The sequence below is a fragment of the Sapajus apella genome, unplaced genomic scaffold, assembly GCF_009761245.1.
Source record: "Sapajus apella isolate SASKATOON/1434 unplaced genomic scaffold, GSC_monkey_1.0 scaffold29, whole genome shotgun sequence".
NCBI classification, from domain to species: domain Eukaryota; kingdom Metazoa; phylum Chordata; class Mammalia; order Primates; family Cebidae; genus Sapajus; species Sapajus apella.
Genome location: NW_022436969.1, coordinates 2579511 through 2651599, shown reverse-complemented (window position 1 = coordinate 2651599; position 72089 = coordinate 2579511). Strand labels below are relative to the sequence as shown.

At 34.0% G+C, this 72089-nt stretch overlaps 1 long non-coding RNA gene across 1 annotated transcript; it reads right to left on the bottom strand.

The window, feature by feature from the left end:
- Window positions 1-33637: 33637 nt before the first annotated feature.
- Window positions 33638-51799, bottom strand: LOC116561302. The gene is made up of 2 exons (XR_004273386.1): window positions 51665-51799; window positions 33638-33926 (listed from the first exon to the last, which is right to left on the bottom strand). It is a non-coding gene; the product is annotated as an uncharacterized LOC116561302 (long non-coding RNA).
- Between the last annotated feature and the right edge of the window lie 20290 nt (window positions 51800-72089).

The following is a 72089-nucleotide window of genomic DNA, read 5'->3' as shown; positions in this document are numbered from 1 at the left end:
CTCTTAGTTTGGAGCTCTTTTTCTAATTAGAAAATTCCACACCTGAGTGGTCACCGTGAGGTAGTTTGAATGTGAGAATTGAATCCATTTACTTCCTTCCTTGATTCTATTTAAATTACATTGACCTAGGAGAGAAAGACATAATTTAATTAGGTTGTAATTATTTTTTAAAATATGAATTCTAATATTATATGGCAATTATCTGTTTATATCTGTTTTAGTACTTTGGAGATTAAGCTTGAAGGTATTTTCAGGAGAGCGTCTCCAAGAGGCTTTGGGAAAGTTATATCTATATATAGTTAGATATAAATATACACACGTGTGTGTGTGTGCGTGCGTGTGTGCGCACGTGCGTGTGTGTGTGTGTGTGTGTGTGTGTGTGTTTATGAATTTCTAACCTTTCACTCAGTCTTGGAAGACACATATTTCTTTGGGGGTGAAAGTGCTGTTACTCATCTCTTAATTAAATGAATATTATAAAAAGTAGAAAGAAAAGTTAGCACAACTCAATGTTTCTTTACTCAAAATGCAGTACAACACATTGATTTATTTGCAAAGTTATTCTAATATAATTGTTTATATTTAAAATTCATAAATTCCTACGGAGCTTTAAAATGTTTAAATCTTTCTGAATGCATATTTTCGCCTTTAACAACTAGCTATTCCCAAAGAATTTGGGAGAGAAGGTCACATGTGACCAATACAGATGATTTAACTTGGTAGAGGTAAAAATCCATCTTGTGTAGCTCTTGAGGGATAATTTAAATGTAATGCTGAAGCCACCTTCTTTTGCTTTTAACCACCCGGAACTAGTGTCTGTGTTATAAAATGGGAAAGACATTTGTGTGATTGTATTCAGAGTGCAAAAAAAAAAAAAAAAAATAGAGAGAAAATAATTGCTAATTGGGCCCAAAAATGTGAATTCTAAAGATGAAAGTCATCAGAAAACGGTGGCTGTTTCCAATATTCTGAATTGACTATATAATTGGTACAAATTTATTTGTTTCAATATTTGTGTTTTGCTTACACACAGATGAGGTGAGGAATTATTCATTGAATTGGACTTGTCTATCCCTAGAGAAGGCAATCTTTCCAAATCTCAATACCCTTCACACAATACTATCACTAAACATTGTTTTCTAGTTTCCAAAGTTAATTATTTCTATGTAATTATTTCAGAAATACATGGACTTAAACAATTATCAAAAATGACAAGACAGTGAGTCAAATCAAGTTCAATTAATTAAACCTAGAATATAATACATATTTAAGCCAAAAATATTTCTATTGTCTGAGCTAATGATAGCTAATTTAGTTCAAACTGAGATACAAAAAAAAAAAATAAATTCACCACAAATGTTACCATAATACATATCAAAGACAAAATTGTAAAGTAGTCAAAATAGGTAAAAAATATGTACTTTGAAATCAAGAAACTCACACTCTAAACTGAATTCATTTCTCCCTCACTATGTGAACTTAAAACTGCTTTTTACTTCTCAAAAGCTTAGTTTATCTTTGAAATAAGATAACATTCAGTTTGTTGAATCTTATAGAAATGACTTGGCTTAGAAGAGTTACTCTGAAAAAGTAGTTCTTGTAGATTTTAAGATGTAATATATAAAATAAAGTGCCATAGTTACAATTTTATAAAGATTTTATTGTTTTATTTTCTATTTAATTCTGTAATGTAGCAAATAACTCACACTCTTATTTGAGAGATAGAAATAATAGTTATGTTACTTTTTGAATAAACCTTCCCTTGGAATTGCAGAACATATACATATACACACGCATGTGCACACACACACATGCATGCATACTTCTTTAAAATGTAATTTATCTTAACAGTAACTTCAAGGAATGACACCACAATTTTATAATAATTTTATAATGCTGTTTTGATACATTTATAAATTATTCCTAATGAGAAAATATGTTTACATTAAAGAAAGGAGATTTGCAAGTCTATAATATATTGGTTGGATCAAATGACAAAATAACTCTTATAAACACTTTTTGTATTTTTTTCATATTCAATTTTTTCTTGTTTCTGTGGTAAAAATAACATTTTAAAAATTAATTATATATCACAATCTGACAGATCTTACTGCTCCACCTACATTTTAATAAAACATTTTTTAAAAAGGATCTATATTTTACTTTAGATATGTTTCTCCATTGGATATTTGCTGCTTAATTTTGCTGCACATCTGTCAAATCTGGCTCACAGATGTATTTTGTTTGGTCAGAGCAATTGGGATGTGTGTCTCTGTGTTCATGTTTGTGAGATTAAATGTACAAATAAACAACCAACCAAATAAATCTCTTTGAACTGTTTTTAGATGGGGCGTGCATTCTCCAGTTCACCACAGACCTTGCCCTTCTCTATTGCCTTATTCTAAGCTGCTTCACATTCTATCTGCCAGGAAGACAGATGAGTTTTGCCTCCATCTTTAGAGGTCTTCAGATTGATGGAGTCCTGTAATAAATCACTTTCATTGCCTAGTGAAGACACAACAATTTTAGTGTTCTCTAATACTCTCTCTCTGCTTGTTTCTCTGTTGAACTTATTGCTTAAATATGAGTTACTTCTTTTTAAAACAAGTCAGACTAAACTGATGAACTAATAGAGATCATAGTGTTCTATGTAACAGATGGTTAAATCTATGTAAAATATTCAGAAAGCTTTCATTCTTGTGACATTACATTTACCAGATATATAGAAAAACAGTTAATTTTTGCTATGAAAGCACTTAGAGAGAAGCTGTGACATTTCCAGATTTTTATGTATATCTAATATAAAAATGAAGACCCAAAGTTAACTAATTTTGAAATAAAAATTTTACATATATTTGCCCTTTGTAGAAATCTGCCATCATTATTGTTTCATTGTTTCCTTCAAAGGGAACATTTACTCAGTTTCAGTTATTATAAAAATGAAAGGCAGATAATATTAGTTAAGCCCAGTGTGAATTTGTATTTGGTCCTTTTCCAAGAACAACTCTTCTAAGGGTCAGCAGATTTTTAAAATATTTAATCTTAAATCCTCAGCTTCTCTTAAATGGCAATTATACTACATGTCATGATAGTCTGAGTTTGTAAAAAAAAAGGGATATCTGTAAATATGTAACATGAATATGTATATATATGCAAATTTATGTACATATATTTAAATATAGGTATGTATACACATATACATATATCTGCCCATGCATGTGTGTATATTTTACATTAGATTGAATTTGGGTATTATATCTATTGATTTATTGTGGGCATGGTAATTTGTCTGAAAAGACTGGGAATATGAATTGGAGGGACTGACATTAGATCTGCCAAATACCTGGGGTTCCAAACAATGGAATTTCAAATGAGTGGACTTATGAACAAAGTCAAATTTTTATGAGGTTTGGTCAATATAGAAGAAAATATCATTATGTGGGCTAGAGATGGAAAAGCAGGGGTTGCACATAGCATTAGAAATCTAGGTTGTGTTTTCAGCTATTGCCTACCAGGTAAACAGGCTCGAGAACTTTGTACAAGGATGAAAAGACTAAAGCTTAGATTTTAAGGTAAAACTATAGTCTCAAGGATCTCTGGCAGGTCAGATGAATTTGAGTCCTCATCAGAAGGTGAGGTAGAAGAACAGGAATCAAACTGACAATTATTGAGTGATTAGTACTATATGCTGTGCTGGATGCAGGTAATCAAGAGTACACTTGAAACCGGAGTTGAGAGAAAGTGCCAGTGAATGGGAGAAACAAGTTCCTCAGATCTGGAGGGCCAACAGGCAGGCCCCCCAGGGCACTGTGTCTCAGAAACAACACAGAAGCTACCTCTGGCCAGTTGAAGAAGAGGGGAAAAATGACAACCCCCCTAAATAAGGCACAGATGTACTGAGGCTACTTCTTGATTTAGTCAAGAATAGTTCAGAAATTGAGTTCAAGCTGGTTTGCAAGCAGAGTTGGGTGAGTGAAGATACTGGAGAATTGAAAAAACAATCTAATATTATGGCTAATATTTAGTATCTAAAACAATCAAATTGAAACTAGGATTGCTACAGATTAACAAATGTACACTTATTAACTTATGAGTACCATTCTTTTAAATATTTGCAATCATAAATCCTACTTATAAAATAGATGTATGCCTAAGCACATCTATTATATAATAATCATTTTAATAAATGAATTTGTATTTTAAGTAAATAAGAAAACTCACTTTTCAAAAATTATCCAATGAGGTTACCAGAAATAATTACTTTGTCTTCCAATGTATGGCCTTATATATGTTTTTAGCACTTTACAATTTATCAAAAACATTTTTACTTCTATTGTCTTATTTGAATCTCATAACTCTGTAAGCTATACTGTGTGGGCAGAATTAGCCATATTTTGAGGAAGAAACAGAGTTTAAGAGAAAAAGATAAATATGCTCAATATCACAGCATGTAAACATTAACTCTGGGTCTTGAGACAGCCTTACTGTTTTGTTTTTTTTTCGTTGTTGTTGTTTTCATGTGCCGCACTGCCTCTATGTTTTAACAAATGTATTCCTAATTTCTACATGCGATGATCTGTGATTGGGGTCTAATTAGTGACATCAGGCAGCTTACTCCTTAGTGTCATCAGTAATACTTTAACCCAACCTCTTAGCTGGTGGAAGGCACCTTGGAGCTTTAAGAATACATTTCTTCTTTCTCACACTTAATTCCTCTGATGCTGATTCCAGGCCCTGGAGAACTCTCCCACACTTCATGTGTCCTTTCTCTATGGAGCTTTAACCATCTGTAGGAGAGCAGCCTATATAGTTGTCCATGAGTCAGCAGGCTTGGTGGAATTTTCCTCTCTTTCCATTTCAATTCTCTGCTACCACACAGATTCTTTTTTTCTTATATCCTAGCAGACTGCCAAGCCTCACCTCCTACACTGCCTCAACAGTGAGGATGGACTGCGTTACATGGCTTTTTATGCCCCATAATTCCTTATTGCTAAGCTGCTCTGCTTGGCTCCTTAATGATTTCAAAATTCGATAAACATACTTCAAGTCTATCTATATGGCTTAAACATTTTTGTGTTATTCATAGTCACCAGCAAATGGACCACCTGTCAATCTTTTCCTTCAATATTGGCCTTTAAGATAAAAAATTACTATTTTCTTAGGTTTAATTTATTTACTAAATCTGTGACTGGACAATTTATATACATTTTTTATTATTGCTTCTTTGGAATTGTACATTGCTTTCTTTATAAAATAGGTTAAACATAAATTGTGAGCTGATTTGCAGAAACAAGCTGCTCCATATATGGGAATGGTTCTTTTGGGAGAAGTTAATTTCAGATTCCAAACAAATAATTTGAACTTAAATTTAAAAAGAAAATCAACCTGTATGCCGCTTCAAGGTTGCTTATATTTGGTTGTTTTGAAATGAAGCACACCTGCTTGACTCAAATTACTAATACCATACTTATCATTTCTTCTATTACAGCTGAGTTTACACATACTACCTGCTCTGTGAAAGCCATTTATAACTCTGGGGTGGGTAATGTGAAATGCTATTACTTTAGAAGCTTTTGATGCTCAATCATGCTTTAGTTGAATTCACATATTGTGTTTCAGAAAACAATGTTTGACCTGTGAAATACAAGAATGCATATAGTAACCAAAAATTATAACATAACTTGAAGAAAAATATATTGAAAATAAAGCTGTCAGTCAATCAAAAGATTATTACATTGATAAGGGACAAGGAGAGAGGAAAGAAAGTAGTAGAATTAAATTAAAAACAGAGGATATTTTAGAAAACTACAAATATAACCCAAAAATTTAAAGAAAAGAAAGACTACAGTGGAAAAGGAGACTAGAAGTTTTCTGCAGAAAAATAATAGGAAGGGCCAGGCATGGTGGCTCATGCCTGTAATCCCAGCACTTTGGGAGGCCGAAGCAGGTGGATAACCTGAGGTCAGGATTTTGAGACCAGCTGACCAATCATGCTAAAATATTGTCTGTACTAAGAAACAACAACAACAACAACACAACACAATGGAATTTTCCATTGTAATCCCAGCTACTTGGGACCCTGAGACAGGAGAAACGCCTGAACCCACGAGGTGAAGGTTTCAGTGAGCCAAAATAGCATCATTGCACTCCAGCCTGGGCAGCAAGAGCAAAACTCTGTCTCAAAAATGATAGCAGTAATAATAATAATAATAAGCCGGGCGCGGTGGCTCACGCCTGTAATCCCAGCACTTTGGCAGGCCGAGGTGGGTGGATCACGAGGTCAAGAGATCGAGACCATCCTGGTCAACACGGTGAAACCCCATCTCTACTAAAACTACAAAAAAATTAGCTGGGCATGGTGGCGCGTGCCTGTAAGCCCAGCTACTCAGGAGGCTGAGGCAGGAGAATTGCCTGAACCCAGGAGGCGGAGGTTGCGGTGAGCCGAGATCGCGCCATTGCACTCCAGCCTGGGTAACAAGAGCGAAACTCCGTCTCAAAAAAAAAAAAAAATAATAATAATAATAATAATAGGCCAGGCGCAGTGGCTCACTCCTGTAACCCCAACACTTTGAGAAGTCAAGGTGGGATGATCATACGCCAGGAGATAGAGACTATCCTGGCCAACATGGTGAAATCCCGTCTCTACTAAAAATACAAAAAAATTCGCTGGGCGCGGTGGTGCATGTCTGTAGACGTGACTACTCAGGAGGCTGAGGCAGGAGAATTGATTGAACCCAGGAGGCGGAGATTCCAGTGAGCCAAGATCGTACCACTGCACTACAGACTGGGTGACAGCGCGAGACTCTGTCTCAAAAAAGAAAAAAAATAATAATAAAAAAATAAAATAATAAAACTACTAAGAAGAAGAAGGTTAAGCTTGGACATTCTAAAAATTCAGAAGTGGAAGCAAGAGGAAAGTATTTGGTTGAGGGTTAAAGTAATAGAAATGTGAGAGATAGATACAAACTAATAAGCTAGAAAAAAAAGGAACATGCATGATGCTTCCTAACAGAGCTAGAAGAGCAGAAACAAGACATTGCCTCATGGAGGAAATCCATTCTTCAGATATCTGCTGGAGCCTCATTTTTCTAAAGCAATCTGCCAAGTTTCTGTCTTGTCAGTTTTATTTCTGACAGGCAATGGGAAAATATACATGTGCTATTGGTATTTAAACTGGAGAAGATTCAGAAGTTTCTTGATTGCTGTCTTTAAATAAAGGAAATGTGTCATGTAAGAAAGGGATTACTTAAACAAAATACACAATTCTGGAATCTGTGATTAGGACCAGTGCACAAAAATTGGAGAGGGAATAAATTTAATTTGATAAATGCAAAATTTGTTATTTACTTTTAATGAGTAGGAATACATAATAATAGAATGGGCTTTCCTTTGGCAAGTAAGATGGTGGTCATGGTGTATTTGTGGTTTGAAAATTCAAATAGCTGAAGTTTCTGTGCTTGAAGGGCATTCATCTTTATTAGAAGGAAACAAAATGCTGCTATTACTACTAATAATGGCAAAAGCTTATTGACTGCTTTTTATAATTCATGCACTATTGTAAGCCCTTCACTTATCTGAGAAGGGTAAAGGTCATCAGAGAGCTGATAATAGGAGAAAATCTATAAAGAATGGCACTTTAAAAGATCAGGTAAGAGAATTCTTGATGGAGGAAAAAATAGTTGTCATTATTGGCTGCTTCAATTAGACAAAATGAATTGGCATGAATACCTGGAACTGTAGTTAAAAAGATACTGATAACTTTAAAAAGGCACTTTCAATGTATCGTTGAGAAGGGTCTAAACAAACTTAAAAGTTGGTAAATACCTTAGAGATAGTAATTATAATGCAGGAATTTAGATGCAATAGTCCAAGATAATAATGGGTTGCAGGAGACTAATTCGAACATGAATTTATTTTAAAGCCTATTTAGAATTAATACACCCAAGTAGATTAAATGAACACAACTGGCTTCTAATACATTCTATACATGTTTTTTTTTTCTGATAAACACTATTATTTATTTGTTTAAAAGTAATTTATGCAGTATAGTTATTTATCTCAGCACCAAGCTTGACTGGATACTGCGCTATTTACTTATATGATAACTAAAAATGTATTATCTATTTTTTTTAGTCTAAATAAGTTGTTCTGTTTCTATGGCACCATTAAATATTATATTGATATATTTAAATATATCAATAATATCAAAATGGCAAATTATTTAAATCAGTGTTATAGATGGTGTTTTGCCAGAGGCACTTTCCTTTCCTTTCCTATACTGTACTCTTAAGGAATAGAAACCCACTCTGATCATTTCAATTTAAAATTGAGACGGGAGTGTTGTAAAGAATCAACAGGCAATATAAAAAATATCTATGGAAGGAAGTACACTATAGTGCAGAGTCATAGGAACCGAATATAAGAAAGTATCTGGAAGCAAATTATTTTAATTTAACATTTTTTCAGAAACGTATTTTTTGTTTATTTGTATATAATCAACTTACTTAGCTTCCATTTCAAGAACACTCTATACATAGAAAGTAACAATGGAAAGTAACAGAAGTGTTCCTGAGAGAAGTATCTTAAGAATGATCTTAATAAAAGTAGATTGCTTATATATATTTTAAAGATATAAATTATGACATTGTTATCACATATAATTAGTAATAACATAGCCAAATATATTTTTAAATTAGGCAAATAGATTTTCTACTTCTAATGTTTTTCCTTCAGGGATTACATATATTTAGCAATTCTTTCTGTGGATCACAAGTTTTAACTTTAAAAAAATATTTTTTTCATTTCAAAATGTTACATACACCCTCTATAAAATATTAGATTTTGGACTGCATGCAATATCTTGTAAATAATTAATAAACATAAATTGGTGCCTTATAATATTTTAAATTAATAAGTATATGGAATATTAATTTCCAAAGGAAGATGTCAGAATTTGTGTGTTTTCCTCCTTGTTTTCAACTTTTACCATGGAAGTAGAACGCACCTATTTAGAAATGAAGACTTGAAATGTTAGGTATTAATAAATCTGATTTTAAACATAAATAAATCTCTGAAACTTTGACGAGTCATATTTTTGGAACTCCTATTTAAGCTACTGTAACCTATGCTTAACAGATGCTCTCTAAAGATATATCTACTATTCCAGAAAGCCAATTAATGAAAGAACAATTTTCAATAATCTATTATTTAAAGTGATAACTATAGCAACAACATAGTTTCTAATTTCTTTTCCTTCAGCAAAAACATAAGTGCTCATGATTTACTGGTCTTTTTATTTTCTGGCTTTCATGTTACTTTAAAGCAATGCCTTACCATTTTATCCTTTAATTTGATAAAAGTTATCTACATAAAACTAAACGCAATATTTTATCGTGAAATGTTGAAAGCATTTCCTTACATATTAGCAGAAAAAGTCAGATGACTGTTATCCCAGTTTTTTCAATTTTGAGTATTCAGTACAGGAGCAAATAAGTAAATCCTAAGCATATTGTAAACAAAATCAACAACCAAAATAATAAAGCTTTCATGAAACTGTTGGATACAGTCTGAGTTTCCTCAAACTGTTGGATACAGTCTTAATAGTCAAGCAGCAAAAACATTCTATAAAAATTTTCGTTAAGTTAAAAATGAAAAAGTTAAATATTATTTCAAATAACAAAAATACAAGCTATTTAGAAATTTACCATACAAAGGCTGTGCAACAAAGACAAAACAGCAAACAAACAAACAAACAAAAAAAAACAAATAAATAATCTACTAGATTCATAGTGTGAAATATTTAATGAGCAAAAAACAAATTCTTTCAAAATGGATCTATAGATTCAATGAAATTCTAATCAAAATTCAGTGTGTGTGGTTGTAGTTTCAAATGTATTTGTATTTTTTATATTTATTGTTTTAACCTGAAGTTTATATGAAAGTGAGAAGAATCACAAGTAACTAAGATAATTTAAAGAGGAACACACTGGGAACACTTGCCCTACCAGGTATCAAGAGTTTTGATAAGGTATAGTAATTAAGAGAGTACCGTATTGGTGAAGGGATATACATACAAATGAAGAAAACATATAACATATTTTATATAAGTAAACCAATGGGAAATTTTTATCATGTTGTCCTGACACACATAATTATTTCTATGCAATGAGAAAGGTTGAGATTAAATTTCTTATTTACATCATGCACAAAAATAAATTTCAGGTAGGTTAAATACCTAAATATGAAAAGAAAATCTTTACAATTTTAAGAAAGCAATATAAGAGAATATTTTTGCAACCTCAAAAAAAAAAAAAAAAAAAAACCATGGATTTCTGTTTTTTTGGAGACAGAGTCTCATTCTGTTGCCCAGGCTAGAGAGTAGTGATGTAGTATTGGATCACTTCAACCCCCACCTTCCAGGTTCAGTAGATTCTCATGTCTCAGCCTCCTGAGTAGCTGGGATTACAAGTGTGTGCCACCACACCTGTCTAACTTTGTATTTTTTGTACTGATGGGGATTCACCATGTTTGCCAGGCTAGTCTCATACGCCTGCCCTCAAATCATCTGCCCACCTCAGCCTCCCAAAGTGCAGCCTCCCACAGTGCCACTGTGCCTGGCCAGGAAATAAATTTTTTAACAGGTAGAAAAGCAAAATCATAAAGAAAATAATTGATTAATGCAAACTCCTTAAACTTTTTTTTTTAATTATGCTTTAAGTTCTGAAATACATGTGCAGGACATGCAGGTATGTTACATAGGTATACATGTGCGATGGTGGTTTGCTGCACGCATCAACCCATCATCATCTACATTGTATTTCTTTTAATGCTATTGTTCCCATAGCCTCCCCCACACAATCCCCAGTGTGTGATGTTCCCTCCCTGTGTCCATGCGTTCTCAGTGTTCAACTCCCACTTCTGAATGAGAACATGCAGTTTTTGGTTTTTTCTTCTCCTGTTAGTTTGCTGAGGATGATGGTTTCCAGCTTTATCCATGTCCCTGCAAAGGACATGAAAGACACTTCTCAAAAGAAGACATTTATATTGCCAAAACCAGATGAAAATTAGCTCATCATCACTGATCATGAGAGAAATGCAAATCAATACCACAATGAGATACCATCTTACTCCAGTTAGAATAGCAATCATTAAAAAGTCAGGAAACAACATGTGCTGGAGAGGATGTGGAGAAATAAGAATGCATTTACACTGTTTGGTGGGAGTGTAAATTAGTTCAACCATTGTGGAAGACGGTTTGGCAATTCTTCAAGGATCTAGAACCAAAAATACCATTTGACTCAGCAGTGCCATTATTGAGTATTTACCCAAAGTATTATAAGTCATTCTACTATAAAGACACATGCACATGTATGTTTATTGCAGCACTGTTCACGTAGCAAAGGTTGGAACCACCCCAAATGCCCATCAATGATAGACTGGATAAAGAAAATGTGGCACATATACACCATGGAATACTATGCAGCCATAAAAATTTTATGTATGCAAATGTACAATAAAAACTGGTAAAGTCATGGCCCTTTCACCAATATGTATAAAACATTTTCAAAATATAAAAAGAATTTCTAAAAGTCTGAAACCATTCCTCATGAGTTTAATAAAAGTTAATTATTACATTTTAACAAAAGCATAAGCCTTGAATAGAAACAGAATTAACCATTAGCTGGCTTTCCCTTTAGCCCACTTTATTATAGCTGCTCACTGCTGGAAAGTCGTTATGTACACCCTGTCAGAAGACACTAACTTCCCTTATTTGTTTCTGTAAATAACATCTTACATGTTAAAAAGCTCAGATTTTTCATTTGTTTTCAAGATTGTGCATTCCAACAGATCTGTTGATGCCAGCTAGTCTGAATACCACAGAGGAGGAACTGACTCCGCACAAGAATGCAGTCTTCATCTTTATAATTTCATCCTTCATTCTCTGATCAATCAGCGACCCATACTTGTGAAACTCCTACCCATCAAGATTCATAAAAAAAAAAAAAAACCCAGGCCTAAACTCAGGTAGGTTAATTTGAAGTTTTCTCCCATCTCCTCAGTTGCCCTATGATTATTAAATTTTTTCTCTGCTGCAACTCTTGTTGTGTCAGTGTATTGACCTGTTACTGCACATTGGACAATCAAATGTGGGAATCCTCTAACAAGTCTATAAAAGAGAGATAATAATCTATTCATAATACTGCCAAGAGTTTTGCACAGGCATGGCATAGGACAGAAGGTCCTGTCATGGCACATATATGTGCAGTGTTATTCAAAGAAATGCAAATATAATTACTTTTTAAAATATACCTTTTTTCCAGAAAGATAATGTAAACGACACGTCTTCTGAGTAAATATGTGCTTGAAATTATCCCATTTCTTCTAAGATTTAATTGTTTAGATAATTAGTCTTCATGTATTTTCTGTATGTGGATAGCCTAATTTTTTCCATCTGAATGATTTTATAATCTTTTTTTGTATTAATGCAATTCAGAAATATTACAGGACTATAATTTACTTGACAGACAGTTGTTTTTAAATAAAGATTTAAGTATCTTATACTTGGAAATCTAAAAATACATTTTTTTCTTAGATTATTTCTTCTTCCCTCACCCTCATTCTCTCCATTTGAAATCCTATATGTGAGATTTCCTAAATTAGTTCTCCTCATTTTCTTCCTAACTTCCATCTCCTTTTGTTTTATTATGCTTGGAGTTACAAGACTTTTCTGGAATTCTCTTTTATTTAATTCAATTATATTTTTCTGCCTTATTCAATTTATTACTCATTGCTTTTTAACAAAAACCTGCAATTGTAATTTGCATTTACAAGAACTTCTCATTTTGTTACTACTCCGTTTCATAAGAACCACCTCTAGATATACCAATAAAATACGATTTCTAATTTTCTTAAAACCAAAAGAATTATCTTCTTCTTCTTGTAGTGACTATTTTTACAGAGTATCTTTTGCCCTCATTCTTATTTTGTCCTAATCTTTTATGTTGAATGTTGCTGAATGTTGCTATATTTTTGAATTTGTTTTCTTTTTCTTCTTATATATAGAGAGGTCTCTACATACCAGCACTGGTAGAGCTGGGTACTTATTACTGATCAATTCCTTTACTTTCAAAACAAGTGTAAATATTTAAATACATTGCAAAATTCATTTTGTATGTGAAGTATTAAATTTTTTGGAGTGTTGGGTTTTGTGAAAGAGGAGAAATAGTTTAGGAAAAGAGACATTTTTTTTTTTTCCTGTTAGAATCAATCTGTACTTTACTTAGGCATTGCATCCCCAAAACGGATAAAGTAATCTCAGTTCTCTGACTGGCTAACTTGTGTATGTGAATTTCCATGTTTTCCCAGCTCCACCCAATAAGCTGTTTCTATGAATGTATTTCCGGATCCCTACGGATTAGGTATTGATTTAGAGGCACAAACAGTGTCACAGCCTACGATATACTCTGTTTCCCAGACCTTCTAATCTTGTCTCCACTTATAAATAAAATTATTATTGTTGTAATTTTATCTGTGCAGCAATTTAATTTTTGACTTTTAGATCTCTAACAATTGATAGAATTACATTATAATCTTGATGACGAAATTACAGACAGTTCCATTAATTTTTATGTGTGTTTCTGCCACATTTTTTTAAACATATGATGTAGACTGAAAACATTTTTCTCAATTTTGGTGTTTAATGCATATATTTAAAAGAAAATATTAGGAATAACTTATTCTTCATAATTTTGAATCTAGTATTATTTTACATCGGGAATCAATATTACATTATAGAACTATTTTAGTTGATTTTAATCACTATGGAAACCTCTTCTTTTTTTAAAAAAAAATGTTTTCTTTTTAGAGAAGTTAAGTTCATAACATGAATGAGCAGAAGATACAGCAATTTCCCATATACCTCCTGCCCCACCATGTATGGCCTCTCTCATTATCAACATTTTCAACCATAGTCATGTAACATTTGTTAGAGCTGATGAACCTCTATTTGCATATAATTATCACCCAGAGTCCATAGTTTACATTAGGGTTCATTCTTGGTATTTTACATTCTATGGATTTTTACAAATATATGCTAACATGTATCCAACATTATAATATCATACAAAGTATTTTCACAGCCCTAAAATCCCCTGTGCTCCACCAAGCCATTCCTCTCTCCTTTTAACTCCCGACAACCACTGTTCTTTCTACTGTTTCCTCAGTTTTGCCTTTTCCAGAATGTTTTATTATTGTTAGAATCATACATTATGCAGTGATATGCATTTAACATCCCTTCATATCTTTTTATGGCTTAATAGCTCATTTATTTTAAGTACTGAATAATATTCCATTATCCAGATGCACCAAGTTTTTTTATTCAATAACTTATTCAAGGTAATATTAGTTGCTTCCAAGTTTTGGCAATTACGAATGAAACTGCTATACATATCTATGGGCAGGTTTTGGGTGGAGTTATGTTTTCAACTTAAAATGTATGTTTTCAATTATTTTAGGGAAATATCAACAAGTGTAATTGCTTTATAGTATAGTAAGAGTATGTTTTGTTTTGTAAAATATTGCACAAATATTCTCCAAAGTGACTATACCATTTTGCATTTCCATTAGCAATGAATGAGAGCTTTGACTCAACATCCTCACCAGCACTGGATGTTGTCTGTGTTCTGGACTTTGGCCATTCTAATAAGTATATAATGATATCTCATTCTTGTTTGAATTTGTTTTCCCTAATGACATATGATGTGGATTGGTTTTTTGTCTACTTGGAAATGTTTATGTAATGCACTATTTATTTAGGGTTATCATTTATATATAGCTTATTCCTGAATTTTAGTTGTAACTCAAATTTATATTATTTTATATTTAAATGTGAATTTTAACCATTTACATTAATTTTCAATTAGAAATAGTCATGGCTGGCAGTAGTGCATTTTGATTAAATTAGACATGTATGCACACATATTCAAATTCTGGGATGCCATTTACCATGGGCTTGCTTTAGATTAACTTCACTGATGTTTCAGGTTTACCTTCTGTAAAATGAAGAAAATAATGCTGGTCATACAATTTTGTGGAGTAAATAAATTCTAAATTGAGTGTTATTACCTTCTTTCTGTCTTGTGTTTAGTTGTTTTGTTTGGTTTTGTTAACTTGTTATTGATTTTTAAAATTTTATTTTTATTTACCTTGATTTTGCTTGTTTTTCTGCAAGATATTCTGTAAATTTATATCTTCTTTGTGTATTGTAAATTTGGTTTAAATCCTTAAAATTCTTTAAATACAGTAATTCAAAATCATTCTTTAACCAACATTTAAGTAACTATAGAAATTAAGGAGAAAATTATTAATTCTTGCCAATTAGGGCAGTTAAGTTTATAGTTCTTTATTCTTTTGTAACTGTTGATATAATTTAAAATTTTATCCTCTATGTCTATTATTAACAATATTGAAAATGTTGTTCTTCAATTATTTGTGACAGATTTTTGGATATGACTACCATTAGATCTATAAAAATTATTCATATTAACCTGATTCTAAACTGCTTTTGATGTCTACTTGATTATTTGACTAGTTTGTTCTCTTAAAATGGGCGTGGTGGCTCACACCTGTAATCTTAGCACTTTGGGAGGCCAAGGCAAGTGGAATAGAGGTCAGAAGATCAAGACCATCCTAGCCAATATGGTGAAATCCCATCTCTATTAAAAATACAAAAATTAACCAGGCATGGTGGCGGGAACCTGTAGTCCCAGCTTCTAGGGAGGCTATGGCAGGAGAATCCCTTAAACCCAGGAGGTGGATGTTGCAGTGAGCTGAGATTGCTGCACTATGCTCCAGCCTGTACAACAGAGTTAGACTCTGTCTCAAAAAAAAAAAAAAAAAAAAAGCTGAAATTTTAGTTTTGTATGAAATAACATACTTTTTTTCTTTCTCAGAAAGATATGTTTGTAAACATATTTATTTACTTTACATGTAGGCTACTAGAGTGAATACAGAATTCTGGGGTTTCAAAATATTTGGTATTTCAAAAAAGAAGCCTGTTTTACATTTCTGTTTCTCTTTAATTTAATTTTATTTTTTTCAAAGTCTATTTTCTCCTTGGATTTTTATAACTTTAACTTCTTCATTATGTAATCCAATAACTTTGTTTGATATTTCTAGCTGTTGACCTTTTTATGTATAACTGGCATACAATAAAAATATTTGATAAATCATTTCAAGATCCATTTATAAGTCAGAAAATACTTTGCTCATGCAATTTTATCATTTCTTATGGTATATTTCCTTTGCATACTTCATTAGAATTCACAATTATCCATACACTTAATCTTTTTTCTTTGTGCTTTATATAAAACATTTTCATCTTTGTTATTTTGAGATTTTGTGCTTTTACATATACTCTGTATTCTAGAAACATTCCTCCTCCTCCTTCAGTAGTTTAAAAAGGAAACACTGTATTTTTCCATTTTCTGTTCACTCCTTCTTTTAGGACATCTTCTGAAATATACTAATTAAAGAAACTAGACAGTATTTGTTGATTGGTTTTGTTTGATGAACTTTATTTCCTTTACAACAGTTTTATGTTCAGAGGAAAAGTATAAAGACAGGACAGAAGGTTCTCATATAGCCCATCTCCAATGCCTTCTATCATTAACAGCTGACATTAGTATCATACATTTGTCATAATTAATGACACAATATTGATATATTGTTATTCATAAATGCCTATATTTTATATAGATTACAGTTTTTACCTAATATCTTTTTACTATTCTAGTTATTATTTGAGGTAAATAATGTATAAGATGACATACATCTTAGCCCACAGATTTCTCATGAGGGTGACATGAGAAAATGTATGTAAAAGCACAGCCCTAATGAGGAACATTGAACAAGTGCTGGCTCTTTCATTGTCCTGAGCAGTGGTTGACCAAATGAGAAATTTGTACCCTATGGATTAGGCAGGAAAATCTACTTTAGAGGAAAGGGGCTACATTAAAAAAATTTTAAATTTTTATTTTTGTCACATTTGTTTTAATTTTATTTTGTATATTTTATAATTACATAATACATGAATATATTGGTATATATGCTTATAATGAAATGCATAGAAATAGGTTTCTTGTAATACTTTTATATTGATAAAGATGCCTAATTTTTTGAAAATGGGGAGCTCAATCAATGCCTTAGAAGAAACATACCTGGCATCTTAGACAAAAGAACTAGGTTTACATAACTGTATAAGTCTGTTATCATGTTACTAATAAAGACATACCTGAGACTGGGTAATTTATAAAGGAAAAAGAGGTTTAATCAACTCACAGTTCCATATGACTGGGGAGGCCTCCCAGTCATGGGGGAAGGCAAAGGAGGAGCAAAGGCATGTCTTACATGGAAGCAAGCAAGAGAGTATGTGCAGGGGAACTGCACTTTATGAAGCTATCAGATCTTGTGAGACTTACTTTCTGTCACAGAACAGCATGGGAAAAACCCTCATAATTCAATTACCTCCCACTGGGTCGCTCCCATGACATGTGTGGATTATGGAAGCTACTATTTAAGATGAAATTTGGGTGGGGACACAGAGAAGCCATATTAATAACTGTTCAAATAATTACTAGGTATATGACCTTGAACACATTTTTAAATTGTCAAATTTTAGTTTTCAGTTACGTAAGTGGGATGCTACCAACTAAAAGGGGTAATTAAAAGAGAAAACATTAAGCAAAAAAGATAATTAAAGAGATTATACCTGATAATTTTATAATTTCTGTAATTTTGATTGATTTAATAAGTTGTTAGAAAATAATGAAGTCAGGTATAAAAGTATGATCCTCCTGAGTTGCATTTGCCATCGTAATCCATAGTAAGATGAAATCTCAGTAATGTAGATCAATGAAGATAGCCAAGATCATAAAAATACTCTAATTATATAACTCACCTTTGTTATTAATAGAAGCTAAGCAAGAGATAATTATCTGATTTAATTACTGAAAATTCAGCAATATATTGCAAAAATATATATATATTTTTAGAAACATTCCTTCTAACACCAGAACAGGGACTTCTGGTGTTACAAAGAATAGACATTAAAGTTCTTTTTTTGTAGTGTATGCATGATGTCATAATTTGTAAATTAAAGTCTTAAAATTGTTTCTTTTTAAAATTTTATATGTTACTCTACATTCCTAAAATATTTTTCTTTTCAAGATTTTCAGTTTTTTGATGCTTATAAGAAATCCATGTATGCCTATTACCTTTCTAATCATTCTCTCGATCTTAGAAAAATTTAGATCACCTAAAAATTCACCTCACATTATAAAAAACAATCATAAAGTTGAATTTAAATTTATTATTCATGTTGGTATAAATTTCCTCCTATATATTTTCATTATAAACACACATGTAGCAGTGTCTTTCTGTTGGGGTTCAGGGGTTCAGGAGAGCCCTTAGCTCCCCAGAGAGGATATTCCTCCAAGGAGACTTGGAGGAATGCCCTCTTGGTCTCTCTCAAGAATGAGAGAGGGGACCAGGTGCACTCGCAAAATAAATACCGGACCCCAAACACTGTTACAGAAAAGTTATTTTATTTAGGTAGAGAAAGAGAATAAAAAGGAGAAGAAGAGAGAAAACTTCCACATGAGAGAGAGAGAGTGTGTGGAAGGGGATCCAAACATGGGAGTCCAAAGGAATATGGAAGAAGGGGACGTTTAACCTGGGAGCAACCCCCACCTTCTTCAAGACCTCTGGCCAATGAAAGGAGTTCCTTAGAACTTCCACCGAAGTGATTGACTTTTGATTCTTCCTATGCCTGCGAAAATTAAATCTCCTGGATGGAGAGAGATGGCAGGGTGGGGGAGCATGGTGCTGGGGATTACTTGCCTTAAAACTACGCTCCCTTGTGGACCCGGAAAGAGAACACCTTCCCTCATTTCTATATTATCAATACTGAAAAATAAGATTTATTCATTAAAATATAATATAACTTAAGTTACTTATGGGTATTTATTAAGTTAATACATTTATGTAAGAAAAATTTCATAAACACCCATGATGATTAAAGACCTTATCAGTACTTTTTGCTCTCTGAGTTCCTATGTATTCTATAATAACAGACATTCAAGGAACACTTTTTAGGAGCCAATGTTTTATCCCGTGGAATGTTTGGTTTGGTCAGTTACATGGAATATTGTAACTGACATGGAATGTTTGGTTTGGTCAGTTACATGGAACATTGTAGCAGATCAGAAGACTTCTACTTCTGACCTAGGCAGAGTACCAGGGATCCAATTTACCCTTCTGCCTGAAACAACTTTTAAAATAGAAAAACGGACAAAATATAAGAAACGATATTTCTCAAGATTTTGGCAATCAGATCACAAAATCTCCAAGAGACAGGAAACTAACGTGGTTAGCTGCACAACTACTCCAGATTATGGATTGAGGAAATTTTCAACCCTGCAGCATATGTTGGGAAACTAAGGCTGAGCTAGGAGGCCCCCTAGAGTTGAAAAGATATAGCTGAGAGTCTGGCAAGACAAGACAGTTTGAGTTTACAGGTGAGAGTACCAGAGGGGACAGTGTTTTCTAACTAGAAAACTCCTTAGATCTGTAAAGAGTTCCATTAAAGTATTCAGATGAGTACCGATTAGCAGATGAATGTGTGGAAACTCCCTGAGGCTGAATCACCCAAAGTGTGACAAGTAGCTATCAACACAACTCAAACAGGGTCAAGGTTTTTGCCTATTCTCACCAGTGTGATAAAGCTCATGACTCATGTTGCATTAGATAGAGTTATCACAAAGGTTTTGCTTCAGTATTGGGAGTAATTAACCTTAGACTAAATGCTGCACTGATTCTTCATGACTCGGCATAGAAGAAAAGCCCGAGCAGACCACACTTTTGCTAAGTAACTTAACCGGCTCCCAAAACAAAACTGTAATATACATACAGTTTTTTTTGTAAATCCCACACACAAGAGGGTAAAAGTACAATATCTTTTATCTGGTAAACACGATAATAACATACCTTTTCTATTCAAACTTCACTAATAAATCCTTGTCCTTTCAATGTAGGTACAGAAACTCTAAGAATCCCCTGTTGACAGCAAACACCAAAATGTTGATGCACTTGTCTTTTTACTGATTTATGTTTTCTACTGGATATTAGTAGAGAGTACAGTGAACATTGTACCCTGGCTAGGTTCCTTTTACTCACACTCTAAGAAATCAGCCATGTGTTATTTATTAAGAAAATGCTCCCAGGAGAAACCCATATGGTAATGGAGAAAACACAGCTTGAAATTGGAAGAAGCCAAGCAAAGGTACAATTTCAGGCAACATTTCAGTCTCAACCTGATTGTACAGGGAAGCTGTGAAGTGTAGATCTAGCCTCAGGATTTGTCCCCAGTTCAGTCAAGAGAGCTAGGCTTTTATAATTCTGCCCCAGTCATTGGCTAAAAGCTACCCTGGAGGGACATAAATTCCCAGGAACCTGTGGCTCCCACCACTGGTGGGCAAAGGAGCTCTAGTAGCCTAAGGATATTTCTCCAAAACTAGTTGAAATTGTAGGTGGAAGGATGTAAAGCACTCAGAAGCGGAGGCATTTTGGTCTCAACACTGAGAGTGTCCACTACAAGTGAGTTGTGAGTGTATGCGAATTATAGGGAGTGAGCTAAGATTCATTGTGGGTAATAGTGGTGTTTCTTGTCACTGTTGTTTTAAAATCAAACACAGAAAGCATTCAATGGTTTTGTTGCCAAATGTACACCATCCATTTCCAAGTCTTACTTCAAGAATTTACATTTTTCTGTATTCCTGAGAAGAATGATGAAAGCATAAAAAGAAAAATTTCTATTTCCACATAGACTAACTAATTTTTCTTTTAGGGCAGTAATTAATATACAGTGATAAGCCTTTGCAATTTATAAATATTTTCCTATTTATCATATGTGATGGCTGAGTTAATAATTTATTCATATTTTAACAAATTTTACTTACTTCCCCCTTAAATAGAGTAGATCAGAAGTTCAATAATGGAGAACTTTTTTCAAATGGTTATTTTTGGAAGGCTTTCTATAACAAAGGTTCATTTGAAAAAAACTCAACCTTTAAATTCTTTAAGGCAATGTTTTTTTGTTTATGATTCCAGGGTCACTTACATCAAAAATGCTTGGGGAATTGTTAAAACCCTCCATAAATCCTATCGTGGAACTCCTGTTTCAAATTTCTGATGGTGAGATCATGAGTTTGCCTTTTTACAAAAGATTCCTAGATGCCTACACACACACAAGAATGAGAACCTCTGCTGTAAATGGTAAAGACATTATATGCAGGTGTGATTTTTTTTTAAAAAAGGAAGATACTAGAAGAGATTTTCTTAAGGAGATTAAGCAGAAGAAAGTTCAGAGAAAAGTTCAGAAGTAAGGCTTTGTTCTACTTCTTTTCTTCTTAGGTTTTGTAGTGGCTGCCAGGTGTTTTCCCCACTTTCAGCACTGCTTCTCTTCTAATCCAATTTCAATTTCTGTTGATAGGCCACTCTCCTTAAGGCATAACTGTAATCATGCTTTGCTTATTCCCAAATAGCCATGCCTAATAAATGAAATCCAAATGCTTGAATAGCATCTTTAAGAACCTTCAACTGTGGCTCCAGTATATATATTTTCAGTTTTATCTTTCATAAATTCCTAAAAATCCTCTCAAATTCATCTACTCACACCCAGTAACATAATTTTTGAATTTTTAAATTGTTTGCCTATTACTTTACTATATTATCATTCCTTATCTGCCCCAAAGGCCAAGATCCAATGTCATCTTTTTGTAGCTGTAAGTATCCACTCTAGCTCTATTTTTCCAATAAACTTCTAAGAAATTTTGGATTATATCAGTCACATGCACATTTATGGTCTTATCTTTCAGTTATTTTGTCTCACATGTATTCCCCCTTTATTTCATGCAAGCTCATCCTCATTAAATTGTAAGCCTATTTATTAAATAAATTTGTATTTCTCACAACTTGAACCTGTCCTTTTATTATGTTTAGCAAATAACTATAATAATACTAGTAAAATAATGATTAGATTATAGAACCTACTAAGGATTTCTAAGATTATTTTACTGGCTAACAGTTCATTTCTGTCTTACAAATAACTAAGTTATCTATTTCACCTATAGCTATACCCGTAAATTATACATAATCCCTATAAATCACCCCTGAAACCATTCCATATAAACATGCCATATTAGTTAATGCTTCCTGGTTAACAAGAATAGATTCCTTCCAAAGAAAAATTCACGTGCCCCACTCTAGTCTCTTTCTTTCAAACTTATTTTCACCTTGAACACTACCTATATTAAAATTATGGTTTACTATAACTCCGCCCTAAATGCTCTATTTTTACTCCATCAGAAAATTAAAGACTTCAACTGTTCAAGATAATAATTTCAGTTTCCTCATCCAGTGTTGTGTACAATGACACTTTGCTTTTGTCTTGCCAAGACTTGAGTAGTAAAAAAGACTCAGCATGTAATTTCAGAATAACTTGAGAATATAAGAACATAAGTGATGTATTGATTGGTTAACATTTTTCTCATGAAACAAGCTATTAAATATTTTTATCATCACCTTTCTGGACTCTGTTAAGAACTCTTTTTGGTAGACTACAAATAGGGTGCAGTGTATACTGTTCAGGGGATGCGTGCACCGAAATCTCACAAATCACCACAAAAGAACTTACTCATGTAACGAAACATCACCTGTATACCCCAGTAACCTATGGGAAAAAAGAGCTATTTTTAGAATAAATAACAAACTTTATATATACCTTTGTCTAAAACTTGTAATTTGGTATAAAAATTATGTAATATCAATTTTAGAAATACATACACATTTTGCTGTTCTGATTTTAAGATAAATAGGGCATTAAATTTGGCAGATTAATGTACATTAATCTCATACTAGCTATTTCAATTTTTAGTTGCCATACTGGGAATAGCTTTAATAGAATATATGATTCAAGTATTCTCAGCATTTCTTTTTTTACTTTAGAAATAGCTACTGAGAAATGTAAAAAATGTATTTTAAAAAGCTGCAAACATTCATCAAAGCTAGATCATAGCATATATTTTTGTATGGACAGAAATCATTTTGTTAGGTTAAAGAAAAAAATTGTTTTAGGAAGTAGAAATGTAAAGTTAGGATTATATTTTCAATCTAAATAAATCACATACTTATTAGAAATACAGTAAAAGAATAAATAGCATACTTTCAGTTGTGCATTAATATATATGAATCTCTGCTACTAGTTGTGAGCATACGCTATGCTGTTGATCCAGCTTGGTTTAGAGAGTTACCTAAATTCCTAGTTTAAATTTATATACCTCTCCCAGGATGGCCCAAGGAATCTGCGATACCTCTATTACAACAAACTTTACATTACCTCTTTTAGCTTTACATCCCTGATATGGGGCATTACTGCCAAGGAGTAGATGCTTACTACATAATTAATACATAAATGAATTCATTTCATGACTTAGAAATAAAATCAAATAAATGTGTCATAAAGAAAAACTGCAAGAAAGTTTTACCTGTCAATTTTCCCACACTTAGAAATGTTATAAAAAGCTACTGGACGCATCTACTAAGGCAAATCTCAGGGCACAGAGATGTATAGAAAGTGGCCTCTGCTCTCCAGTGTTTAATCCAATAGGACAACTGAGACACAATTCACACACAGCTATGGTGCAAGACATCACACATGGTGTTGATGTGGGTGTTGGTCCCACCTGCCTTCCTCCCTCCCTGCCTTCCTTTCTGTCTTTTCTTTTTAAGAGAAACATAATCAATGGAGAAGAAATTTGAAGAAGGAAAAGATAACTGCTCATTGAGGTAGTCAGAGGGTGCCGTTGAAGCATCAAAGTTGCTACCTAGAGGCAAGAGTGGGAAAAGAGTAAGGGTTGGCATCAACATAGCATTGCTGGCAGAATAGGGAACACGCCTTTCTGGAACAGGGGGCAGCACAGTAATGAAAGGAAGCAGAGATGAGAGGATTGTGGCCAGAAATCCAACCAGGTTACAGAGACATAAGGAGTTGGTACTTTAGCAGTGAAAGAAGGATAACTTGGATGTTATGGAGCAGTGCTGCGTCGTGCCTATCAGAAGAGCAAGTGAGAGTTTCACCCAGGGAACAAGAAATGTAAACATCCAAGCCCTCTGCCTGTTACAGTGAAGCACAACAGAACATATTTCATGTGTTATTTTAATTAGGGAGATATTTTAATGATTTATGAATTAGTGATAAAAAGGAAAATGAACAATTTTGATGCTGCATTGACTTCAAATTTCTATGTGGCACAGAATTGACTTTTAACATAATTTTAGAAAATCTTATGTCTAGGGAAATAATAAAAGAAATTTGAGCAAGGTAAACTAAAAATCAGCAAAGGCTGGTGTTATAAATGGTCTGAATATTTGTGCCTCCTCAGAATTCATTCATTTATTGAAGCCTAATGCCCAATGTGCCAGTATAGAAGGTGAGGCCTTCAGGAAGTGATTAGCCTACGAGGGCAGAGACTCCGGAGAGCTAGCTGCAGCCTTCCACTGTGTGAGGATGCCATTAATAGGTATTATTTATGAACCAGAAAGCGGGCCCTCACCAGACACTTGGCACATCTGTAAGTGCTTGATTTTGGATCTCCCAGCCTCCAGAACCATGAAAAAACAAATTTCTATTATAAGTTATCCAGTCTACAGTTGTCATAGCCCAGATACACTAAGATAACTTTTACTTCTTATTTGATCCAAGAAAAGCTTATAGTAGTTTTGAAATGATTTTCTTAAAAATAAGCATATCTATTGAAAATAACTATTCTCCTTTATATCACATTTGTTATATTAATTTTACAGAAACACTTCATATACCAGTAGTAAGAGGTAATTAATTATGTTCCTATTTTACCAACAAATCTACATGTAAATAGTATACATTTAGCATATTGGCTATTAGGTAATGCCTTATGAATAATTTGAAATAAACTCATTTGACATTGCCTGAACATTGTTGATCATCAGTTTTCTGTGAGATATCATTATTCTGTGAGATAAATTCACGTAACTCACAGAAACTAAATTTTCTGTGAGTTACATAAATTTCCTATGCCCTTCAGAATAAATACATATAAATGTTTCTATTATGCTAGGATGATGGAACCACTAAAAAGTAGATAAAATCATTGCTATAGAGGGCACTACATGATCTACCCAGATTACTGTGATTCTATCTTCACCTTTCCCATACATTGGCTCGTACCTTATAATATTTTACATCCATTAATTCCTAGCTGCTTGTGTGCCTTTTGTTATGGCATCCTACTTCCACCTTTTAAGATTTATATTTCCAATTTATCTACCATTACCACTACCATCAATATTTTCCTGCTTTGTGATCTAAAGCTTAAAGTAGCCTTCTGCTTTACAGGATGAAAACTTATAGGGCTTTTTTTCTCTTGTGCTCCCATGAAACAATGATGAATTGCTTTAATCACCTTTTCTCTTTCTGTAAATATCTACGAAATGGATGTTTGCTAGACTTTCAATTCACAGGCCTCTTCTCATGCCATAGTTTTCCTGGATGACCATTTCATTTTTGTAATTTCCGTCCACCTCTGTTCTTATAGCCTTTGGTCTTATAGATAGCCGTAGTTCCCTCCTGAGCTCAAACACACATTGCCTCCTCCCTGCCAAGCACCTTTTTCAGGTCGCTCTCAGATTCTTCTAATTCAACATGTTCAACATTGAATCAAATGTCTTTATTTTTTATTTATTTATTTTTATTGCATTTTAGGTTTTAGGGTACATGTGGAGAACATGCAAGATTATTGCATGGGTACACAACTGGCAGTGTGATTTACTGCCTTCCTCCCCATCACGTATGTCTGGCATTTCTCCCCATGCTATCTCTCCCCAACTCCTCACCCCACGCTGTCCCTCCCTATTTCCCCCTGGCAGGCCCCAGTATGTGATGCTCCCCTCCCTGTGTCCATGTGTTCTCATTGTTCAACACCGACCTATGAGTGAGAACATGCAGTGTTTGATTTTCTATTCTTGTGTCAGTTTGCTGAGAATGATGGTTTCCAGGTTCATCCATGTTCCTACAAAGGACACAAACTTATCATTTTTTATGGCTGCATAGTATTCCATGGTGTATATGTGACACATTTTCCCTGTCCAGTCTATCATCGATGGACATTTGGGTTGGTTCCAGGTCTTTGCTATTGTAAACAGTGCTGCAAGGAACATTCGTGTGCATGTGTCCTTATAGTAGAATGATTTATAATCCTTTGGATATATCCCCAGAAATAAGATTGCTGGCTCAAATGAAATTTTTATTTGTAGGTCCTTGAGGAATCGCCACACTGTCTTCCACAATGGTTGAACTAATTTACACTCCCACCAACAGTGTAAAAGTGTTCCTATTTCTCCACATCCTCTCCAGCATCTGTTATCTCCAGATTTTTTAATGATTGCCATTCTAACTGGCGTGAGATGGTATCTCAATGTAGTTGTGATATGCATTTCTCTAATGACCAGTGATGATGAGCATTATTTCATATGTTTCTTGGCCTCATGTATGTCTTCTTTTGTAAAGTGTCTGTTCATATCCTTTGCCCACTTTTGAATGGGCTTGCTTTTTTCTTGTGAATCTGTTTTAGTTCTTTGTAGATTCTGGATATTAGCCCTTTGTCAGTTGGGTAGATTGCAAAATTTTTTTTCTATTCTATTGGTTTCTGATTCACTCTAATGACTGTTTCTTTTGCTGTGAAGAAGCTGTGGAGTTTGATTAGGTCCCATTTGTCTATTTTGGCCTTTGTTGCCAATGCTTTTGGTGTTTTGGTCATGAAGTCCTTACCTATGCCTATGTCCTGAATGGTTTTGCCTAGATTTTCTTCTAGAGTTTTTATGGTGTCAGGTCTTATGTTTAAGTCTTTAATCCATCTGGAGTTAATTTTAGTGTAAGGTATCAGGAAGGGGTCCAGTTTATATAAGTGTCTTTATTTACAACTCCTTCATTCCCTTTCCTCCTTCCCCCTCTTCTCTGCCATTATTCCTTCCTCTTTCCTCTTTCACTATTCCTTCTTTTTCTTTTCCATTTAACCCCACTGATGTTGAATGCCAAGGAATATAATAATAACCTAAATGAAGTTTATTCCCCATGTGCATAACAGTCAGATGGAATAAAATAATTCTCAGTGGACCAATGTGTTGGTCTAAAAATGAATGAAATAGAAATAATATAAATGTCAAAAGATAAGCTTCTGTAATACGAACTTTGATGATGTACTCTATTAACTTGCAGCAGCTTGCAATTCTGACAACACTTTTTTTGGACACCTTTCCAGAAGAACACTTTTAGTGCCTCCCGTCCCCTCTCCCCCATCTCTTCACCTGCAGGTGTTGGGCAAAGGTGTAAATGGGAAATTTGATTAGAGGTTCTCCTTCCATGTCCTGCCAAATTATGTAGAACTTCTAGTTGGTTGCAAAGCGTCTCAGATTAAAAAAAAATCAATCAAAAATATGAAGTTACAGTTGGCAGAAAAATCCATCCATTGTGAACCTTTTCCCCTAAAGCTCCACATTAATGTTAATTAAATCGGCAAGCCTTGGTTATGTGCCACTTTGTGATCCTTCACAGTTGAGGCTTTTGCAGAGCAAAGATAGACAGAACTGTACTACCACATTTAAAAAAAAAATTAGTAATTGACACAAATTTTGCAATACTAAAACTTTGAAATCATGCTGTGAATTCTACCAAACCATTGGCCTGTAAACTTTAAAGATACAGTGCCAATAACTTTACACCTCTAAAGGTAGAGCAGGCCAGTTTTATCCTCATTTGTCAAGGGATTCTTGTTATTTGGAGTCTGTGGGCTATGTTGAGCTGAAAACGATTTAACAACAAAGACCTTTTGAAACAAGCTGGTTGCCTGAGAACTGGAGATCAAGCCTTTCTTCCTCTTTCTTTTCTCATCTTTTGCCGTAATGCTGAAATCAAATATTAAAAAAAAACACATTCACTATTCTTTAAATGTGCTTTAAATTAACAACTTTAGATTAGATTTGCAATAAATGCACTTCTAAAGATTTCAACATTTATGTCCCCTTAAAGCAAGTGTGATTGTCACCGATAGATTAAATTTGTTATCAGTTTGATATCCTGAGGAAGTTGATGTAATAATATAACTCCTGGGGCATTTCATTGACTAGTGCTAGAGACTTACTCACTGGCTATTTTGGGATTAGGTTCATGAAAGGCAAAGATTAAAGACATTTAGTGTTTGTTTTAACTTTAGTTTTCTGATAAGGTAAGATTTTCTGAGCATGAAGGCTTATGAAACATCTTAATGTTGTTTGCCAAATGTGAGATGTAATGAAAATGTTCAGCCAAGAGTTCTGTGGTTTGTCAGTCATCTCCAATATAGTTTACTCTCTTCAGACATAACAGCTATTCTGAAGCTGCTGTATATTCTTCCCTTCCCTTGTCCATCTATGTCTGCATCCAAAAACACTTTACAGAGCTCTATATGTTTTAAAGTTATATACTTTTTTTAACATTGTTATTGAAATTTACTCAGATTGACTTTTAGATTTAGTGTGTTATTCATTCTTCCCCCACAATTTAGTTTCCAATTTACAAATATACTATCGCTTACGTATTTATTTTCAGATTTGTGGGAAATTAAGCTGTTTTCTAATCCATGTAAGCATTGTTATCATGAACAACTTTGTATGTGTCTCCTTATATATCCAGGTAGTGATTCCTGTAAGGTATGTTTTTAGAAGTGAGACTGCCATGCACATTTCCAAGTTCACCTTTACTGCTATTTGGTGGGCTATGTTTTTCAGGTCTTCATGTTCAGAAATGTTATCTTTATAGTTCTTGATTTGTTTGGTTACACTAAATATGTTCTTTTTTCTCTTTTGCTGACTTTTAATAAAGGTCCATTTTGTTTTGATTACTATTTCTGTCCAAATTTTTGTTTTGTTTTGTAATGTTTGGGGGAGGCCAGTATATGTCTGACATATTTTTCCATCTCTTTTCTTTCAATTTTCGTGTCATTATGTTTAAATGTGGCATTTATATATAACCAAGTGGATTTTTAAAAATCAAATCAGGGAATTTCTGTCTTTTTAGTGGCCAATTTAACTCACTTAACTTTGTCATGATTACCAACATATTTGAAATTTGGAGTTCCAAATTTGTTTGAAATTAATTATTCTTATGTTCTATCTTCTATATATGATGAGCTTTATTTGCTGCTGCTGAGCCTTATTTGCTGCTGCTGAGCCTTTGCTCTTTTCTATTGAATTTATCAATATTTTAATTTATTTTTTTCCCTTTCTGCTAACTAAAGGTTATACTATTTCTACCCCACAATAATTGTTGACTTGAGAACAATTTAATCTGATTATACCTCTCTGTGATATTTTCTTCAGGTATGTTAGATCCATGTATTCAAAGTCCTCAGTTAATTGCAAATTTTATTGATCCATTATTTTCATAATTGCTTCACCTTTACTTTTTGTGCAACACCTTGACATTCTGCACTTAATTTCCTTTTTTTTTTAAGAAATTTATGTTTAGTTGTTAAATAACTAAGTTTATATGAGTAGTAGTGAGAGAGGAGACTATCTCTCTCTTTCTTGCCTGCCTTCTATTAGAAAAGGGGGGAGGGGAGATAAAATAGCACAAAGTTGAAGTCAGCAATCTGACAGGTTGCTGACTCTACTGGCTTGACTGCAGCAGGGCCCAAGGACAAATAAAATAACTACCCTCTCTGTAACTGGTGCCTATGTTATCTGTAAACCTTAAAAAGGTTACAAATATTCCTGACTAAAACACCAAAAGCAATGGCAACAAAAGCCGAAATAGACAAATGGGATCTAATTAAACTTAAGAGCTTCTGCACAGCAAAATAAACTATCATTAGAGTGAACCAGCAACCAATAGAATGAGAAAAAAATTTTACAATCTACCCATCTGACAAAGGGCTAATATCCAGAATCTACAAAGAATTTAAACAAGTTTACAAGGAAAGAAAAAAAAAAAAACCCATCAAAAAGTGGGCAAATGATATGAAAAGACACTTTTCAAAAGAAGACATTTTATGCAGCCAACAAACATACGAAATAATGCTCATCATCACTAGTCATTAGAGAAATGCAAACCAAAACCACATTGAGATACCATCTCACAGCAGTTCAAATGGCAATCATTAAAAAATCTGGAGACAACAGATGCTGGAGAGGATGTGGAGAAATAGGAACATTTTTACACTGCTGGTGGGAGTGTAAATTAGTTCAAACATTGCAGAAGACAATGTGGCAATTTCTCAAGGATCTAGAAATAGAAACACCATTTGACCCAGCAATCCCATTACTGGGTATATATCCAAAGGATTATAAATCGTTCTACTATAAAGACACATGCATGCGTATGTTCATTGCAGAACTGTTTATAATAGCAAGGACTTAGAACCAACCCAAATGCCCATCAATGATAGACTGGATAAAGAAAATGTGGCACATATACACCATGGAATACTAGGCAGCCATAAAAAAGAATGAGTTCATGTCCTTTGTAGGGACATGGATGAAGCTGGAAACCATCATTCTCGGCAAACAGACACATGAACAGAAAACCAAACACCACGTGTTCTCACTCATAAGTGGGTGATGAACAATGAAAACACAAGGACACAGGGAGGAGAACATCACACACTGGGGCCTGTTGAGGGGTAGAAGAGCTAAGGGAGGGATAGCAGGCGATGGGGGTATTGGAGAGGGATAACAGGAGAAATATCTAATGTAGATGATGGTGGGATGAATGCAGCAAATTACCATGACATGTGTATACCTACAAAAATTCCTGCACGATCTGCACATATACCCCAGAACTTAAAATATTTTTTTAAAATTGTTGCAAATGTTTTTCTTACTGCCCAGGACCTTCCCTGAGTCACATACTCTACATTTGCACAAACCAGATACCTCCTCTACTTAGAGATGCCTCTGTCACTAAGTCGGCCTTTGTTCAACTTCTGGGACTCTTCCCCTTTTGCCTTCCCACACACACGTGCAAATTAGCAAATCAGCAAATCAATGAAAGGTAAAGATTGTAAGGTCCGTGGTCCAGTCAATGGACAATGACTGAGTTTCACTTCTGCTCCCCTTCGTAGTTGTATGTCTTTAAAAAGGGAAAGAAACTGTTTTTAGGGGAGCTCGGCCTTTTTCTGAACATGAGTCAACTGAGGCTCTACAGCTGGCTGAATAAAAGTCTCTTCCTTTCTCACTCTGGTGTCTGAGAGGTTCTGTCAGCGGCTCCTCCTGCAACATATTATGCATAGGCTCTTTTCTTTGGTCTGAAAAATACACTTTGCCTTCAATTTTTATGATAATTTATAAGGTATTATATTCTACTTCTACAATTGAAACACATTGAAGATCATATTCCAACTATGCCATTGGCCTCACTTGTTGCTTTAGGGAAAATTCCTCTCAATTCAGTATTCTTTGGAGGTATCTTTATTTTGTTGCTCTTTGTATTTTCTCCCTTTCTAAACTATTTGTAATTTCACTGAAACATGTTTAGGTCTTGATATTTATTGATTCTATTGGAACTCAGAGTTTTTCAGTATTTATGATTTTCAACATTTCTGGAGCATTCTCAGCAATTTTCTCATTAAAAAATAATTACTTCTATTTATTTCTTTTTATTCTTCCTGGGTCACATATTTAATCCATGTGTTAACTTTTCATTCTAATTTCTATGTCTTAACTGATCTTTCGTATTTTTCATCATCCTTTCTCTGCTTCATTATAGGTACGTTTTTCAGGCCATCACTATCTTTCATCCATTGAGTGTTTTTTTTGTTTGTTTGTTTTTGTTTTTGTTTTTGAGACAGATTTTCGATCTTGTTCTTCAGGTTGGAGTGCAATGGTGCTGTCTAAGCTCATCGCAACCTCTGCCTCCTGGGTTTGAGCAATTCTCCTGCCTCAGCCTCCCGAGTAGCTGGGATCACAGGGATGCACTACCAGGCCCAGCTAATTTTGTATTTTTAGTGGAGATGGGGTTTCTCCATGTTGGTCAACCTGGTCTTAAACTTCAGACCTCAGCTGATCCACCCGCCTCAGCCTCCCAAAGTGCTGGCATTATAGGTATGAGCCACTGTGTCCCGCCCTGTTGAGTGTTTAATTGCAATGGTATTTTTTTTTTATTTCTACAAGTTAATGTTTTATGATTCTTTTCTATGCTTGCTTTTTTTTCTCCTATTGAAAATATTTCTTTATTGTTTCCAATCCTTCTTTCATCTCTTCAGTAACTTTAAATATACATATTTTATAGTCTTTTTTAAAACTACTAGTATACTATAGCCTACAGTTTATTATGCATACTGCTTCTCAATCATTTGGATACTCTCATTGTGTGCTTTAAGTTTTATTAAATTTTGACCTAATTTTTAGTTATTATTTTTTTAAATATAGAGTTAATTTGCTTTGAGTTCCTTATTTCCTGTAAATAATCCAGGGCTTTCACTGCTTTGAGACCTATTTAAAAAATAATTATCATTTTAGAATTTTAGTTTCTATGCCCTTGCGTAAATTTGAATCATATTTCTGTGCTGGTGTAAACTTAGTGTTTTTTGTTTGTTTGTTTGTTTGATTGATGTCCTTGTTTAAACAGTTTAACAAGCTTCCTGGACTCTTCAGATAAAATTAAAAATTTTCAATTTTGCTTATGAATTCTTTCCAGGTCTTACTCTACTCATCCCTTCTTCCCATTGATATCTTTCTATTTTTACTTCCACACTCTCTATTCCAGCTGTGTTTGACTTTTTTTCATTTTTTGATTTGCCTGGTTCCCTCTTGCTTCTGGGTTTTTAGATGGCTCTTTCTACTTCACAGATCATTATTTTCACCTGCTTTTCCTAAGGTAATTAGGAAATATTCAGCATTATGTAATATTCTCTGTATAGACAGTCTGGAGATTTCATGACCCATGTGCTTCCTAAAACTTACCAACTGTCATTGTAATAACCTATTTGTCTTCCTTGCTTAAAAGAACATCTGTCATGTTTACTACATTGTACAAGGAAAAATGTTTACATATATAGTGAATATTCAATACTGTTTGTTGTATGAAACAAATAATTGCACATATTGAATAAACAAATGAATAATGGCTTTACTTTTGTTTTGAGTGGACACAGCATACATCCTCTTGAATCTGTGCTTGCAATTAACTAAAACCCCAATCTAATTTCATACACACAGTTGCTTGCCTTATTCTGTATACAAAATATGTTGAAGAAATTTATATGAATTTTTATGTCTAGTCCCTGTATATGTGAGAATATATTATCTACAGATTCCTGGAGTTAATTTCTGTCTCAGCAATTTGAATAAAATGATTGGTTCTGGTGGTCAGAATTTGATGTCATATGTATTCTCAATGATCCTATAAACTTGTGAAATCTTCCTTGTGCCTTGGCCCAACTTTGGACTGATCGTATTCCTAGATCCTGCCAATGAACTGCATTCTGATCATAATAATGGAGAAGCTGGAAAGATGTTAATATTTATTTTACCAAGTTTAATTTTTAATGATAATTTATGAATATGGGCAAGGGAAGTGGATTCCCTTACTGGGAAAATCTAAAATAAATTCTCCCTGAAGGAAATTAAAGCCATCCTAGGTAGAAGATGAAAGAAGGCAAATATTGCATACATGATCCTCAGTTGGTGCTGGCATGCCTCTGCAGGAAGAAATTCTGAAATAAAATAACAGAGGCAGTACTCATGCTGCTTTACCAGTGGGTGTCTGTGGATGAGCTGTCAAGAACACTTGGCCTGAGGTTCTAGGAGAAAAGAAAGCAAATAAAAATCAGTGTTCATCTGCTTACATTTTTACCGATAAAGTAATGAAACTCTTTCTTCTTCATAGTTATTAAACAATATATGTTAAGATAAAAGTATGTGCTAGAAATAGAAATATATGTATATGTATGTGTATATATGTTTATGTACGTGTACACACACACACACACACACACACATACACACACACACACTTGATCCAGGCTTTCAATAAAAATTTGGGATTCTTTCATAACAGAGATAATGTTCTTTATATTTTTCAGAACATTGTTGTTTATGAAAGAAGCCATACCCCAGTGAATGTATTCTATATACATACTTTGCCCAGTTACCTAAAAAAAAAAAAAGGAAAAGAAATAAAATGAAACAAACCTGTGGCTGAATTTTGCCTTTAAAGAATTGGGAATACCAACGGAAGCAAGTTTATAAATTTTCTATTCCTTGTTCTATACCTTGGTCATAGTAAATATGTTCTTGACTTTAGGATTTTAAATTCCACTCAGCTATAACCTTATGTTAATAAACAAGAGGTATAAATTTGATTATAGCTTAATGTTCTTTCATCTCCATATGTTACTAGGAAGCTGTGTTTAAAGCATCATATTCTTTGTAGTAGAAAATATCCAATGTCTGAGTTTCTTATAAAATTGAGAGCAGTAGTATTAAGCAGAAAGCCAGACATTTGGATAAAGAAATATGCACAGTAAGGAAACTGATATACTTCTATTCAAATGCCCCTAGTACTCATGTCAAGAGAGCAAGGATGATTTGCTCTGTGGAAATCCTCTGATCACAAATCCAGGCTGATGCTTCATGGAAGGTGTGTCGATTTGCTTTTACATAGAATAATATGCATTTTATCTTCAGTTCTTCATTCATTCTGCAGAGAATTCCTGAATTTATCTAAGTGCTTTATGTATGGTATGAATCCATCTGTTTTCTAAACATCACCTCTGTGAAAACTGCTTTTAATTTGGTAAACAAGTGCAATTACATCATAAGCTTCAAAGTGAAAGGCGCAGTAACGTAATAGTAAATCAATATTAGATTAATTTGAGGAATGGAGCTTGAGTAACATTGCCAAATTAACCCTGAATTTAGATTCACTATGTGTGTGTGTGTGTGTGTGTGTGTGTGTGTGTGTGTGTGTGAAAGAGAGAGAGAGAGATTACCAATGCTGTTAAAGCAAATTGTTGTTTTTATTTCTTTCCTTTTTTTTTTCTTTGCTAATTTCCACTGGAATTAATTTTGAAAAATACAAAATACCAAGGTTTGGCTGAGAATTCTTTGGAATATTTCTGGAATTAGTTAAGTTGATGATAGTATTTGTCCTAGATACAAACGTTTTGGCTTAGAGAATATTCTCATTAATTTTATTACCAGATGAGCAATTTTAAGGACCTCATGAAGTTAATACGTAGTATGATTTTGGCTACAGTAGCATTTTTGAAAGTGATATCAGATGCCATTAGAAGAGGAACTATTTTTACAGATAATGTCCCTAAAAATCCCTGAGATCAGATACAAAATTCTTAGAGTTGACTAGGGAAGAAAAATGGCTTCTTTCTGAATGTCTTGAATATTCCATAATGCCTATGAGTACCTGCTCTGGAGCTAGGTTGCCTGGATTCCTATTTTGGCTCAACACTTACTAGCTTTGCATCCTTGTGCCATTAGTCTGTTGCACTTCAATTACTTCTTTTGTGAAATGAGGATATTAAAGTGTCTATCTAAATGGTTATTGTAAAGATTTATACAGACATGGACACACACTGACATACAGAAGAATCCCTAAGCACATTGCCTGGCAAAACAAACATTGACTCTTAAATAGTTATTGTTACTTTTTGCTATTATTTAATCAAGCAATTATAATGACAGGATCCTCTCAGAAATCAGCACTTCCTGCATTATGCTTTTATTAAACTTTATAACTATCTTACAGTGATTAAAATACTTGAACTTCATGAGTGTAAAATAGCAGCATAATATCTTTATTTTTACATGAATACTGCTTTTTAGACCTTTTCCATTTTTGAGCTATCTGATATTTAATCTATCAGGATTATTTTCTTCACCATGAAAACCTGCCTTTATTTATCTATCAAAACATCAGGTTAAAATGTTGAGCTTGTTAACACTGAAAATATCTTAGATTACTTCTTAACTCTGACTTGGACACTGGTTTTGATGTATAACTTTATAGAAAAGTCTGACATATGATTTTCCTCATTGGACTTAAAGGCAACATTTGCAAAGTGAAAGAGTAAATAAAATTCTCACTGATTCTTTATCAGGGAGCCTGAAATTCCATATTGATTTTGCCACAAGTGAGTTTCATGGCCTGTGAAAATAAATTGATTGTGGGCTGTCCATGTGGCAATATCTTAGCACATATCCAGTGTAACTGACAATAATGCTGCTCTGGAGACCCCAAGAACTAAAATCTCTGACTTGGGGATTTTCACCCCCTGTCATCTCAAATGTCATTTCAGAAACATTCATCATGAGTCTCTGTCACTAGACAAATAATGGGTCTCTGTGATAGTTGATAAAATACACAGAGTTTCGCTGCTTGGGTGACAGGTCCTGCTATTGGCTACTTGAGATTATGGAGAAGTTCAGACCTGTCAAATATCAAATGGGGAAGACATGAGCTGAAATGATTGTGTATGTCCACTGAGGCTGCTGCTGAAATGAAGGAATGATATCAGAACAAGAGAGCTCTCAGGGCTGTGATGACATTTTTAGAAATAGCAAACAAAATGTGGCCCTCTTTCTCCTAGCAGTTCGCTACTGTTGTAAAAAGGCTTTAGTAGGGAAGTTACTACAGATTAGGTTCTTTATAATCACCTGTGCCTGGAGACAATCATTCTGTGAAACAAAAGACTTCTCTGTTATACCTCTGGTCTTGAATAGAAGCAAAAGATTCAGGATTTCACATCATTGCAAATAATTGTCTTCTATTGAACAATATGATGATGCTTTCTCATTACTTAAAATGTTTTGTTGCAAATGTTAAGTGGCTTATATTGTTTGAGCTGTGTAGCCTGAGCTGTTAGTATTAGGATCCTCTTGACTCAGAGTTAATAAGCATGCTGGCTATTCAGGGATATATTTTAAGGCTTATCAAGCAAGCTATATTTGGCACAACTACTGGCAATTGATGAGGTAGGTGGGTTCAGTAAAGGCTCCCCAAAATCAAGATGTCTTTTAGGGCCCCATATGCCTATTATCTACCTCTTACTATAATGTAACAGAGCTATTTCTAGTCCATTTATGTCACAGAGCTCCCAGTCTATCTCATTTCATTTATATTCACATGCTGTGAATCTCCTAATTAATATTTGGGATAAATGTACTGCCTAGGGGAATAAGGTCATGAGAAGAGAAATTAGTGTGGTTTTTGTTAATGTCATGCAATATTTTGTGTCATTCTTTCCTATCTCATTCTTACAAAGTTAATAAAGAACAATTTTCAGCTGTTTGTGTTGTGGTCCCTGCCTCGCCCACCTTCTCTTTAATTAGGATGACTTTTACTTTGGAACTATAATCTGTTTCATCAATATTAACTACCTTCCAATCTTTCTTGTACCTAAATAAATATCATGTCACTTAATCTCAACATATGACCAGAGACTTACCTAAGAATTGGCTGTTAGAGTCAGAACTATTCCTACAATCTAGACATTTTTTGTTTATTTTTAATTAACATACTTTCCTTTCTTCCTTCTTTCCTTTATACCAAAATTAAAGCACATTTTTATAGGTCATAAGTTAATTCTAAATTCCAATCCTTCAAGATAATTCCTATCTCCACCTCCTAAATGGAATCAAAATTCAAATGCTGCTATGAGTGGTTGGCAAGAAAACATTACTGGAAATGTAGGCTCTTCTCCTCTTCTCTCCAATTAAAATGTCTAGAAATAAAGTAACTTTCACATTCAGTGACCCTGTACCAGACTAAATACCTAGAGATTTGTCAAAAAGGAAGTTAGTATTTGGCCTTGGGTCATCCTTTAATAAGTAAGAAAAAACAGACTTTTCGTATTTTGGTAGAAAATCACGTGATTACAGAAAGAAGTCATGCTTCCTCATTGCAATCTTGTAGATTGTCTGCCACTTAATTTATAAAGCACATTCAACTTTTATGAAGAAAGCTTTCTCTATGCACATTAAATGAGATTGGTGTTTGTGAAATCACGTCTACCTGGACTCTACATCTTCAGCATCCCTTTGAGAATTTAAGACGTTAGCCAAGACTGGATGTTTAAATCCACTGATGCTTGCAGTTAGCACACTTAACAGTCCTTGTCTTAAATTTTATTCCTTTTAAAATATCTTCAAATCCCATTTCACCAAGAGATACAGTTATTTGTGCATCACAATACTGAAAATTCCTCTAGGGCAGGCTTATTTTTAAAATTAGCATCATTTTCACATGAATAGTATTCATATTAACACCTATTAATAGTCATATTAATATTATTCAAGTTAATATCTACACACTGTATTTTCAACTTATATTTGTTGAGTTGAAAGAGTGTGAAAGTGGCATCTATGTTACAAGAACAACCTTCCGTAATTAATTGCTCAAGTGGGAAAGGGATAATTTACCTTTCTTGAATGTTTTCTGTTTTTGTTGTTTCCATTTAATGAAGGCATATCTTACTAATTTGGGTTACTTCCTTTCTTTCTTCCCTCACTGCCCTTATGTGTTATTAAAGTAAATCGACTTACAGGTAAAGTAGATACCATCAGTAGCAAATTCAAAACTCTGGGGAAGTTCAAAGCTTATTCTATCCCTAAGGTAAAGGGACTCTGATTATATTCAAGTGTATGATTTCTATTCTAGGCATGAGCATTTATGCCACTGTACTAGGGGAAGCTATTAGAGAAATAGAAGCACAAGTATATGTCTCTTTAATCTCTTCCACATGACCTTTGATCAGCCTGTCTCTTTGTAGCTTTGTGTTACAGCCATCAGGGGAAATGTAGTGTTGGAGAGAGATGGCCACTGCCCATAGAAGGCCAGAAACTAAAAGAACGCAATTCAAGGAAAGGAGAATTGGGGAAAGCCACGTGAGCCAGAATCCAGATGAGACAGGAGAAACTTTAAGGTCTCATGTCAGATCCTGCCCTTACATAATGACAAAAAAGCACTAGCCCACAAAACCCCGGTTTCTTATACTCTAGTCCTGGCAGCAACACATGAGGCAAAAACTGAGGAATTTCTAGCCTTAGCCTTTTCACCGTGTCTAAGTTCTGACAGATGTTACTGACTACTTACTTTTTCAGGAAGTGAGTAGCAGCTCTACAGAAATGGTGATCTCAGGACAGAGGTAAGATGATAAAATATACAAAGAAGTATATCTAGTGTTGTATCTGTGTGTGTTTTTACATATTTCAAATTTCTCTTATTTACTCCCTCTTTGTTAGGGTTCTGCTTTCAAACTTTGGCCCTTTTATTAAAAAAATGTACTATACTGAGTTAATCTGAGGGGGAAAGATTGTTTCAAAGTTATTGACCCAAGCTATTCAGCACTCAGAGACTGTTTTCATATTTCCTGGTGTCTTAAAATCAAGCACATAAAGATATACTTACTAATTTATTAGGTAAACGCCATGTTAGAAATATATACATATGGCCAAGGGTGGTGGCTTACGCCTGTAATTCCAGCACTTTGGGAGGCTGAGTTGGGAGGGTTACTTGAGCTCAGGAGTCAGAGGCCAGCCTGGGCAACATAAGGAGACCCCACCTCTACCAAAAAAAATAAAAATAAAAAATAGCTAGGCATGGTGACACGTACCTGTGTCCCTGCTATTTAGTGGATTGGTCCCAGCTACTCCAACCTGTGTGACAGAGCAAAAGTTGTCTAGGAAAAAAAAAAGATAGATATATACATATATATTCACACATGTATACATTTTATATCAATAAACAAAAATGTATAAAATCAGCTTTGAATATGTTCAATATTTACTTTTAGTGCCTTACAAAGTGTTTTTAAAAATCCAGTATATCCAGAATTCTACATGTTTAAGCAGCTTATCCAACCACTGGAAAGCTACAGCTGGTTTTAGCAAAGATCTTCCCTCTCCAAGGACTAGATTTTACCTCTCTAAGCACTAGGACTTCCACTATCTGTTGAGTGGCTCATTGCATTTTTGTTTCTTTTTGATTAAGGCGGGGACCTTGAAGTAATTGCCTAATTAAAGCAGTGTTGTGAAGATGAAGTAAGCAGAGTGGAGCCAAATTAGCTAATGGTTCTCAAACTTGGCTGTATAATGGGAATTATTACAGGAGATTAAAAATAGATCCTACCTCCAGAGATTCTGATGTAATTAATATGGGGTGTGGCCTGAGCCTTGGGATTTTAAAAGCATCCTAGGTGACTTTAATATGCAGTTAAGGCTACCAACAACCAAATTAGAGGTCAAGAGGTATTGCAATTTATCAATTATGTTTTTCAGAGCAGTAATAGTTCCATTAGATTGTATGGATGTAGCATATCGATATAATACAAATCGTGTATGGAAATATTCTCTAAAATGTAACATATAACTCTTACAGAGCTTGAAGAATGGAGCAAATCTCCAGCCAGGAAAGTCCCTAAAGTTCATTGTGTTTCTAAACGACCCATTCTTTATGTCATTATTTAATATAGGGTGTGTAATGTTATTTGGAACAATAAGTGCTCTCTTTTTGTATAAAGTTACCATTATAAATGATTTTAAAGATGAAAGTGAAAGAGTAATATGAGTAAAACTGAATTCCAAAGTAAACATAAATGAATTAGATATTCTTCTACTAGAAATCATCCTCAAAGTTTTACCTAACAACATTATTGAAGTGCATACTAGATTGGAAACTTATGATTAGATTTTGAGTGAAAAACATCATCTTGGAGCATGTAATTGCTGAAGATTTCAGTAGTTTAGTATTTGTAGCTCTTAAAGTGATTTGTTCCTTCTTCACTTATAAAAATAATAACCAGGGAAAAGTATAAGGTGAGATATGGAGCAGGCATTCACGTCATTTTATGAATACTCACATATCTATATGTGAATCCCAAGAAATCAATAGTTGTTAAAAATGCAGAAGGTAAGTAGGGCTTCTTTGAAAATATTTTTTCAGAGAAATGAGAGGATTATTTGCTTTTTATTTTGTATGCTAGTTAGAGAAAAAAAGTAAAGGATGTGTAAATAGGATTCATATATATTACAGATTTGTTGTAAAATTTAACAGCATTAGTAAAAACTTGGATGGAGAAGACATTGCTTGGATGATTTTCTTCACAAGGACTCTGTGTAGACAACAGGCAAGGGAAATAGGTCTTAGACAGCTTACTATAGTTTCTCAGCATTACGCAGGTATTAATTGATGAAGTCAGGAATGAAATCCAAATCTGTGTAAATCAAAAATCTCTTCTATCTCTATTGTAACACCTTCCTGTGAGAGATTATCAAGAAGGCTGTGAAATTATCTTTAAACCTCTTAAAATACATGGGAATTTTCAACCTTGCTTCAGAGTTGCAGAAAGTAGGGAATGTATTAAAGATGTGATCTAAAATGTAAGTATTGAAATAGAGTAAAAATGGATTCCTCATCTATCCTAGTCAGTTCTGGCTGCTGTCACAGAATACTTTAGGCTGAGTGGCTTAAACAATAAATGTATTTCTCAAAGTTCTGAAGTCTGGGAGTCCAAGATTAGGGTGCCAGCATGGCTGGGTTCTTGGTGAGGACCCTCCTCCTGGTTCACAGTGGGCCATCTTCTCACTGTATCTTCACATGGAGGAGAAAAAAGATCTATTCCCTTCATCTCCTTATTAGTACACTAATCCCATCACAGGGAGTACACTCTCATGACCTCATCTAAACCTGATTACCTCCCAAACACACCACCTCCAGAAAGTACCAAATTTGGGATTAGGACTTTAATAGATAAATTTCAAGGGTCCAGAGAGATTGTCCATAGCATGATTAAACATTTTTCTTCAAATCTTATTACCCTTAACCTAAGGAGATGTTAAATGCTCTGGAGATGGAAAAGGGGCTGATGACCATACAGGCAACAAACAGAGCAAGGCTGTGGGCGCAGTGGGTGCTGCCCTTGTCCACAGTGAACTCCATTCTTGCTGGGTTTAAATCCATTCAGGGCCATCCTTGGGAAGATTTTGTGTAGCAACTGCATTTTGTTTTTACTGTACTCTCAATTTGGATGCATTTCTTCTGTAGTACCTATCTTCCTATGCCTTAGGCTGTTGTCACTCACTTTAGTGTCCTATTTTTAACTTCCATCTCTATTTCTTTGTAGCTTACTTTCCTCTCTCCTAACCTGAGAATTCTTTGTTAACACAACCTCTACTGAAATGAATGACTCTAATATGGGCATTTTGTCCAGTGACCAAGACTTTGAGGTTATATCTGAGAGCATAGAAACTTTTTGTACTTACAATTATGCTTTGAGGATGACTATTTACTTTGTTACATCTATTTATTTTGTTATGTCCTTGTAGATTTACAGAAACAGATTCTTCTATAAGTCTTTAAAAAACGTAAGGCCACCTGCATTTATGTTTTAATTTTAAATATTACAAAACAAAATAAAACAAAATTCAAAACAATTTCCAGTGCTTTCATTGTAAAAATGCCAACAAATGTAATGTCTAAGGGTTTACCTGATGTACTTCCTCATTAGGTAGATAAGAAAATGAGGATCCAAATGAGGGAAAGGAATTTGACTAAGATCGCAAAGCTAATTAGCAGCAGAACTAAAATGCAAATTCAAGGCTGTTGATTTCCTTATCAATGCTCATTGCAACAAGTAGTATTGACTGTTTAGAAAGTCAAGTTATGAAGCTGTAGAAGAGACACATAACAGCACCTCAAATAACTCAACAAAGTAGTTGCCTTTGCCAGGAATGTCATCAACATTTATTTTATAGTAATTATATAATTTCTTCCCATCTCGCCAATGATGGGATTCCTTAAGGTTCTACCAAACAAATTATTCTGTTGATTGTTTGACCATTTCTTTTATAATAATTTCTCAGTTTACAGTTGTGGCAAGTATTCCTTAATTTTTTTTTCCCTCATGAAACACATTCAACCCATTGACAAATACTGCTGATTCTACATTCCCAGTGAATTTGTCTCTCTATTTCTTTCTCACTGTCAATGCCAAAGTGGCTTTTCTAAAGCACAATACAAATATTTCCTGTCCTTGTCCCTCCAGGAAAATGGAAAGCTGGGGAACACATAGTGCAAAGCTTGGATCTGGGTCTCTAGACTTATTCCCACTTACTAGATTTGCAGAGTAAATTGGGAAAAAAAAAATCATTATGTCTGTTCCCATGTCCTCGGCTAGAAAATGTGAATGATAACAACAATAAAGTTGTGAGCCTCAAGTGAAAAAATTATGTGCAAAATGAGAATGGCATGGCAGGAAGATAGAGCTAATAGAAAGAATTAAGACTTGAAGTCAAAATACCTGACTTGGACATCTGTTTCTTCCTATGCTTGAAGTAATTTAGGAGCCTTACTTTAACCCTTTATCTTATATTTTCTATAAATTAACTACAATACTATTAATACTTTCAGAAGATCATGGGGAAAAATAATTATAAACACTTAGAAAACCACATATAGTCAGTAGGCACCTGATGTTATTAAATGACATGTAAACTTTAAAATGTTTTTAAACAATGATGTACTTACTACCAGGGCCCAGATACAAACTCTGGACTCTATATTTTTATATTATATAGTACTTCATATACTATTTTTGCCTACTTGAAGTGAGCATTTAATTCAATCAAAAGAATTGATGGCTTGATTAAATTTAACAATATAAGCAACAGTCATAGGAATGTTTTATAAAATCCAGGAAATAAGCAAATTTTGAATGACACTAATTAGGCAAAAAGCTCTGCAATGTTTACTTTGCGGTATTTGATAGAACTTTTAATTTGATTATCAAATTTTTTTTTTTTGGTTTAAGAAAATAATGGATTCATTACATTTTCTAAATATAGACAAATTATTATTGTGAAAATATTTTTAAAAGAAATATTTTCATGTTATATCTTTGAGAAAAACCAAATCATGAAAAATTGCACTTGTTCGGAAGTGCAAAAGATAAAAAAAAAAAACCAGTGTATAAAGAAAATCAAGTAATCAAAGTTTAAGTGCTAATTATGTTTCAGGGTAGACATGAAACAGTGAATTACCCACAGTTCTTCATCAGATATTGAGCTGCAATGTACCATGCCTATACTGATCAGTTTATATTACTCATTAGTAAACTCAGTTTATTCCTTAAAGTAAGCCAAAAATTAAAAAGTTTCCCTCGCTTGAATTACTCTAAGTGTCTCTTTGAGGAAATATGTTGAATAAAACTCTTTTTTCTTTTTTTTTTTTTGGTGGCTAGGATCTCACTCTGTCACCCAGGCTGGAGGTTTCAGCTCACTGAAACCTCCACTTCCCAGGTTCAAGTGATTCTCCTGCCTCAGCCTCCGAGTAGCTGGGACTACTGGCACATGCCACAATGCCCTGCTAATTTTTTGTATTTTTAGTAGAGATGGGATTTCACCATGTTGTCCAGACTGGTCTCGAGCTCCTGAGCTCAGGCAATCTGTCCCCCTTGGCATCCCAAAGTGCTAGGATTACAGGCATAAGACACCACACCCAGCCTTATAAAACTTTTTTGAAAGACCATCGGTTCCTGTTTATTCCCCCCTATGTTTTACAAGTTAACTGACTGTTACATTTTATTTGTGTCAAGTAGCTTGTGCCTCCCATTTCCATTTTTGTCAGCTACTAATGCTATCTCACAGCAGTGCTGTTCAGTGGGCCCAGGGGAGCCAAGTGTCAGTTTTTCCAGATGGCAAGCTGCCAGTCTACAGCACACCATTGAAAGTCACAGATGGACTTCATTTCTTTGCAGAACCCAGGAACATCATTTACTTTATGCATACCTTTTTACATGATCAGCTCACAGTAGATGATGTAATAGCTCCTGAAAAAGACACAGATTGAGAGATACCAACAGAGACATGGAGAGAAAGAGAGAGGCAGGGAGTGCAGAGAGACATAGAAAGATGCTATTTTAGTGAATCGAGCCCATTTTCTAGGCCATTATAAAATGACATACTTATTTGGCAATCGGAAAGTTTTTAAAGATTATTGCCAATTTACAGGAACTTCTAATAGCTGGAACAAAATTCTCAATTTTTTCTAATTAAAATACCAGTTTGGGGAATGAATTTTTCCCCTTTCATATTTAAACTGAACATTAAAAGAAGCTAAATCACTTTAAATGGTCTTTAAATTGCATTCTCTCTATCAGAATTGTTAACTCTTTTTGCCTAAGGAGAAAAACCTCCATATATGAATGTAATATCTGAGTGGAATAGAAAGTGGCCTTTCTATAATAAATATTTTGGCTATTACAGAGTTTGTATTTAAATGGGAAGTATTATGAGTTCCACCAATGGGGAATGCTAAATGAGAAATGTGTTATTTCTTAATAACCATGTAAATGGAAACCTGAAGCATGGGTAACTATAAGATCTGAAATAATATATCTACAGGTGGAAAGTTTAAATGCAAAGGGCTGTAAATCAAAAGATGCAGCAGAACATAGCATATAGGTGGGGAAGCCTGCAACCAAGATAGGGATTTCAGTTATCAGAAGGTGAGCAATCCCTCTGGGCCTAATCTGTAAAGAAGAAATTTGGTTTGGTTCTTTAAATCTCCTTTTTCTCAGGTGATATTGATTATAACTAAAAGTCAAACACTTACTGAGCAAGTAGAAAGCATTACTTTGAGATAGTTTTGTTATTATAACACATCTTCATTTTATGATAAAGAAAAATGATATTTTTGTGGAAGAGGAATTTAGAAATGCAATGTTTTTTGATGATTCTGTTTCTTAATACAAAGATTGATAATTCCTAAGTCTCATGTATATTGAATAACTACAGCGTGATGCCAGCATCTGAGAGCTCATGCTATGATTATTGTTGTTCTTAATTTTTTCATCACCTTCAAATGTCTTTAATCAAATAATTAATGAATTTTATTCATGTCAGAAACAAAGGAATAAATTATTTTTATACTGAAGTTATTTTAATTCACAACTACAAGTGAAATTTTAAGTGTTACAATGGACAATGACAGGAAGATGATTAATTTTTAAATAAGATAGCATAAAGCGAGGATTTTACAAAATATATTCTAAAAATAATAATAGTTTTATTTGTTGTATAGTACCTTCTTAAGACCAAGATAAAATTTGAATTATAATTTAGAATATTCTTTAAGTTATTATAACATTTCAACTTTTATTACAAGATAGAAGGTTTAGTGCAGGATAAACAGATACAAAGAACTGCAAAAAGTATTTTCAATTTTAAAAACCCTTCTTGATCATCTCTATTTTACTAACTCTTCTCATTTATTTATGAAAGATTTTCAGAAGTATATGGTGCTAGTTCAAATGCTATGACATTCAAAGAAAAATGAATCATTTACACTGCTTTTCAGAAGCTTAAGTATTCAAAAATACAATGCAACCCTTAGAGTCCACAAATATATACCACCACCATAGAGAACCAGATATATACTTTTTAAATATTATGAGTAAAATAATTGATTTTATATTCTAAGTATAGAGTTTTTAGATGTGGAATTGCTGGTCAGTAATCAGAGCATTAGTTTTTAAGGAAAAATCAACTTCAGTATTTTCACAGTAAGAGAAGCAGAGGGAAATTGTCATTTGATAATGAATTTGAAATACATATGTAAATAGCTTTATATTCTATATGAGGAATCTATGGCTCCATTGACTAAAGAGTTTTCCCAAGATTCAAGTCTGATGATAGCAAAAGCTATCTTCAACTTCAGAGAATCCTGTATCTAGCACTAGGACTCACTCCAATATTTCCTGGTGTGGTAAGGCTTCATGGAGTTGGGAGTATTTTAAGTAGTTTAATTCTTCATTGCTTTTGTCCTCAGTATTGTGAATACAGTGGCTGGTACATGGTAGGAATTTGTTTAAAATTTGTTTGAGTTGTTGAAGACTCAATGAAGAAACTCTAAGGCAATAATTTATATTACAGTGCATGATAACACATAGGAGGCAATGTAAACATGGGAAGATGGGAGTGGCAAAGAGTTCTAGGAGACTCATGAAAAGTGACTAAAGCCTAGAACTTTCTTCCTCATTGTCTTCTAGCCCACTGTCCAGATTTCATCACTACCGTTCCATACAAATATAAAAGATTGAGTAATTTCCAGAGTGCCAGTTTTCTATGTACCATTCCTGCCATCAAAAAAATTCACTGTAATTGAAAAAAAATTAAGCCCAAAACTTTCATATACTTTTTCATTAACATAAAAGTGAGTGCTTCATGTATTATTAACATAATGATCAGTGTTCACTTTAACAGGAACTGAGCTCAGCTCCCTTTCTCTTGATCTCATTTCATTCTCATAACAACTCTGAGGTAGATGCTACTTTCACCCTTGGAAAGCAAAGAAACAAAAGCTGAAGGCTTTGAAGCTTTCCCAGGTCAAACTGCTTATCGGCAGTGAGCCTGGGATGTGGATGCTGTGCCCACAGAAGGAGAGTTTCTGCTTGTAACAACTACAGGAGTATTCTGGATTAAATATGTACTTTGCATAAATTAATTTTATAGGTCATAAATACACAGAAAAACGAAAAAAAATAACACAATAACAGCTCTATTCTACGTTAAAAAAATACATTAGAACCAAGACACCTATTTGGTTTATTCAAGATTTCTCTAGAATTTTAAATTGGTATATTCATTACATTTTCAACAGAATAGAGGAATAATGTATGTAACATTTTTTAAAGGCATTTGACCATTTAACACCTGTTTAAAAATTATTTTTTCCTAATTTGTTTATTTCCTTTCCTGGGTTACTTTCTCTTAACTCTCTTATCTTCTCCAAGTATCTCAGCCTTGTATAATAACTAGCCATGGTAAAACATATACAAGGTAATTAAGAAATATTTCTTCAAAAATAAGTTGATAGAGTACTCTGATATTTTGCTGCTATTGCTTTATTTTGAAACTGTTTTTTTTTTTGAAAACTGTGAAAGTCTAAATCCATTTTTTTTTAAAATATACTTCCTAATAAAACTTTCATTATCCATTAGCTGAAGCCATTTGTCACTTTGGGCTTAAATTTTTTTTTTCAATTAGAGTGAAATTTTTTGATGGCAGAAATGGCATATCATTCATCTTGATGTTTTTCAATGCAAATGGTAGAATCTTAATAAATGTCAAATGTGACTTCTTTTCATTTCCTCTAGGATCCAACGTTCCTGTGAACACTTAAGCGTAGGCTATGTTTACTTCTATCCTGCCCACAATTAAGGTTATTTCAGGTCTTGAGAGAAGACGTTTTTAGATAGCAGAGATCTTCTCAAGTTAGACTGATTAATGGTCCCAGCTTTCATATTGCTTCTCACTGGTAAAGAAAAAGACATGGAATGTATTTTTCTTACCAAAGAATATTTCATAAACTATATATTTTTTCCGATTGTAACAAATAACAATTTGAGATATCACAGCATCTGCTCACACTAGGAAGCCTAGAGGAGAAGGATTACAGTTATCTAGTTTGGATATGACAGGTCTTGATGCTGGGAATGGAAAGGGAATATCAGCTTCAAGTAGTGGCGTAAATAGTGTGGTGTGGTCACACTGGTTACAAACACAGAAGGAGAGAACAGGGCCAAAAGCATTTGATCTGGGTGCCTTTAGATGATTCCTCCCATGCATTTGGGTTGACTCGTTAGTCTCCATTGCATATTGGCGCTGGTTCCTCTTGATGTCTTTGTTCATCTATAGCCTTGTAACCACTTTTACTTGTCGGCACGGATTAGCTTTGTATTGAAACATCCTGTTGCCTACACAAAATTATCCTTCACTGAGTCCCTGAGAAATTATTTCTATGACCTGCTTCTAATCCCAGCCAGGTGTAGTACTTTTCTTGAGATGCCTCCCTAGTCCTGGACTTAATAGATGTCATCATGATCCTAAGAATCATTAACTTAGGGCTTTCTGTATTTATGAGCTTGAGCTATAATTGAGAGAAAAAAATAAGAAAAAAGGAAGGTTGAGTTAACTGACTCAATTTTCCTTTTTTCTTATTTTTTTTTCTCAATTCTGTTCTTGGTTTTCTTGTTTTTACATTGTATGAATAAATTCTAATCATTTCTGTCTCTACTGGTGGCACTAGCTATGTTTATGAAGGTTAAGTAATAAATAGATGTCTGTGCACTAAAAACCAATACAATTATACGCTCTAAATCTATACATTTTGAGAATATTTTTGCTCTTGTTATTGCTTTTTAACAGCCAGATATTCTTTCTTAGCCAAGGTTGTCAAGTAAGATTCAAATCAAGCATGGTAATGTTCATTAAGCTATGAGGACGCAAAGGCATAAAAATGATACAATGGACTTTGGAGACTTGGGGTGAAGAGTGGGAGGGGAGCCAGGAATGAAAGACTACAAATATGATGCAGGGTATACTGCTTGGGTGGGTGCACCAAAATCTCACAAACCACCAATAAAGAATTATTCATGTAACAAAATGCCACCTGTTCCCCAATATCTTATGGAACAATAAAATAAAATAATAAAAATTAAAAAAAATAAAAAATAAAATAAATAACTGTTAGAGCAAGAAAACCAATATTCTTACATGGTTAATGACAAAAGACATGTCCGTTTTACTTATTTTATGTGACTTATAAACTGGTTTTGAAAGTAATTTCAGATTTTTCAAAAGATAGCATTATCACAACAATCAGTCACTGGATTTCAGTCATGGTTTGAGTAAAATATTTACTTTCATCGATAAATCCATCCAAGAATATACAAATTACTAATAGATAAACCTAGTTAAACAAAAATAGTAAATAGAGATCTCACTATATAAGTGCCATTCACTTATTTTTGTACAATGGGGACTTCTTACCAGACTCGGTCCAGAAGCTGCAGTTCTAGCCAATCTAATGCCTTGGCTTAGTTTTGTTTGCCTGGACAAGTGGTGAGCTGAAATAACGCCAGAGTGAAAATCTCAATTCAGAGACAGCAATGTTTTCTTGACTCTCAGGGCCGATCTCATTGTTGCTGCTAATTCCAACTTGGCTCCTGCTGATCACTGGCAAAGGGATCTGATAGTGTTTTACTTTCAATTGGGGGAAATAGTTTAGAATTTACCTTGGGGCAGAAAGCTCAAGTTAAAACTGGTCTCATACCAGCAAAATGAGAAGCTGTCAATACATGTTTGTTGAATTGAATTGAACACTCCTGGATGAAATTAGTATTATGACAGGAAAGAGGAGGCTGGTGGCAATTACTCAATATTTGTGTAACACCCACTATATAATAGTATGTATGAAAGAGAGAGCACAGTTAACATCTCTGACCTTCAGTAGCTTCCAATCTTGTAATGGCTGACAGTGAGACATACTGCACTTCCTTACAAAACATATAGAAATAATGAGGGAGAGCAGAGCAAACCTATCACCATGCCCCAGGCAACATTATAGAGAAGTTTCAAACTGTCTTTCAAGCCAAGGCTGTAAATATATGTTCTTGGCAAATTATACCAATTATGTCTCCCTGGTTGGGTTGTCATGCATATAAATATTTACCTATCACTTAACGAAATGCTTGCCATCTAGTAAAAGCTCACTCAGCAATGGACAATCTTACAGAATCAGGATTGGGGCTTCATTGGCCACCTGCAAGTTGCAGTGCTTACTTCTGAACTTGAATTTGGAACGCAACCTAGGAAGCCATGATAGAGCAAGGCTATTGCCTCAGGAAATGTATGTAAGTAATAACTTACAAGGCAGTGGAACTAAGCATTAGGTATTCTCTAGGTCTTTATAGCTTACATTTTCTCTTGCACTCTCTCATGCTGGTTACCTTGTAATAGCTCTGTAAGGAAATTTGAGAAGTGCCCCTCTCAAGTCTTAATGAGATGGAAAATACAATTGGATAGCATCTTTAATACAAAAGAGGGAGACATGGAATTACAAGGAAAAACGTAAGACCAAAACAACATTCAACTTAGTCTTTGAAAGTCAAAAACATGGTGTAGGTTTTTTGTCTGAGCACAAGGAACGGTATCAAGTTTCTGTTCAGATGGTTGGTATGGTCCAGAAATTAAATGAGAAACCTCTTATTCTATGTGCTGGGTAACAAATTTGAGTATGACAATGGTGTTTTCTTGAATAAAAATAGAAGCAATTAACTAAGAACTCTTCCCTCTGGTTTCCATCTCTTAGAGTTTTACAGCGTTTACTGTCTAAATTTAAATTTGTGCTTGGTTAAAAAAGAATTCTCCACTGATCTAATTTCCCTACTTTATATATGATATATATATATATATATATATAAAACACCTCTAACTAGACTCTTATTTTTTACTAACTCATATTCACTTCTTAATAATATCTATTGCTCTTTATATCCATTGCCTGCTTGGTATGGTTTGTATGTGTCCTCTTCTAAATTCAGATGATAAAACTTAATTGGCACTGTGATGGTATTAAGATGTGAGACTTTTAAGAGATGACAAGGCCGTAAGTGCTCCTTCCTTTTGAATGAGATTAAGTCCCTTGTAAAAGAGGTTTCATGGGATGTTCTGTCTGTTTACTTACCCTTCTGCTTTCTGCCATGTGAGAACACAGTGCTCCTTCTTTCCAGAAAATGCAGCAACATGGCTGCATCTTAGAAGCAAAGAGCAGCCTTCACCAGACAAATGAAACTGCCACATGCCTGTCCCTTGATGTTGGACATCCCAGCTTCTAGAACTGTGAGAAATAAATTTTTATGTATAAATTATCTGCTTTCAGGTATTTTTGTTAGAGCAGTGCAAAACAGACTAAGACAATGATTCTGGCTGCACTTTGACATACATTTAAGTTTCTATTTAACATCTCATGGCTGTGGTAAGAGTGTTCTTGTGACGGCAGTTGCTTCTGCAAAGATCATGCAAAGGTGCCATGTTAATAAAGAGCTTAATTTTTGCTTACTCTCAGAGTCTTGTTTTTCTTGGATCACTTTCCTCTACTTTCTTATAATTTGTCCATATTAGTGGCTCTCAAGCTTTGATGAATATCTGAATCTTCTGTGGAGCTTCTCAAAGACACAGATGCTGCCACTGTAGCCTAGAGTTTCTAAGTCAGATCCTGGATGAGATTGAGCATAGGAATAATAGGCTCATCATTAGAAGATTCCAGGATGAGCTTTGCCACCCTAGATTTACTTTCATTCATAAGAAGTGTTTCTCGGTACACATATTTTTACTTTGGCTTCTTAGTAGGCTTAACCTGGAAGTCCAAATTTCAACTCCTAATGTATAAACTTGTGCATTGCCATTAATTCATCAAGTTTATTTGTTCCATTTTGATAACTATTAAATCATACTGAATGTCCAGCAAATAAATTTTATTTAAAAATGCTATTAAAAACTAGTTTTAAATTAATTAATATAATACATTAGTTAATGGTATAGGTTAGATAAAAGCATTTTAATTTTGTTTTCTGAGAAAATGCTTTAAATGATATGTTACGTTAATAAAGAGAATTCCACATTGTAAACTGAGCTGTTGATGTAATTATTTTATCTTGATTAGTGTTTTTGGACCCTTCAAATCAGCCCCAACAATGGGGCTCCCATTCTATCTCTGTGCATTGCTAATCTATTATCACTTTTAGGACCATATTATTTAAGAAGCACACAACAATTATTTGGTATTATATTATAATTCTTCTTCTCTCTGGACAATTTAACTTTTTCAAGAACACAAAGTAATACACGAATCGAAATGTTACATCACAAAAAATAGTTTTACAGTTTTTTGTTCCATTATAAAAATACTTTAAAAAACTGAATGGAAGAAACTTATTCACATGTTTCAAAAAATTGCATAAAACAGATTGGATGCTTAATGTTATTGCCATTAAAAGAAATCAATAATGAAACTCTTCAGACACTGAAGCAATCAAACACAGCTGAATAACATTAATTGGAAACCATGATATATTTTATAAATCAAAGATGGTAAATCAATATCAAGGTTGAAGGTGCGCCTGTGGCGATCAGTCTTGGTTGCATTTTCCTGACAGGTGACCACAAAATATTGATTGGGAAGAGGCTTATATTGAACGAAGGAGATAAACTGATATCTGGGCCATTCACTGCTTACAGACACAAAGAAGATTGGAACTTAATGAATGAGTCTTCTTATGTGCATGTAATTACACAAGCAAACAATAAATACTCATGTGAGAATAGTGTCATTGTCAAATTAAATGATTAGTATATGTTAGATGATATAAAATTAAAAATAAGAAGCTACATCACAAATCATAGAATCCGTGAAGCAAAAAGTACCTTAGAGAACCTAACTCAGCCCTCTCATTTTACAGATGTGAAATAAAGAAGCAGAGCGATAAATGATTTACTCAAGCCAAAGTAATAGGTAATATCTAGCTCAAGAAACCCAGACACTATTCTTTCTGTTTCCGAAGTATATTTGCAATATCCAGGAATTACACACAAACATACATAGGCACATAGAATTAAGATGATGTTTCTATGGTGAAAGGTATTTTGTTAGTTGTTTTTCTGGAATTGCATTTCTATTTTCCCAGAAGCAGAATTTTATTTTTAAAAGGTAGATCTCCAGAGACATCCATAAAAGCTTTCATGCCAAAAACCATCTTTTCCATTGCAGTTAAAAAAATAGTGGTGGAAAATTTTGGTTCAGTCAAACTCTTGACTTTAAGAAAAAGTTAAAATCTAAAATGTTTTATCGTAAATTTAAATAGTCACAGTGAATAACATTTCTTACACGCTTTCTAGGTTGACATTCTATACTATGGGTCTACCCTTCTTAGCACCCCAAAACTTCAAATTCACTAAGTGTAAATTTGTATGTGAGTAGGAATGTTCGAAACAGAGCATGTTTAAAAAGGAATGTTCTTTCTCGCTGTTAGCATATAGATGAGCTATTTCCCTTCACTGCCAATCAATATAATGATTTATTGTTGTCTTCTGACAAATATTGTAAATCACCATGGAGAATTTTACACCTCCAGTGTTTGTATTCACAAACTCTAATTAGTGTTGAATCCTCTCCTATCCTAATTCTCAGTGACTCTGTGTGTCAGTTATCTACTGCTTTTAACAAGCCACCCAAAAGCCTAATGGCTTGAAGTAACTATTTAGTTCATGAATTCTGTGGGTTATCAATTTGGTATTAGCTGTGTGGTTCTTCTGTTGGTCTTGACCAAGCTCACTCATTAAATAGAGTCACCTGTCAGTCATTTGGAAGACTGCTGCTAGGAACTGAATGGCTGTGTGCTGTGATGACAGAAGTAGCTGGGCCACCTGTAACCCTCAAACAGAGGCTAGCTGTGGTTTTGTCACATGGTGGTGGTGGCAGGGATCCAAATAGCATAAATAGAAGAAAATCTCATCGTGCAAAAGGTTTTAAGTATCTGTTTACATCATAATGCTAATGTTCTCTGGTCAAATAAAGATGACATGGCCAACCCAGAGTGAAGGAGTGAAGAAACAGGCCCCACCTCTCGATATAAATACCTGCAAAATCACACCACAAACCATACATGCAGGGATGGAAAGAATTTTTCATCAACTTTACAATTTACCACATGTTCTACTGTTCATAACTGAGGAATTGCGTGCATAGACTGTCATATAATTAAATAGCTTGTTCAATGTCCCACACCAAGTCAGTTTTAGAGAAAGCTTCAAGCCCAGGTGTGTTTGACTTTAAAGCTATTGAATCATCTTTTGGCAGAGCTTAAATGTATTTCACACATATTCTACTTTCATCTCTACTGTGGTGTCCTAGTTTAAGCCATCATCTCTCACCTGGATATACTCTTCTAATTGATCTTCCTGTTTCCAACTCCTCTTCCTGCTTCCAACTCCCCTTCCTGCAATACGTTTTCCATACATAATCTGAGCAATATTTTAAAATGTAAATCAGATTATGCTATTTCACTACTTTAAACCCTTCCATGGCCTGTCATCCTAGTTAGATAATAAAAATCCAAACTTCTAATCTTGACTCACAAGATACTACAAGATTTCTCCCTTGCTTTGCTTCACAAACATCTATCATTCTATCTTTCCCAGGATTCACTACGCTAGATCCACACTGGCCTATTCACTATTTCTCCAATATATTGAGCTTATCCCCCTTTAAAGCTTTCACAATTGTTGTTCCACAGAACTTCTGAAAGGAAGCCTCCTTATTCTCTTGAACTACTGGGTTTTCTCTGTCATTACACAGGGCTCTCTGCCAATGTCACCACCTACAGAAATAACTTTTTTGACTACTCTGTGTAAAATGTTCATGCTGCTTCTCTGGGTTCTTCTCAACGGCAATTTATTACATTAATTTGGGGGTGGTAGCCAGGGAGGGGAATCATTACAGCACTCATTTATATTTGAAATTATCTTGCATATTCATTTACTTACATAAGATATATTTCCTCTCTACTCTTAGAAACCAAATAACAGTAGAGACCTTATGTATCTTAATCCCTGCTACATTCTTAATGAAGGAAGAATGCTTGAAACAATATTTATTGAATTAAGAAATGGCATGCTTCAGAACTTTTAAAAGACCTGAAAAATGATACAGGGCTCTTTCCATACTCCTTGAACTTTCAGTAATAACCCAAAGCCCAACTATTTCAAAACTCAGTCTCTTGAATTTTTTTCTTTGATAAAAATCTACATTATTGTTGTGCATTGCCCTAAAAGGATTAAAACATTCATCTTCAGAGTGTGTAGGTCAGATCTGCATTCAGAGATATCTGCATAACCAAAGAGAAAACAATGGTCTCATTTGAAATTATTTTTCTCTATCACCTACATGACAAATACATCCCTACCAGATATGACAAAGGAAGACATGATAAAGGGTGATGAAAACTGAAGCCTGAATGATAGAGATAAATAAATACTGATTGGGAAAACATAAGACAATTGTGGATCTAGTGACACAGAAGACAAACTTTATTGACTTGCTCTGATTAGCTCTGTTTTCTTTTAAGTTGGTAGAGACAAAAATATAAGTTATGTCTGGAGTATTTTTGTTATGCCTGACTGAAATATACGCAGCTGTGTTTTAGATGATTTATGAATACTTTTTAACGCAGATTGTGTAGAGGATTTCAGTCCCAGTGGAATAAAGTGTACTTGACAGTAGAGTTATAACTAGAAGAACTGGTAAGAACAGACTTCTGGAGATTAAGAAATGTGTCCTAGATTTAAAAGCGTATACATCAAATAGTTCAGTCTTATTATAATTACCTTAAAATATTGGCAAAGAAAATAAAATAACTGTTAAACAGCAAAATATATTATCTGTTCTCTCGATGCTGTTCCTGGAGGTATATTTTTTAATATGTGGGCATTGTGACAAAATCGGCTTCTTGAGAATGCTTATGTTGGATTGTTATTTTCAGAAGATTTGTGATATAGCAACATGTCTAATATAGTCTACTTTAGACACTGACTAGAAGGAGCATGTATCTTACTGAGTTTGATTCTCAGTTGAGAAATGCAAAATACTCTATATCCTTATTATATACTATGTGTAGACATATGTATTTCAGTGTTCTTATTTTTTAATTTTTTGTTTGCTTTTTATTAAAATGGTAAAATTTCTGCTCCCAGATTTATTTAAATCATTATAGGACTACATCTATAAGGTTAGTTAACTGTGTGCTTTTTTTTAATTTTTGTGACTGTTGTCCTATTTTCATGTATTTAGGCCCCTGAATATAGCAACTATTGAAACATAGCCATAAAGTCAAATAACTTAAGAATACTTAAGAATCAACATTATTTACTCAATCATTCAATAAAATATGTTCACCGAACATCTACTAGGTGGAGGGAACTAGATAGGTAACAGTGGGAAATGCTAGAAAAGAAGACATACATCTTCCTAAAAAATAATTAAAATCATATTTTAGTGAAATAATATACATTCACAAATCAGTAAACCATCAGATGGCAAGCACTGTGTGCAATTATATATAATACTTTAAGTGTGTGAATTTATAGTAAGTGAATTTTATCTCAATAAATTACTAAAAAACCTGCGTACAAACTGATATTTACAGAAATGCAAATTAAGGTTTACAGAAACATGACAGCTTCAGGTGCATTCCTTGAATTCCGATGTTAGCTGGTAGGCACAGCACAGCAGTTCTGTTCTTTACTGCTCACATCTATTCTGACTGGAGCAGCCTGTGTTCTGATTGGTCAGAGCAGAGAATTTGCCAGTTATCATTTGATTATCACCTCTTCTCTCAGGGAGAGGATTTGGAGTAGAAAAACATTAAAATATTGGCAAAAGTTGGAGACAGAGACGTGAGACCAAGAAAAATGCAAATGGAAGAAATTAAAAACAGTAGTTTACTGGGATAGAGGCTTAGGACAGTTTCTTAGAGAATGATCATGAAACCACAGGCATCAGAATACCAGAGTGGCTTATCAAAAATCCAGTGTCTAGCTCCACCCCAAGTGTAGGGAATCAAATTTCCTTTGGGTAAAACTAAGCAAATTGCATTGTAATACCACCAGATAATAAATTATTAATGCAAAATATTATCACTAGATAATTGTTAATGTTTTAAACAGAAAGTTTTAGAGCCATTAGGTTCCAGCACATCTTTAGTACTTAGCAGAGTTTGATTGGCATTATTAAAACAGAGGAATGACTGTGAAAACTAGCCTGAGTGGTTTGTTTCAGATTTGAGGATAAGAATAAAATGGCTTACAGAAAAAGATGGAGAAGATGAAATTACTGGAGTTTTGCTTTATTTAGTTAAATCAATTGGAATAGTATAATCATAAAATTTTTTTAAGTAATTAAAAACCAAACTATAATGGTTGAGATACACTTCTAGATTCTGCTGGGGAACATATAGAGCTGGAAATAGCATCACTTCCACACTTAGATGAATAATATTTGGACAAACTCTAAGTTGATAAACTTTTTGACCCCATCAGAAAGTTGTGGTCACAGTGCAAGAAACTAGCCTAAGATCTAAGGAAATACAGACACCTATAGAGGGAGAAATGACATGTCAGAACTTGGAACAGAGATAGCCCAACACAAGTAAAAAGAGGTAAGTTGGGATGGGGCGCGGTGGCTCATGCCTGTAATCCCAGCACTTTAGGAGGCTGAGGCAGGTGGATCACCTGAGGTCAGGAGTTCAAGACCAGCCTGACCAATATGGTGAAACCTCGTCTCTACTAAAGATACAAATATTAGCCGGGCATGGTGGCAGGTGCCTGTAGTCCCAGCTACTTGAGAGGCTGAGACAGGAGAATTGTTTGAACCTGGGGTCTCAGTTTACTGCCGAGGCTTCAGTGAGCCGAGATCATGCCAGGCACCGCAGCCTGGGTGACAGAGCAAGACTCCATCTCAAAAAAAAAAAAAAAAAGAAAAAAAAAGAAGTAATTTGGAATATTTAACAAATTAGTGGAGGTGAAGTGTAGGTTGGTGAAAGCGTGTGAACCCTTGGATCTGGGCACATAAGGAGAGTTCATATCCTTTGCAAGGTTTCTCCTCTAGTAACCCCAATTGCCTAAAATGGTGGTAAAGTGTCCCTTCTTGGGCAGACCTGAGGGAGGAAAAGTAAGTGCATGGGAAAGACATGAAGCTCTATCCAAACACTTCCCCCCATTCTCCTTTTTAGAATAGAAGCCTTAATCTGTATTAAGGGGAATGTACCAAACATGATCATATTTAGTGTATTTGCAAAAGCCATCATAGCTGGATATAGGTAATGGGGGAAAACCTACCTGTGGGGAAGGGGCCAAAAATACACACTGGGAACAGAACTACAGTTTAGGGGTGGGAGGTAGAAAAACTGAAAAGATTTTGGCTCTATCAATCAGGTACACATTGCCTACTTAATACGGAGACTAAATCAACACAATAGAAACAGCCTCTGCCTCTTCACTACTGTTACCAACCACCATCATTAGCCTCACAAGTATCAGGTAACAAATAACAATGAATACTGCAAACGAGTTTCAAGAGCATGCAGACAGGCCAATCCCAAAGCACAGTGCAAGGAAGTACCTAAAGCTGAAAGTGAAATAAACATTTAAAAGCTGTCTTGCGAATGTGCCCCCACCTTAAACCTAAGGTAATGCCAGGGTATCTGAAGAGAGTGGTGCTCTGAGGTTAATTAAGCAAGAAAATCTTCAAAGTCAGATCATCTCTATCTTAACTCAAATGCAAAAGATGATCTTTATCTTAATTTACCAGCAGAGTTAAGAGTATACACATTTCCAGTGATCAAAACAAAAACAAGAAAACAAATTAATTAATTTACCTTTGTCTCTATTATTATACATGTGATGTTCTTCTATCAATTAAAGATTACTTAAATGAAAGACAAGAAGAAAAAAAAGACACACTGCTAAGAGATGAATTAATCAAAAGAATTAGACTTAGATCTCAGGGCACAGATGTTGAAACTATTTTAAAGGAAATATAAAGTAACAGTTTAATATGTTAAGTTTTCTAACAAAGAAGGAGGACAACATATTATATGGATACATTCAGCAGAGAGAAATAAACTATAAGAAATAATCAAATAGGAATACGGTAATTATTTTAAAACACAATAACAGATATAAAGACTGACTTCTATAGGATCATAAGTAGACTCGACAGCTGAATTAAAAGTCAGTGAATTTAAAAATACAAATTTGAAACTGAAATTAGCTAAACAAAACCACAGTAAAGTGAAAAACAAAAATACAAAGAACAGAGAATACAAAAACTATAGGTAAATATCAAAGTTCTAATACATATAATTGGTACCCTAGTAAGAAGAGAAAGAGAGAAGACAAGGCGGAGTAATATTTGAAGAAATAATGGCCCAAATTTTCTATAATTAGTAATGAATATCAAACCACAGACATAAAAATCAAAGAAATATAAAATCAGATAAATATAAAACAAAGCACATTTAAATATATCATACAAAAACAACTAAATACAAAAGACTAAAAGAAAATCTTGAAGTGCTTGGTGAAAAAATAGGCAAATTGCAATCAGAGGAATAAACACAAAAATTACAATAGACTGAATTTGGAGTGATATATTTAAAGAGCTGAAAAAGAACAACAACTAATGTCAACCCAGAGTTTTATACCCAGTGAAATATGTTTTAAAAGTAAAGTAGAAATGAAAACAGTCTCAGCTGAGAAAATCGTGGGGAACTTATTGCCAGCAGGTCTATTCTACAAAGTTATTAAATTTCACACACAAAAGAAATATGATACCATACAGAAAATTTAAGGTTCACAAGGAAATGAAGTACATTCAAAAATACAACAAATAATGGTAAGATGAATTTCATTTTGTCTTCAGTCTTTTAATTGCTCTTAAAATTAACTGCCTGTTTGAACCAAAAGAAAAAAAAAAACCAAAGTATCACGTTTGTTAAATATTATAAGAATATTTCATGACATTAGTACAAAAGAAAAAAGAACGAGTTAGTTAAATATTTTTCAAGGTTCTTACACAGCAGATAAAGCGGTATAATGTTATTTGAAGGTGCAGATAAAATGCACTTACTAAAGATGTATATTATCAACACAGAACAACCAATAATATTTTTAAAAAAGAGGTACAAAAAATAAGAAAATAGGGGAGATAAAACAATAAAAAATGCTCAATTAATCCAAGAAGAGGAAGATAAAGGAGTGAGGTTTAACAAAGGGCAGAGGGATAAGTTGAGAACAGCTACCAAAATGTTAGATTTTAATCCAGCAATATTAAAAATGTGACATTAAATATAAACCAAATAAATCCACCAAATAAAAGGCAGAAATTGGCAGATTGGATACAAAAACGTAACACAAATCTATTATTCAACAAGAAACTCATCTTAATACAAAGAATAAATTATTAATACAAAGATTATTTTCAACAAAGTTGCCCGGACAATATATAAAAACAAAACAGTGTTTTAAGTAAGTCATGCCAGGACAACCAGTTATCTACATGCTAAAGAATAAAGATGAATCCCTACCTCACACTACTCACAAAAATGGAGTCAACATAGATTATAGACTGAAATGTCAGAGTTAAAACCAGCAAGGAAACTATAGTGGATGTTTGTAATCTTGGGTTAGGCAGTAGTTTTTCAAGTATGACATCATGAAGCAGAAGTAACAAAAGAAAAGATGAATTGGCTTTATAAAAATGAAAACTTTTGTGATTTCAAAAGATGCCATCAAAAAGGCAAAAATAATGGGAGAAAATATTTGCAAAAAAATTACATATATACGTATAACTATATAGATATATATTTATATATCATATCTGAAAAGAAACTAATCCAGAATATGTAAAGAACATTTAAAATTCAAATATAAAAAGACAACCAAATTTAAAATGTGCAAATAATTTGAATAGACAGTTATTTAAAGAAGATGTAAAAGTGACCAATAAGCACATAAAAAGATGCTCAACATTATTTATCATTAAGAAAATGCAAATTAACACCACAAAGAAATCTCACCACTCACCCATCAGAACAGGTAAGACAGGATAAAAAAGATAGGTAGTAACAAGTAGCCTTGTAGCATAATTTGAAGTCAGATAGTGTGATGCCTCCAGCTTAGTTATTTTTGGAATCCATGAAATAATTTTAAATTGTTATAATATTGATGTAAGTAACAATTTCAGTAGGAAAAGAAGTTATTTTCTCTATTGTAAAAATAAAAAACAAGATCATGCTCTTTGCAGGGACATGGATGGAGCTGGAGGCTATCATCCTTAGCAAACTAACTCAGGAACAAAACCAAATACCGCATGTTATCACTTATAAGTGGAAGCTAAATTATGAGAATAGATGGACACATAGAGGGAGACAACACATACTGGGGCCTTTTGGAGGGTTGCGGGTAGGAGGAGGGAGAGGATCGGGAAAAATAACTAACTTAGGCTTAATGCCTGGGTGATGAAATATTATGGACAACATGACACAAGTCTACTTATGTAACAAACCTAGGTACCCCTGAACTTAAAAGTTAAAAAATTAAAGCAACAACAAACACACCTGTGTTCTAAAGTAAAATGCGAGCATAATATTTTCTTTAAGTAACAATTTGTCCATGCGATTATTTATTCTTAGCCCAAGAATGTAATACTATTAGGTTGGTGCAAATGTAATTGCAGTTTTTCCATTAAAGTGACAGCAAAAAAAGCAATTACATTTGCACCAACCTAAATATATAGCTATGCTTTTTTTTAGTCTCCTGGATGTATCTGAATAAGTATATGCTATTAATCCTGTAAAAATTATTTTTAATGCCTCTGCCTATATTTTCCACTTTCAAAAATGTTGGGTTTCTCTTTTGAACATGTTTTCTAAATGTTTTGAATTTGTTCCTAACTGAATGTTATCCTGATGTGAATAAAACAAAACAGCTAGAACAAAAGAGAAAAAAAAGGAAAAGGAAAAGAAAAAGAATGCTGAATTTAATTTGTGCCTCTACTCATTACAAGCTGTGTGATCCTGAACACATTGATACTTGACCCTCAATTTTCTCATATTTTAATTGGTAATAAGAAAGCCTGCTCTGCTAATTTATTTTTATTCTTGTTAGTATCAAGTGAGAGCAATATAATATGAAAAGGGCAAACAGAATATAGAGATATAACGCAGATTAATACCCGAAGCAAGGCAGCAAGCAAACTCCTTTTAACCTTCCAAGCTGCAAATTGGAGGCATCTGGGGGTGAAAAATAACTATTCTTGAAGAAAAGGATTTCTGAATAGGACAGTAGAATCTTCCATGTGAAATTTATCCCAGAAAAGCCCCTCCACCCCCATCTCCCATCTAAAGACAGAGGTTATATGTTTCACCTGGTGCAATCCGTCAGGACAGCTGCAGAAAGTAATTTACAGAAATGCTGTAGCAGTCATTTATTTATTGATTTTTCTGGGAGTGTTAGCAGAGACCATTCAAATATTTAGGCAACTCAAATATCAGCTGCACCCCAGCCTTCACAGACCACACTGTTTTAACCTTATGCTAACTTGTTTGGAGATCAGATCGATTCTGCTTTTCAGTCAGTAATAAATTTTACATTTTGTGGCAGTTTTGAAGGGGAAACTGTTGTGGTGAAGGGGAGGTTGTGGATGGAGATAATGGTGGTGGTAATACCACATCACTGCACAAATAATACTTACTTTTACACCACACATATGCATTTTTCAAGACCTTTCTTGAAGCATATAGAAAAGCAGTGGTGCTTTCTTCCCTGAGCGTTCTCTCCATTAAACTTTTAACAGTGTTCCTGTTTTCTATTCTTATTTCACGTTTTATTTTTTGAAATATCAAATTAATTTCCTGTAGTTCATGAAGAGTAAATTCCTTTTTCCTTAGGAAAATGGGATACTCACTTCAACGCCAGGCACTTGGCTCTTGCATTTACCTTGCAAAGGTATTGTTCTCAAAAAAGTTCTCTTCTGTTGATGGGACTATTTTACCAGGTGCTAAGAATATAAATATTTCTCCAGATTATCAGATTACTGGATATATTGCTGTTCAGCTTTCCCCAGGCCCTACTTGCCTTCTCTCGAATGTGTACAGGGCAGCCAGTTATTTGCAACCTATCTTCACTTCCAAATAGCTGACAAAGTCTATTAGCACACAGTATCTCTGGCTCTCTTTCTAGCTAAAATAGGGTAATGCTTTTGTTGTATATGTAATTGTCTGCTTTTAGAATTTTCATGACATTTTAGAATACAACTAACTGAACTCCTCCCAAGAACAGGCAATGGTGGGCCCCGCTTACTTCTGATTGTGTCTGTTGGTTCTGAGTTTTCTATTTTAGTGTAGTTGCTGACTAGTAGAATATTGTACGTGTTTTACTCCTGGTGTAGGCCCATATTTATTTCTAGTAAGAATCAATAGTGTTTTCTTGGGTTCGGACTCATTTTGGTGATATTTCCCAAATACGACTCTGCTTGATGTTTGACACTTCTACTTCCTTTTTTATCTCTTTTGAAAGCTGTGTCCAATCACCTTTTGTTTGTTTGTTTTTGTCTTTGTTTCATTTTGAGATGGAGCCTTGCTCTGTCACCCAGGCTGCAGTGCAATGGCACAATCTCACTCAGCTCACTGCAACCTCCCCTCCCAGGTTCAAGCAATTCACCTGCCTCAGCCTCCCAAATAACTGGGACTAGAGGCACATGCCATCATGCCAGGCCAAAATTTTGTATTTTTAGTAGAGATGGGGATTTCACCGTGTTAGCCAGGATGGTCTCTATCTCCTGACCTCGTGATCTGACCACCTTGGCCTCCCAAAATGCTGGGATTACAGGGGTGAGCCACTGCACCAAGCTGAAAGTTGTGTCCAGTCTCCTGTGCATCACACCTTGATAAACTATGCTACTGTATGTTATTTTTAAAATGTTACATGTAGTAAAATTAAGTTTTTTGGTGTATAGTCATATGAGTTCTTATACATGAATAGATTATCAGAACCACTAGCAGAGACAGAATATAGAATAATTCTATTATCGCAAAAAATTCTCTCATGTTGCCCTTTATATTCAGACCCTGCCAAAAAAATAACATAGAAGAGAACTTGGCATCCAGTGGTATTTTCTCTTCTCTTGGTTTTTTTTTTTTTTTTTTTTTTTTTTTTTTTTGCCTTTGCTAGGATAAATGGAATCATACAGTTTTCAACCTTTTGAAACTATATTATTTCACTTGGGAGAATGTATTGAGATTCATTCATGTGCGAACTGGGTGAATCGATAATGCCTTCTCATTTTATTACTGAATATTATTCCATTTTGTGGATGTACCACAGTATATGCATTCAGCCATGGAAAAACATTTGAATTGTTCCAGTTTTTGTCTATTAAGAGTAAAGCTACTAAAACTTTCTCATACAAGCTTCTTTATTTCTTTGTGTGAAATATATTTTTATTTTTGTGTGTAAATACCTTGGAGTAGGATTGCTGTGTAATATAATTTTATATTAAAAAACTGCCAAACTGTTTTCCAAAGTAGTTATGTAGCTGCACTTTCATTAAAATGTCTTTGTGTTATTTAATATTTATGTAGTTTCCTTTTACTTAATAAAAAAAGAAAATTGCAGCTGTTTTCCAAATATGTCTTTAGGCAATTAATAGAGCATAAGGGAATAATTCTTGTGCAATTTAGTAGAGCTGAACTTATTTTATGCTGCAAAATTTTAAAAATGCATTTGATATGATTTTTTTTTCTGTTAATTCTCCTTAAAATTTCTTATTTGCTTGTCACTAATAGTGTTCAGAAATAATAAAAAACAGGCCTCTGATATCCTATCATCCACCTTTCAGCTAAGGTAATTAGAATGATTTGACTCTTGTGCTGCAGAGAAAGATCTTGAAATAGTATCACTTCTACCATGTGGATTTCTTCGCATTCAGCATGTATTATGAATTCAAAGTCTATTTGCAGCAAGTCTATGAACTAAAAGGAAACATAAATTGATAGTATAGATATTATTTATTTTTCTCTAAAACGTTTCTTAGTTTCAGTGTCATTACACTTGGTGTCTTTCTCTAGTGAATTCTAATCCATGCAGATCTTGGAAGAAGAAATGGTATTAATGAATCTGTAGTCCTTACCTTTCAGACGGTAGCCTGTTATCCACCCCATATCAATGATCTAGTATATGAATGAAGGACATGCTAAAGGCAGAGGTGGAAAATATTTAAAACCCATGTAGTCTGAATACAGTTAGTTTGTAATTGACAACTTAATTCAATTATTTCTAAATTTCAGGTAGGTGCTAAAATAATTTTTTTAGGCTTTTTCTCTCAGATTCCAACACTTTGGATTGCACATAGCTGTGGCAGACTCTATTTCTTATAATGTTCTTTTTATCAGGATATTAAGAAAACCAATGAGAAAAGTATCTAACATCTTACTCCCACAAATAACTCAAACATAATACTGGAAAGGGCAGTCTTCTGATAGGCACTTGTTTATCTATCCTCCTGATATGGTGTGAACCTCTGTCCCTGCCAAATCCCATGTTGAATTGTAGTCCCCAGTATTAGAGGTAGGGCCTGGAGGGAGGTAATTGGATCATGGGGGTGGATTTCTCATGAATTGTTTAGCACTATCTGCCTTGGTGTGTGCCCTCATCATAGTGAGTGAGTTCCTGTGAGGTCTGTTTTTTTTAAGTGTGTAGTACCTCCACCCTTTATCTCTTCCTCCTGCTCCAGCCATCTGAAGTCCTTGCTCCTCCCTTTCCCTCCACCATGTTTGTAACTTTCCTGAGGGTCCCCTAGAAGCTGAGGAGATGCCAGCATCATGATTCCTGTACAGCCTGCAGAACCATGAACCAACTAAATCTCTTCTTTATAAATTCTCCAGTAACAGGTATGTATTTATAGCAATGCAAGAATGAACTAATACACCTATATATGAAGATGCTGACTCCCACTTTCAGCGCTGGGATCCTTTTAAGTCAGGTATTTGCCAATAAAAATTCCTGAGAGAATGCTCAACCAGGACTATGTGAAGATAAAGACTACAGGGTGACTTACTGAACCCACATAATGTAATGGAAAGTGTGAATTAATTACCAACAAAACATCTAATTATAATCATACATGAGAACCCACATTTTATCCTCATTAGGAACATGGTAAAGAATCGCCAGATATGACGAGAAGAATGCTTTATTCTTTTTTCTAAATCTATGCTTGTTTGAATTTGCATCAACCTTACTGCTTTAGGTCTATGCCCCATATTATTTTTATCCCTGTCAGTATACTCTGGAATGGTAATTTTCTTATTACTATCTCATTCTCAATCTATAATTGCTCACAGTTTTACTGTCAAGAGACTTCATTATTCATCAGTGCTTACCTTTAAGATACTCAGTAAAATGTGACCTCCTCATTACTTATTTTTTAAAGGCTTATACTATTATTAAACTAACAGAGGCAAATGTCTAAGCTAACACTATATGCTAAAGTCCTTTCCATCTCCCATTTTGTCAACAGAGGCAACAATATAGGTTTTTATTTTATTATTTCTGATATATCAATAACCCTAAGTAATATGCTTCCACACAATTTTTCATTTACTTGCTTTAGATATTACATATTTATTTCCTGTTTTAAGCAGCAAGAATTTAGCTAGCTTATAAAAATTTTCATCTTTCTTTTCCCATCCTGACAATATAGGGCTGCCACAACTTGCAGATAAAAATATGCAATGCTCAAGTGCGTTGTAATTTACTATCAACAAAGAATAATTATCTTTTTAAAAGTGTGTCTCAAATGATACATAGAACATATTTACATGAAAAATTATTTGTTTATGTAAAATTCCAGTTGAACTGAACAGCCTATATTTAATCTCACAATCCTATCAGAATACACATATCATTGTATTTTATTAACTCTTTTGGTTACCTTTTGTAGCAATGTATTTTTAATTCTTGCTCCATCAAAATTATTTTTTATTCTCCACTTTGTGAAAATGCAGCTATTTGTACTTGCTCTTTCTTTTAACTGTATTCCTGTTCTTGTTTCTACATTTATAATTTCTACTTATGTAACATTCACATAAACAATGTTTGTATTATGTATGTTTTTTTTTTTAAATATTCACTGCCGAGCTAAATTGTAAATGTTGACTGCATTGTTTTTCTTGAAATTTTTGTGTCTCACAACTCCAAATATTTTCTAATGACATTTTTCCCCTTGGTTAACTTTCATGTTTTCAAATATTCTCAAACTTTCCACAGGCTGACTTCTGGGGCCTTCTCTAAACTACAATCATCTTGGGGATTGATTCCATTTAATGCTTTCCTAGATTCAATCCATTTTGTGTCTGAATCCTCATTCTTAGTGTATTGTTTTGCTGAGAAAAAGAGCTGCATTTTCAAGTAACTTTCTAAAGGATTTGCTGGGGGTGATTTTTTGAGATCTTGCATGTTTGAAAACAGCTCAATCCACTCTTCATACATGATTGATAGTTTGGTTGTGAACAGAATTCTAAGATAAAAATAATTTCACTTGCGAAGTTGGAGGGAATTGCCCTCTTGTCTTCCTCTGGCGTTCAGCATTGCTGTTGAGTCCTGCTTTTCTGATCTTATTCCTGTGTCTGCATCTCTGCTGACTTTTTTAACCCAATATTTACAATCTCTTTTTACTTAAAATTCTCAAACTTTATAACTTTGTAATTGAGTGCACACTTCCTCTATGCATTGCACTGTGTGGGCTCTTTCAATTTAGAGACACATATATTAATTGGGAGAAAACTTCTTACATATTTCTTTAATTTTTTTCTCTACTCCAGTTGTTCTGGGCTTTCTTAAACATCTATTAGTTACATGGTAGTGCTTCTGAGTTGATTCTTCATGTTCTTTACTTTTCTCATATCTTTTTTTCTTTGTTTTTACCTCTTTGGAAGACACATAAACTTTATTTTTTAATACTTGTATTGATAAAAAATTTTCCAATTTAATTTTCAAAAAAACCCTCTTGTCCTCTAATTGTTTAGTTTTATTTTTTTACATTGTGTCTTAAGGGTGCACATTTTTTAAAATATCACTTTCTTCTGGAGTAATTTTCTTCATTTATCTTTTTCTCTTTTACTTAGAGGCATTCCCTAAACATCTCATGAGTCTTTTTTCATAAATTCACATTTAATATTGAGTGAATAAACAATAACTTGGCATTCTGGCTGCATGGTTGTGACTTGTAAACAGGTGGGCTTTGCTTTTTAATGTTTGGGTAAAGAGTAATGCTTCACGTGGGAAGTCCTACATACCAGATTGATTAGGTTGTTCAAACTCCAGAGAGGAGAACCTTTTTTTTATTAGTTTTATATGTTTTGTGGGGTACAGACTCGTGCAGTGGTCTGTATATAAGCAGAAGCATATGTATGAATGTGTATATGCCTGTGTAACAATGAATGTGTCTTAAGTGAGTTAGTTGACTTTTTTCTTTTTTTATTTGTACAATATGTGCAATCTAAACTTTCCCTTTTCCTACCCACTGTATTTACAAAGCTGTAGACTTCAGGGATCTGCCAGGCTGAGTTTCATCCTTCTTAGTTTTGGGTGGGTCTCATCAGATTTTGACTAGCTTCAGCAGGCATCTTCAGTTTTTTTTTTTTTTTTTAATGTTTCTATCATCATGTTTATGCCTTTTTATTCCTTCACTACAACTTTAGGGGAATATGTCTAGAGATAAGGCATGAATATGCAAAATTCCCCTGTTGCAAAACCAAGTCTTTCCCTGGGAACAGTAATGTTGGGTTATGTACCTACTGTCATACCTTTGCAGAAGTCCTAAACACTCATTTCCAGAAGACGTGTCAGGAATGTGAGGGTCAGAATTTCATGCTCACATCATGACAGTGCCATCTGCTGTCTCCGTGAACTTGAGAAAGTTATTTAATCTATATGAGGATTAATTATTAATCAATATCTGAAGAATTACCTAGACAGTGACTTGTACCTAACAGGTAATAATAAATAACTATAAGAACTTTCCCTAACATATTATCCTATACAAGTAACTTTGTAGAATAACTCATTTTGAATCTAGATACTTCAGAATTATTACACATCAGGTCATATTAATAATTCATCTCCATGTTGTCAAGTCTTAGAAGAAGAAACCAAATGTTCAACTCCAGGGAAGCCGACAACTAAGCTTACAACTAAGACCAGTCAACATACTGTGACTTGGGCAAGTGTTATAACATCTAGTGCTTCTGAATGGAGATAATAGTATCTGTTTGATAGGATTTTCATTGGAATTAAATATGTTCATACATATAAAGTGCATAGAAATGTGCCTAGCAGAGAGAATCCTTCCAATGTTCATTGCTATCAGAATAATTGTTTTTATATTATTATTTGATTTTCCATGTAAGAATTTTACATGCATCATTTATTATCTTATCTTAGTCTTACAACATCCCTTTGAGAAAATACTATTATTGTCATCTGACAGATGAACAAATGAGACACAGAAGAGTTAAGCAATTTATTCAAGGCAACACAGCCAATTGGTGGAGCAGTGGGGATTCAAATCTAGGCAGTCTAATTTCAGAACCAGCATTAAGTCACCAAAACAAACTATTTGAGCAATAAAAGTATGATAATTAGAATAATAAAAAAAATACTGCTGTAGGTTGGGTTTAGCCCCTGGGTAGGGTTCAGATTGATATAGAAAGGATAGATAATGAGGCCACCACGTTGGGTTAGTACACAAGTCTGGCACTGATAAATATGTTAAATGATAATAAATTCATCTACTTGGAGATATCACCTTAAATTATTTTAAAAGAAAGAGAGTAAATGTTAATTCCTGACAAAGAAGTATTTCCATAATAATAATGGGAATACTTCAAAAATGAATTAAAGCTAAGAGTTGAATATTAAGCATTTTTTTCCTGTTTTTAGGAATTGTGAAAAGCCCTGATAAAACATACATTTCTTAAAATCAGAAATCTCAAAAAATATTGCTTACTGCAACTAATAGTTTAAAAAATTCTGCAATACTTCCACAATAGCCTCTACCTCCTTGTCTCATAAGTGTTTTAGTTTTGTTTTCAAAGTGTTTGGTTTTCCTTTTTCCTCCTTCCATATTGACTGGAATATTTAGATATTTAACTTTAAAATCCATATGTTGTCAAGTTCCTCAGTACAGCTAAATGCAAATTCATCACCATCCTCTGATTTGATTTAGGGGAGCAAATTTAATTCTGCACTGTAAATAAAAATACTTTGAATATGTAATAGGAATGCTACTTCTCTCTCCTCAGTCCTCATTCTAGACATTTAAGTTATTCATAGATGCTATTCCCATAACACTTAAAGTGATTATATCTATCACCAACTTCTATAAATTATTAACATCAAAGCAAGTGGTTCTCTGGCACACAATTTCAGCCTTTCACAGAAAGAGGAAAACAGGGCCATTTAAATAGATTAAGGAAATTCCATTGATAACGTGGTCACTAGAAATTTCATCTTTGTGTATAAATGCTTTCCTTTTCTTACTTGTTCTTGTTCACAAGATAGAAAGGAAGGATTCTGTGAGGATTCCAAAGTTCAAGTGTGATATAACTGAATGAAGCTTATTCCACATAATCTTTCCTTACAGTTTTAAGTAATAAGGCAGCAGATCCACTGCTCACTTTAACAACATCTTGTAGTTATTACAGTTTATTCAGCAAGGGCTTACAGACTGAATTTATAAAACAAGGATTTATTGAGTTAAAAAAAAAAGGAATGATGAAGATAAATTGAGAGATGTCTAAATGAAATTAAAAATTATTACCTCCTCAGAATTCAGACAGTGGCTGGCTGTTGTATGCAATATCCAGTTAACAATGTCAGGAATCAAAGTTATGCAACTTGATAAAGATGGATGTCTTACTTTTGTGGAAACAACTTAGGCAGTTTAGAATAAATATTGTAATAATTGATCTTTCTGAATGATGTGTGAGCGCTAAATGACACTTGATCTATGATATCAACTTCCTGCCTTTGGCACTGATGAATGGTCCTCACGTCTTTCCTGATAATAACATGGTCAAGCCTTCAATTAGACATATCAAGGTGCATCAAATAAAGTTGAATATAAATAGATGGGAGACTCCACTACTACCATTTTGATATTAGCCCAAACTAAAACCATTTCTGTCACATATGCTGACAATCGAAAAATATCATTGCAGATAAGTGACGTTCAAATTACTCCGTCATGGTAAGGATCGGGGGGAAGGGCAGTCAAGGTCCCCTGTTTCACAGCAGCTGCTTGGTTACCTCAGTAAGCATGAAGCAGCTTTGAAAAGGTTATTAATAGCTGTATTGGCATTCTGATTGAAAGTAATTTTTCAGCAGGCTTCGGTATAATTCAGTAGAGATTTTATTGGCTTTCAACAAGCAATTTCAAAGAAATACTTCAAATACTAATGTAATAATCTGTCTGTAGTCAAGGTGTATTTGTCTCG